At 45.8% G+C, this 72,089-nt stretch overlaps 3 protein-coding genes across 3 annotated transcripts; all 3 read left to right on the top strand.

Annotated features, from left to right (window-relative positions):
* Window positions 1-19,748: 19,748 nt before the first annotated feature.
* Window positions 19,749-23,479, top strand: LOC120648656 (sucrose transport protein SUT3-like). Its single transcript, XM_039925366.1, has 7 exons — window positions 19,749-19,886; window positions 21,230-21,295; window positions 21,597-21,695; window positions 21,854-21,918; window positions 22,021-22,873; window positions 22,965-23,028; window positions 23,130-23,479. Exons 1-7 carry the CDS (start codon window positions 19,749-19,751, stop codon window positions 23,345-23,347), a joined length of 1,503 nt encoding a protein of 500 aa, XP_039781300.1. The 3' UTR covers window positions 23,348-23,479.
* A 16,802-nt stretch (window positions 23,480-40,281) lies between these two features.
* Window positions 40,282-42,684, top strand: LOC120651113 (homeobox-leucine zipper protein HOX23-like). Its single transcript, XM_039928488.1, has 2 exons — window positions 40,282-41,055; window positions 41,728-42,684. The coding sequence occupies exons 1-2, from the start codon at window positions 40,390-40,392 to the stop codon at window positions 42,160-42,162; spliced, it is 1,101 nt and encodes a 366-aa protein (XP_039784422.1). The 5' UTR covers window positions 40,282-40,389; the 3' UTR covers window positions 42,163-42,684.
* A 12,672-nt stretch (window positions 42,685-55,356) lies between these two features.
* On the top strand, window positions 55,357-60,306 carry LOC120651112 (probable serine/threonine-protein kinase PBL3). Its single transcript, XM_039928487.1, has 6 exons — window positions 55,357-55,926; window positions 56,907-57,265; window positions 57,351-57,486; window positions 57,587-57,723; window positions 57,811-57,934; window positions 59,591-60,306. The coding sequence occupies exons 1-6, from the start codon at window positions 55,878-55,880 to the stop codon at window positions 60,070-60,072; spliced, it is 1,287 nt and encodes a 428-aa protein (XP_039784421.1). The 5' UTR covers window positions 55,357-55,877; the 3' UTR covers window positions 60,073-60,306.
* Window positions 60,307-72,089: the final 11,783 nt, after the last annotated feature.

The raw sequence follows: 72,089 nt of genomic DNA, 5'->3' as shown, positions 1-72,089 counted from the left end.
CTGGTTTTGGTGGGCTTTTCTGATGCCGATTTCGGTGGGTGTCGGTTGGATCGCAAGTCGACATCTGGCACTTGTCAATTTCTCGGTACATCTTTGGTGTCTTGGTCCTCTCGCAAGCAGGCTGGTGTAGCGCTTTCTTCTACAGAAGCTGGGTATGTTGCCGCTGCTAGCTGCTGCTCCCAGATACTTTGGATGAAACAAACCTTGCTGGATTATGGCTTGAGTTTCGGTAGGGTTCCCATCTTTGTAGACAACATGTCAGCCATTAGCATTGCAAAGAACCCTGTCCTACACTCCAGAACCAAGCACATAGATATACGATTCCATTTCCTGCGAGACAACCATGAGAGAGGACACATAGACCTGATTCATGTCCCTTCAGAGAGGCAAACCGCAGATATCCTCACCAAACCGCTAGAGCAGGACACCTTTGCTCGCTTGCGAGGGGAGCTTGGGGTTTGTTACCCCATTTGATCGCTGACTTTTGTTTGGTTAGCTTTGTAGATTTTATTTGCTTCTCTTTGTTTTCTAGGTTTGGTAGTTGCATTGTGCATATGCATTGTACATGTTTGCATTTTGCATTGTCCCACTTGCACTAGCATTCTTGTATACATTGCTATGATCTTCTAGTGCCTGCTAGTGTGAGTTGATAAACTTGATCATGTATAGCTTGCTCCACTGTGTATATGACATCATCTGAGTTAAGCTATTTTGATTTGAAAATCTGAAAACATGATCACCCTGTCTTGGCTACTAGCATGTTAGGGCGTGTTGATATGCTTTGCTATCTTATTCATGCTAGTGTGGCTTTTCGTTCAGCAATTCATACTTGAAATGATCTAAACCTGGTAAAATTGATTGAACTGTTCATGAAATGGATTGAAAAGATCTAGGTGGGATTGCTTGTCGCACTGATCGAGCTTTCGGGACGGCTCACTTTGCACTTGTGAGAACCCGGGCAAGGCTGTGCATGACTGAAATGAGTGCTTTAAGCTTCTGATTGTCTTTGACATAGGCTTGGTCTCGTTGCTAAGTAAAGCATGACAAGCTTTTAACCCCTGGCATTAAGAATTGATTGCCATAAATTTGATTGGAAAATGAATGTTTGCAACATGCTTTTGGCTGGTTTGGCTCACCTGTATGAGTTTGAGTAGCACTGCTTTCCATTCCCTATTTGTTAGTGCTAGATCATGGGTGATGCTTTTATTTCTCCTAAACTGAACTTGCCTAGCTCTAGACTGATATGATATACCCTATTGAGCTAGATGCAGGTATTGTTTATGGATGCACACGTGCTTGTGACTAGATGTTGCTCATATCCTTGTATCCCTGAATGCTTTCACTTACACCTCCTGCATTGCATTCATTGCATACCATCTGCTCAGGGGGAGTCTCTGCTTCAGGGGGAGCTTTAGGTCTTTTTAGACTTGATGTGTGCATGTGCCAACAAGGGGGAGAATTTTGAGAGAAGTGATCGAACAAGGGGGAGATTTGTTGGATTTTTGAAAACCTTGTTGTGCACAGGGCTTTGAGAGTGCATCATTTTAAGAGAGCTGCACTTGTGAGAGGGAAAAGATTTGCTTGGGGAGTTTCTGCTTTGTTCTTGGCTCCTGGTTTTCCTCGTTTTCCCTCTACTTCTTGCATGACTGCGTCGAGCGGTACCTCTGTCTTTGAGGAGTCATGTTTTGGCTTTTGATCGATTGCGTCGAGCCTTTTCCCTTGTCTTAGGGGATCGATTTTGCTTGAGTGAGTGACTGTTCTTGCCTCTCTGAGCCTTTTGTCACTTGCTTGCGCTTCTTTGTTCTTTTCTGGTTTCACTTCTCTTGGTTCGTTTGTGGTGTGTTGACAATGCACTCATCAAGGGGGAGATTGAGGAACGAGAGTACTCTATCCTGCTTGTGATGAGTGAATTGTCAACCGTGCGGTGTGATCGTGCGCTTGGTCTTTGGATTACAGGTACACAGGCGTCGAGTGTCGACGGGGAGCTGCCGTGGAGGTGCTGTGGCCGATGGACCGTGCGGTGGACGGCGGTGAAGGGCAGCTGGGACCGGAGCTCGGACCGGGCGGCAGCTGTGGCGTCCACTCCTGGATCGAGGGCGCAAGCGGTGACGGAAGGCGGGTTTCTTGGTTTGCGCCACAAAACCAAGGAGGCGGACGGCGGTTGAAGACGCCAAGTCGTGGAGGCACGGTCGTCGGTCTCGGGACTGACGGAGGCGACGGGCGTCGACGGCGTCTAGGGCCTTGCTGCGGGCGAGGAGGTGACGGGCGTCGGGCGGCGTCTAGGGCCGTCAGAAGGCCGAGGCGGGAACGGCGTCTAGGGCCACGGCGTGGAGGCGGGAATCTTCCCGCGCGTGAGGTTTTGGTGGTTTTCTCAAAACTGGCCACCTACCCGGGTTTTGCGGACCCTCCAAAACCGCGGACCGGATCTTCGTCGATGTGGCGGCATCGCAGCAAAGACTTCGAGTCGAAGAAAGAAGCTCCGCCGTCGATCGAGGCTGTATAGCGGGGTGCTGCTGCCCGACCGGTCTGACCGCAGCAGCCGGGTATAAATACCCGCCACCAGCCCGTGGCTGGTTGTGTCCATTGAGTCTTTTATTTTCTCTGGGTTTTTCCTTCTCCCAGCCTCTGCTCTAGGTTAGGGCCAAGGACTCCAACGCAAAGAGAGTTTAGATTATAGTTATTCTCTTCAATCTAGTGGGTGGATGATGGGCGGATGGCTCTAGCCTTTGTATAGGTGAATTCCTCGGTGATTAATAGATGAAATTTGTTTTAGATTCACTTGTGTGTGCTGAGCATCTCGTCCTCCCCTTCTCTCTTGCGTTTTGGGTTTAATTCTCCTCTTTTGGTGTGTTTCTTGTTTGGAGGAGATCAACCCTTGTATTCGTGGTTTGATGGACTCTTTGTGACGATTCTAATCCTTCTAGCCGTGTGCTAAACCTACTGGAATCTAGAGTTCTCATGAATTGGCGATTTTGTGTTCTTGAGAAAACCCCAGTCCTCTTTGATCTTTCCTCGATTTCTCTCGATTCGTGAATCTTTTGGGTGAGATCCTTTGGGGATATGTTCACGGGGTAGTTACGAAGCTTTCCTCCAAGTTTCGTTAGATTTGGACTTCGTTTGCTCGAGATTTGACATTTGGAGCTTTGTTGGCGGGCTGACTGGGAGAGACCGGTCTGACCGGTCTGACCGGTCTGTGCAACCGGTCTGACCGGTCTGCAGTTTGAAATTCCCAGCCCGACCGGTCAGACCGGTCCAGTACACCGGTCAGACCGGTCTGTGTGGGCTGTGCTGCAAGTTGTGAAGTTTCACTTGCTTTGCTTCCGCGCTGCAACCTGGGTCTTCTGCTTCGAGATAGCTGGTCCATAGCTATTCTCGCTGACCTGGGTTGGAGGGCTTGCGGTGATTTTGGGACATAGGCCGACGATTCGAATTTCGGAGAAATTTTGATCGGCTCCCATTCACCCCCCTCTGGTCGCCAGTTTCGGTCACTCAGCATATCACCAACAGGTTTATGTCCAGTCAAGGAAAAAGCATGCTCAGATGAATTCTGCTCAGAGAATCCGCAGACCACATGTCAAAAGAGTTCGTTTTGCTGAGAGGTTGGTGCAGAATTCCCCAGAATGCAAGCATCAATCGGAATCTCTGCCAATTCTTCTATGTTTTGGTGAGTTCAATACTTCAGTTCACCCTACTACTGCTGGTGTTCCAGCCAAGATCTTTTGGTGCGTCTTTCTCTAGTGATAAATGTCACCCAATTATCCCCAATTCATTTTCTTCGGAGGACACCATTTTGGTGCAGAATCATTCTCCTAGCATGTGTTTGGATTGGAGACGGGTTGAGTCCAACCCAGATTTTAGGGTTGGGTTGAACCTGATTGTTGTTTGGTTGGAGGGTTGGGTCGAACCCAGTTTTTTGTTTGGTTAGAGGGATTCGTAGAGATGGAATGGATGTACATTTAACTCCGTTAGCAACAGTAACATATGGACCCCACGTGTCATTCTCTATTATTTTTTCTTTTTTCCCTCTGCACCTTATCTTCTTCCTCCAACTCGCTGCTGCCGCTCCACGAGCTCCGCGAGAGGGGCCACCGCCACCGCGGGCTCCCGGCTCTGCCACCGCCCCGCCCCGCCCCGCCCTTGGTGGCGCCCGGAGGTCCGCACTGCCCTGCCGGCGCCCCGGGTCTGCCTTCGCCCCGCCCCTTCTTCCCCACGCACGCGTGCTGCCCGTGGCTCGCCGACCTCCACGCGGCCGGCCGCCACGCCCGCCTCTGCGCCGTGCTCGACGGCCGCCGCTTGCACCACACTCACCAGTTGGCTGCCCCTGCGCCTGCGCCACGCTCGCCGGTGCTCCTCCCGCTCTGCTCGCCGTCCCGCTGCTCGGCTCGGGCCGCCGCGGCCGCGCCGCTGCTCGGCTCGGCCGGCCGCGCCTCGGGCCGCCGCTCCTCCCTCCGCCCCGAGCTCGCCGGTGCCACCCGCTGCGGATGCTCGTCACCCAGCCTGGCCTCGCTTCTCGCCCCCTCGCCGACTCGGTGCTCGCCCCGGCCCCGCCCCTGCTCCTCGCCCCACGCGGCCTCGCCGGCTCGCCGCTCGCCCACTGCTCCTCGCCGTCTCGCCCCGCGCGGCCTCGCCCCCAGCCGTGCTGCAGCGGGCCGTGGTCGCCCCGCGCCGCGCCGCCCAGTGCTTCCGTGCCGCCGAGCGAGACGGACGCCCGACGCCGTCGAAGTGGGTCGGGGTGGTCCGCTCGATTTGGACGGACCACTCCGACCCGCATCTACGCGGCATATACCTCTTTGGGGTTGAACCCAACCCGCATGAACCTTAAACCAAACACGGGTCCAACTGGGTCGAACCCGTCCCAACCCAGTTGGACCCTCCAACCAAACACAGCCCTAGTTCTTCGGCTCGTTCTTGTCTGAAACCGAGTCTTTTACGGGGCCCTTTTCAATTTTCAAAAGTACCTCCGCATTGCTCGTGCTGCCTTGCAGTAGGCCATGGCACCTTCTCTTACTGATATCCTATTCGCTACCATGTTTGTTTCAAATTTGGCCACCGTGTTCGCTTGTGCCTTACGACAAGCCGACCCAGGATCTATTGGACTCCAAAGCCCATGCGTACATCTAAGGGGACTAGAAACGAAAATCCTATGTATTTTTCGGAAGATAAAAATTTATCCATCTTCCAATGTCCATGATTTGTGCATGCATTGTACGCCGTTTGATTGAAATGCGGCATCTCGGGTTGGCGCGAATGAACACGGGAACAGGATAGCTGGGCTTGAGGGTGGGCTACGTGTCCTTCTATCATTGGTTGCTGCGCATGATGTTGGCTTGGTGGATTGTAACATTAAAATGTGTTTTCCTTCCAAACCATGAACATATTTTTAAATCTGATTAAATTATGATGCTGTTGAGAATTAATCCAACACAATGAGATCCAACATGAATATATTTTATTATTTTTTAAAAGTGAACATTTTAAATGAACTAGTACAACATTTTAAATATGTTGCTTCAACATTTTCATACCAAATGTTAAACTAGTTTATCTGAAATGTTGAATTACTTTTCATAGATTATTGAATCAAGTTTTTATAATGTTGAAAGGTAGTAGTGTGCAAAATCTTGAACTAGTTTTTTTCTGAATGATATAGTGAAATCAGAATGTTGAGTTCATTAGCTAAATATCTTTTTGTGAAACGTTGAGTAAGATTGAAATTGTTGAACATTTTTAAAATATATGATTTGAAATATGTACTAGTGTTATAGTACACTCTATGGTCAGGAAAAAAAAAGAGAAACGTATCTAACCTGTGTAATATGATTTGAGCCTCCCGCAGCTTTGGGTGGGCTTCACTCTTGCATTGGGGGCTGGCGGTGCACTGTCGGCTGCTGAAAGGAAAAGTCTACGCAAATTTTGATAGCTGGAACTTGGCAAAGACTGAAACTAGTAGTGGTTCGTCATGGATTTACATTGGGCCACTAGTTGGGTTTAAAGGTATACCACTTATCCACCTTTCGCGAGATACAAAGGAGCACCCCAACTACCCCACAAGATAATCTCAACTCGATGCTGACACCCCTTGATTCTTGCGTAGGAGACACGGTCCCCTCAACTTCCTTTCCTGATTCTACTATGCCTGCAATTCCGCCGTGCTGCAACACAATCCTACCCTTGCCAACTGCGCCACCCCTATCGCCGCCCCCACCACCTCTACCGACATCACCATCGTCGATCATGATGGCAAATTTCCCTTGCAATTTGATGCTCTACATCCCGATGTGTTTGCGTGATGAGCAGGGATAGCTTCGCCCTGCTCGCTCTCGCGTGGCCCTTGGTAGAGAGACACCTCGCCTCCATGAGAAATTTGTGATCATTACATTGGAAGCGGCACCGATCCAGGAACAAGTACAAGACTTGCTACATGATGTCACAGAGGTGCTCGAACAATATTTCCTAGTGAGAGTTGTAACAGCTTTTCTATCACCTCTTCGTTTGGGGATTTCTCCGTTTGAAAGTGCAATCTAAAGACAGACCCTTCTAGATGCTTCTCAGATTCCGTTTGGTCATGGTAAGTTAGTGGTTTAGAAGCATGATGAAGTAAGAAATTTCTAGGCATATAACTATGCTAGACAATGCTGGATTATGTTCCTCGCTTTTCCTCTAGATTTCCAGACACTAGAGTTCATCAAAGCAGTTGTTGCTCCTTTTGATCATCTTTTGCACCGGTATGATGGCTCCAACAAATCTAGGATTCTCACACTGTTTAGTCCTAACCCCTACTTGAGTGCCACATAGTGTGATTGTATCTTAAGGATTAGTTCTGGGGGGTAATGGTCATTCGTGGCAGTACCAACCTACATATTAGAAGGTCACTTCCCTGATGCTTTTCCTGTTTATGAGGATCTTGTTCCAGCTAGTGGAAACCCTCACCCAATACTTGGACCAATCCCTCTTGCTGATAATAATATAGCCCAACACTGGCACCATGACTTTGTGGGGGCGGTACATGAAGTTCAGGCTGATGCTGGTATATATGAATGCAGAGCAAATTCAGATGGCAGTTGAGGATCTAGCGGAGCTAGACCATCATGTTAACTTGGATGCATGTGATAATGAACCGGTTGAGATGGCCGATGAAGTACAAGATGTTAATGGGCAAAACTTTGAGTTCCAGGTCCCTCACCATCCAAATCAACCACAAGACACTATTTCCTTTGACCAATCTGGCTCCACTGCTGAGTATCTCCGAGCCACTAGTCCTAACATTGTGCTAAATGTGGAATACATATTACAAGGCATGCAGAGATCAGAGTCTCCTACTCCTACAAATAGCTCCTCGTCTATAGATTCTGAAATACAGAGTTATCCTTGCATTACTTTCTAGCTTGTTGCAAGAGGTGCTTTCTCTCAACTCTTCCCTGATACAATTCCACCTGGGCTAGTGCTAGAAGGAGTGGCTGTAAATCTACGACATTACAGGCCAATAGAGAAATCAAAGTTGCATAGTGATCAAGAAAATCAGTCCTTGGCCATTCAACCTTATAGGCCTAGTCTGCATGTTGTCCTTATTTGGATATGGGCTGATTCACAAGATATTCAGAACTCTATATAAAGGCCCCAGCTGCATCCATGCATAATGATTATAGTCAAGAACAAGATGCCTCCCTCGACATGAATGAGCAGAACTGTTTTGATATGGAGGTCCCACACAAGATGAGACTGGTGCTAATAGGGTGCTCTCGTTGTCTCTTGCTATCTCCAATAGCAATCCCGATGCTATTTAGAAGATTCTTCAGTCAGGCGCAGCTCAAGGCTAAATCAAAACAATGATGGCTTCAAGCACATACAGCTAGAGGATCATCCCAGAAAGAAATGACGTGTCTGGACAGAGGTCCCAGTTAGGGGAACAAATGGTGGAAAACTATTGGAAAACCACCTCACCCAAATGATGTTGAAGTTCTAGGTCAGGTACCAAATGAGATCTTGAAATCTTAGGTATTGAATGCAAATGTAGCTCCTGAGGAGCTCACTGATGAAGCTCTTGTATAGGGCTCCAAACAACTAGTTCCCTATGACAACACATCCAACTGAAGATCAATGGTAGGATGACAGAAACAAGCTAGGTTGTGTGCTATTCAGTCTGCTCTGGCAAACTTGTTTCTGTGTTTTAATCTTTTCCTTTATGCTAAACTTTGTTGTTATTTTCTGGAACATATGTGCTGTTTTTACCTTCTCAGTGCTACAAGTGGTTAATCTCTGTGGAAGTCTTCTGGCTTCTCTATGCTTTTTCTACAAGTTTGATCCTTCCACGTTATTCATGTCTGCTGCGCGCACGATTGCTCTTTCTTTTAACCCCCACGTTAATCATGAATAGAAGCTGGAATATTCTATGTTGGATTGTTAGAGGTATCAACAGTAATGGGAAATGAGAGGCCCTAAGGAATAAAATAGAGGAAAGCGCCTGCTCTATTTTCTGCTTGCAAGAGACAAAACGTGATTACTTTGATGCAGAATACCGACACAACTTCGCACCAAGGAGATTTGCAATTTTGATTACATCCCTGCAATTCGTGCCTCGGGTGGGATTCTTGCGGGTTGGAAACAGCTCCTTTGCTGGCTCCACTTTTGAAATCACAGTGGCTTTCACCTTGAAACACAATGGAGAGACTTGGAAACTGTCAGTGGTTTATGGCCCATGCACTGAACTAGCTAGGACTAATTTTCTTGATTGGATGAAAAGTTTATCTATAGAGAATGATGGTAACTGGATCTTAATGAGAGAAGAGAGATTTTAACTTTTACCACTCACTAGAAGACAAAAGTCTGCCAGGAGAGAATTTGCAGGACACTTTTATGTTCAATGATGCCATTGGTCACCTGGCCCTGTTAGAGCTGTCGCTAAAGGAAAGAGCCTTTACCTGGAGCAAATGCAGCAAAATCCACTCTTAGAGCAGCTTGACTAGTTCTTTACTTATTAAGTTAATTGGACTACAGCTTATCCAAACGCTCAAGTGCTGCCTCTGTCAAAACCAATTTCTGATCATATACCATGCAAGATCATGATAGGCACTTCTATTCCCAAATCAAAATTTTCAGATTCAAGAACTACTGGGTTGAACACCTTGGATTCTGGAGACAATAAAAAATACATGGGATATTGTTCCAGCGAGCAGAAAGGGATCTTCTGCTTTAATTTCAGCAAAGTTTAAATGCATGAGAAAGGCTCTCAGGCAATGGAGTAAAAACATCTCCAATCTCAACAAACCGATAGCAAGGTGCAATAAAACCATTTTCTTTCTAGACTCACTTGAAGATTGTCGACCGCTTTATTTGCCTGAATGGAATCTTAGAACAATTATTAAGAACTAACTGCTCAGAATGCAACCAACAAAATTTATTGCAGGAAGAGACATACAACCAACAAAATTAAGCTGGGTGATGATGCACCAAATATTTCCATGCTATGGCTACTGTCACTTATAGGAGAAATCTAATTTTTCAACTCAAGGATGATGCTAATAATATTATTTCGAATCATGAGACTAAATCTGCTAAGAATAGAATGTTAAGAGATCTAGGATCACACAGTGCACGATCAAGAGGGACTTCCTTTACTTTTCTTGATCTGAGTCCAAGAAAAACCTAGAACTACAACAATAGCATAGAGAAAAGAGAGAGTGGAGCGGGGTAGAGGACCTTCAGAGCCTGCAGCGGAGTTAGATCCGGCCATCACGGGTTCGTTGATGCAGATCCGCTCAAAGGCGGCGACGATTGGAGCAGTGTAGTCGATGCCGGAGCGATGGCGTCGTGGACGATGGCGGCGACGACGTGACAGAGCTGGCGGCGGTGAAAGCGGCGGAGGTGGGGCTTCCCGCTGCTCCAGCACTCTCCCTAGATCGGCTAGGGTTTAGGATGTGGGAGAGGGTACTGGCGGCGCGACGAACTTCGTTGTGCGTGCCCCGGCCCCTTCACCCCTTTTATTCTAGCGCTGTGCAGCGGGGGCCCACCAACCATTAAGCGTTGGGCGCCCCCGATCAGGGCGCGGATTAGGGGCCTAATAGACCGTTGGGTCTATTAGGAAAGAGATCATTCCAACATTCTCCCCCTTGATCTCACTTTGTTCTTTTAACTTTATACTTTTACTTGAAACTTTTCTTTTAATTGTTCCATCACAGATTAATGAATAGAGCATGCTTTATCATCACGGTCCAAGGCCGATAGACTCAACAGCTACCACACACATCACTGTTTTTGAAACAAATTCTTTATCTTTTGGGCCCTTTTTATTCTCCAGAAATCACAGGCTTTCCCTTAAACCCATGCCGGCTATGTGTTCCATGAACACATTGGGTGGTAAGCCTTTAGTGAGCGGATCCGCAAGCATTTTCTTTGTACTTATATGCTCGAGTGTAATAGAGTGATTCTGGATTTTCTCCTTCACAACATAAAACTTTATGTCAATGTGTTTGGCAGCACCACTTGACTTATTGTTGTGAGCATAAAACACTGCTGGTTCATTGTCGCAGTACATTCTGAGTGGTCTTTGAATGCTGTCTACCACTCTTAAACCGGGTATAAATTTCTTTAACCATTCAACCTGCCCCGAGGCCTCATAACATGCCACAAATTCAGCGTACATCATCGATGACGCAGTGACGCTTTGTTTGGAGCTTTTCCACGATATAGCTCCCCCTGCAAGTGTGAACACATAACCGGACGTGGACTTTCGGTCATCGATGTCCCCCGCAAAATCCGCATCTGAGTACCCTTCTATCTCTAGGGAATCGGATTTTCTGTATGTTAGCATGAGGCCTTTCGTGCCTTGCACATATCGTAATGCTTTCTTTACCATGATCCAGTGTGCCTGTCCTGGATTACTTTGATATCTGCCAAGTATCCCGGTAACAAAAGCTAAATCAGGGCGTGTACAAACTTGAGCATACTGTAGGCTTCCGACAGCTGAAGCATATGGAACCGCTTTCATTTGATCGATCTCATACTAGTTCCTGGGACATTGAAATTTTCCAAATCTATCGCCCTTGACTATTGGAGCAGGTGAAGGCTTGCACATATGCATACTGTATTTCTTTAGAACTTTTTCTAAGTATGCCTTTTGTGACAGTCCTAATACCCCCTTCGTTCTATCTCGGTGAATTTCAATTCCCAAAACAAATGAAGCTTCACCAAGATCTTTCATATCAAAGTTTGAGGACAAGAATTTCTTTGTCTCCAGTAGCAGACTAACATCACTACTAGCAAGTAGAATGTCATCCACATATAGGATCAGGAAAATAAATTTTCCACTTCTGAACTTTGCATAAATGCAATTGTCCTCCTCATTTTCTTTAAACCCAAATTTTCTTATGGTTTCATCAAACTTTAAATACCACTGTCTAGAGGCTTGCTTTAATCCATAAATAGATTTCTTTAAGCGACACCCCATATGTTCTTTTCCTTTTATGACAAAACCTTTTGGTTGTGCCATATAAACATTTTCATACAAATCCCCGTTAAGGAATGCCGTCTTTACATCCATCTGATGTAACTCTAAATCATAATGTGCCACCAATGCCATTATAATTCTGAAGGAATCTTTACACGAAACCGGAGAAAAGGTTTCGTTATAGTCTATCCCTTCTCTTTGCGTGAAGCCTTTTGCCACGAGTCGTGCTTTGAACCTTTCTACATTCCCTTTGGAGTCATGTTTTATCTTGTAAACCCATTTACAGCCTACTGTTTTGGCTCCTTTAGGAATTTCCTCTAAGTCCCAAACACCATTGGAACTCATTGATTTCATCTCATCCTTCATAGCTTCCAGCCATTTAGATGAGTGAATACTTCTCATGGCTTCTTCATATGAAGTGGGATCACCCTCCATATGAACCTCTTCTGTATTATAAACTTCATAGTCGCTAGAAATAGCCGACCTTCTTTCTCTTTGTGACCTTCTAAGGGCCACTGTTTGTGGCACATTTTGTGCCTCAACTTCTGGCATATTTTCCATAGGGGGCTGTAGCACCTCCTCCTCATGTCCAATCGCGGGTTCAGGCGGTTCCTGGATGACAGGTTCCAAACCTTCGCTCACTGTTGGTATGGGTGGAGTTGCGACAGGTGTTGACACCGTAATAACTGGAATAGTTGGCGCAGCAACAACCGAAGAAGGTACTGACGTCACTATTTCAGGAACTTTTGGTGCAGCATCAACAGGTAGTGAGAAAAATGGCTCTTGAATCATAGGAGTAGGCACATACACCCGCTTCTCCTCAAGGTCAATTTCTCTAGGTACCATGCTCCCCCTGATCATTTCACTTTCTAGAAAGACAGCATGTCTCGTTTCTACAAACTTTGTATGTCTGTCTGGGCAGTAGAAACAAAAACCTTTCGACTTTTCAGGATAGCCTATAAAATGGCAGCTTACAGTTTTGGGATCCAGTTTTCCAATATTTGGATTAAACACTTTAGCCTCAGCTGGGCTCCCCCAGACCCGTAGGTGAGTCAGTGAGGGTTCTCTTCCTGTCCATAGCTCATACGGCGTTTTGGGCACCGATTTGCTTGGCACTCTGTTGAGAATATGGATGGCGGTTTTTAACACCTCCATCCACAGACTCAATGGCAATGTGGAATAACTCATCATACTGCGCACCATATCCATTAGTGTACGGTTGCGCCTTTCAGCTACTCCATTTTGGTGAGGCTCCCCCGGCGTAGAGTATTGGGCAACTATACCATTTTCCTGTAAAAACCTCGCAAAAGGTCCAGGAACTTGTCCATAAGGGGTATGTCGACCGTAGTACTCCCCTCCACGGTCTGATCTTACTATTTTAATTCTTTTGTCAAGCTGATTTTCAGCCTCAGCTTTGAATATTTTAAATTTATCCAATGCTTCAGATCTTTCTTTGATTGGATAAATGTAACCATAGCGGGAGTAATCGTCTGTGAATGTTATGAACGAATCATAGCCATCCACACTTTTCACAGGAAACAGTCCACATATATCAGTGTGAATTATTTCTAACGTTCCTGCACTTCGTTTGGCACCCTTTTTAATTTGCTTTACAAATTTTCCTTTAATGCATTCAACGCATTGTTCGAAATCAGAGAACTCTAGCTGTGGAAGAATTTCACTTTTCACTAATCTTTCAATTCTCCCCCTCGAAATATGGCCTAAACGACAGTGCCATAATTTCGATGAAGTATCTTGAGTTCTCTTTCTTTTCTTTGTTTCTTTCTCTGACAAGGATTCATTCACATTCACATTACATACAGAATGCACTTTATCACGCATAGATAATAAATAAAGATCATTGTAAAGGACAGCATCACCAATACAATTATTATCAAACCATAGTTCACATTTGCCATTGGCAAAATGACAACTAAAACCATCTGTGTCTAAGCGTGATACACTGATCAAGTTTCTTTGAAGCGAAGGAACAAATAAAACATCTTTTAATACAAGCATGAAACCATTAACTAGCTCGATGGAGACATCGCCAACAGCTTCAACATCTGCTTGTACTCCGTTCGCGACTTTAATGTGTCTTTCGCTTCTTTGCGTAGTCCTTGTCGAACGGAATCCCTGTAAAGAATTTGCAACATGCACAGTTGCACCAGAATCAATCCACCAAGTAGATTTAGAAAACTTTAAATACAGGGATTCATTAACAAATGAAATTACATTCTCACCATTCTTTGCCATTATCATCTTTAAATAAGCGGGACAATCTGCTTTGCGATGCCCCTTGTCAAAACAGTGGAAGCACTCATCTTGAGCTGGAGTGCGCTGTTGCTGACGCTGTTGCTGATACTTCTGTGGCATAGGGGCTTTGTCTTTAGCTTTAGAGGAAGAAGCAGCTTGGAAAGGCCTTTTCTTGTTATTATGCACAAAATTGACAGACCCACCATTCTGTTTCTTGAGTCTATCTTCCTCTTGTGCACACATTGCAATTGTCTTTTCCATGTTCCACTTCTCTGGCTGTGAGTTATAGTTTACAACGAACGTTGCAAACTCTTTTGGCAGAGAGGCGAACACCAGGTGCACCATAAACTCTTCTTTGAGATCCAAGTCCATTGGTTTGAGCTTGGAGTTCAAAGCACACATCCCCATGATATGATCTCTTATCATACCGGCATTGCCATAGTACCTTTTTGTGATCAACTGCTCTATGATCTGTGTAGCATAAGTCTTTGAAGAACCAGTAAACTGATTCTTTATCTTTGCAAGGTACTCAACAGCTGAATCACACTCTCCAATTGAACCCAAAATGTTAGGATCAATTGTGTTCTTTATAACTGCCACACATTTCTTGTTGGCGTTATTCCACTTTGTCTTTTCGAGATCATAAGCCATCTTTAAGGGAGCATAGTCCCTTTGCTTTTTCTGCCACTCAGCATCAGTGTCAGAATCTCCTCTCACTGGAGCCGGTGGCTCAGTGGGCTTTGGAGTGGTGATTATCTCATCCACTTCTCCACAGACGAAAGCAAGATCAACCTTCTTGATCCATTCGCCATAGTTGTCTCCTTTTAGAGTCGGGATGTGACTGATGAATCCCATCAAGTTCATCCCCACTGAAAATTTCAAAAAATAGTGAGAACATAATAACAATAATTGCATGTAAAATTCCAACGTTGGTCAAAATAGAACATACAACTGTTTATGCAATTAAATCTATATCACCGTTGGGCAGAAATAGAAGTAAATGCACAAAAACTATGAAATTATAGTATTGTAATTAACAACGTTGGTCAGAAAATTAACAATACCATAATGCTCAAAAATAATCTTTTAACCATACTCTTAAACTTTAATTGTCACGTTGGTTCAAATTAAAGTATAAAAGTAACTATATAAACTTAGCAGCGGAAACAAGTAGGAATTTCTATTTCCAGAAGCAAAACTATTAACTTTTATCTCTAAACAATAAACATGTTGGTGCAAAATTGAATAGAGATCAAACTATAATCAAAACTATACAAAACTGCTATTAAAATGCTTCTAGAAAATAGAAAAAAACAATTTGAGCTTTCACTGTTGAAGCAGCCCAGGCACGAAATCTGCCCAGCCCGCTCGGCGCGTGCGACGCCCGGGCCTTCGGCCCAACAGCCGATGGCCAGGCCGCCAAACCGGCCCGGCGCCGCGCCCCTCTTGGGCCATATTTGGCCCATTCGCCGGCCGCCGTTCCCAGCCGTCCGTCGCCGACGATCAGGATCGAGCGGCCGAGCGCTCTTTTCGCGGAACCAAAACCCGGCGACGATGCGTCGCCCGCAAACCCTAGGCTCATTTCCCCTCTCTGTCTTCTCTCTCCACAAAACGGCGGCAGCCATGGAGCCAGGGAAAGAAGCCACGGCGCCGCCGCCGGCCCCCTCGCCGGCGCGCGTGCTCCCCTGTGTGGGAGCACGCCGCCGTCGAGCGGCTTGGCGGTGGTGCCCTTTCGGAGCCCGCGCGTGGAGAAGCAACCCGAGTCCACGAGCGGCGCCTCCGATCTGTGCCGGCGAGCCGGTCTTCTGTTGAGCTCCCGCGCGGCCGGTGACCGGCGGTGGAGCCTGTGGTTAAACCCAGGTAAAGCCCCGCCCCCTTTTTCCTCTTAGGGTTAGGGTTAGGGTTAGGGTTTCGACTTTTCTTTTCTTTTTCGATTTGGATCGATTTGCTTTTTCTGTGTCTTGATTCTTTGATTCGTGACCGAATCTACACTTCCCATCTCGATCTACACTTAGTGTAGGCGTCTAATACCAATGTTAAGAGATCTAGGATCACACAGTGCACGATCAAGAGGGACTTCCTTTACTTTTCTTGATCTGAGTCCAAGAAAAACCTAGAACTACAACAATAGCATAGAGAAAAGAGAGAGTGGAGCGGGGTAGAGGACCTTCAGAGCCTGCAGCGGAGTTAGATCCGGCCATCACGGGTTCGTTGATGCAGATCCGCTCAAAGGCGGCGACGATTGGAGCAGTGTAGTCGATGCCGGAGCGATGGCGTCGTGGACGATGGCGGCGACGACGTGACAGAGCTGGCGGCGGTGAAAGCGGTGGAGGTGGGGCTTCCCGCTGCTCCAGCACTCTCCCTAGATCGGCTAGGGTTTAGGATGTGGGAGAGGGTACTGGCGGCGCGACGAACTTCGTTGTGCGTGCCCCGGCCCCTTCACCCCTTTTATTCTAGCGCTGTGCAGCGGGGGCCCACCAACCATTAAGCGTTGGGCGCCCCCGATCAGGGCGCGGATTAGGGGCCTAATAGACCGTTGGGTCTATTAGGAAAGAGATCATTCCAACATAGAATGGTAGTAATAGCCAATCCCACTGTGTTTTTTTATTTTAAGAACCTGATCACTCTGGATATAGACCTTTCATACAACCCATTAATTACAAAGGAAGAAATTGACAGAATTGTCAGAATCATGCTGACAGATAAAGCCCCTAGACTAGATGGCTTCAATGGTATGTTTATGAAAAAGTTATGGCCCATTCTCAAAGAGGATTTCTATCCGTTATGCCAAGATTTCTTTCAAGGCTATCTCAACCTTGAACCAATAAACAACTCCTCCATCACACTTGTGCCAAAGACAAACAATCCAGAAAGAGTTAATTATTTTAGGCTCATCTCTTTGTTGAATTCCAACATCAAGATCCTCACTAAGATTCTATCAGAACGTTTGCAGTTGGTAATTTTAAAGTTACTACATGCAAGCCAATATGGATTCATGAGATCAAGAACCATACATGATTGCTTGGCTTGGAGCTTTGAATATATTCATCAATGCCACCAATCTCGAGGAGAAATCATAATTCTCAAGTTAGATTTTGCCAAAGCCTTTGATACAGTAGAGCATTCAGTCATGCTTGCAGTCATGGAACATATGGGCTTCTCCCTCCGAAATGCTAAAATGGATCAGTCTCCTTCTCTTCTAAGCAACTCCTTTGTTCTACTTAATGGGATCCCAGTAAAGCAATTCAAATGCAAAAGAGGAATTCGACAAGGCGACCCCTTTCACCCTTGCTCTTTTTTCTAGCAGCTGAATTACTGCAAATAGTTATCAACAAAGCCTTCCAAGATGGTTTTATTGCAGCACCTTTGCCTCAAACCCATGAGGACTTTCCAATCATCCAATATGCTGACGACAGTCTCTTGATCATGAAAGCAAGTGCACCACAACTGGTAAGGATGGCAATGGTTCGGTTTCGGGTCAGATATCCGCGGGCTTTAGGTCGAGCGGGTTTGGGGATGATTTCTCACCCTTGATTTTTGGGTTTGGAGCCCCAAAACTTATCTGCATGTTCCTCTCTCCTATCCCCATCAGGCAGGCTGGAGATGGAAAATTTTGTAATCACTCTCACGACCACTTTTGCTATATGCACAATCAAGTTCCAAAAGGGTGTTATTGAAAATATTGATAGGGGAAGGAAACAATGCATATGGAGAGGTAACAACACAGAAAATAGTGGAAATTTATCAACTTGGCCATTAGTGAGGAAATTGAAATCAAAAGGTGGTCTTGGTATATTAAACCTGAGTTTACAAAATGATGCTCTTCTCATTAAGCACATGTATAAATTCTACTCCAGACAAGACATTCCTTGGGTAAACCTAATTTGGAGTTCCTACTATACAGACAAAGTCTCTCATGCCTCGAGGGACGTGGGATTGTTTTGGTGGAAAGATATTATGAGAACTTAATATCCTTTACAAAGGTGTTGCAAAATGTGAACTTGGGGATGGCTCTACTATCCTCTTTTGGGAAGATCTCTAGAGCACATAGGTGCTGGTTGACTCTTTTCCGAGATTATTCTCTATTGTGAGAAATACACAGACCTAAGTCAAGGATGTCATGGAATCTCTGGAACTAGACACCATTTTCTGCCAGCCCCTTTCAGCCCAAGCTCACCAGGAAATGTTTGCATTGCCAGTCTATCTACAGGAGATATCATATCAGACTCTCAGGAAAGACTCTTGGACTTTTAGCTAGGGAAACAATGCTATTCTTCAATAACATTATTCAAATTTGTTTTCTCAGGCAAGCTGCCCCAACGTTCACTTGGTTATTATGGAAATCGAAATGCATAGCTCGCATCAAATTCTTTGCTTGGCTCGTGTTTTTGGATAGATTGAACACAAGGGATATGCTGCAGCGCCATCACTACAATGTCCAATCTGGTACAAGCTGCACCCTCTGCAATGACAATGCAAGAGAGAGTAGAGATCACCTATTCTTTGAATATCAGTTCTGAAAATCATGCTAGGCCCTAGTAACATCTGTTGGGAGAAAGCTGTTGACATTCATGAAAAGATTGATATGGCAAGACATGCTTTCCACCATGTTTTTTTATGGAGATCTTCTTGATTGCAGCATGGGAAATTAAATCTGGAAGCTTTGAAATGCTATCATCTTTGAAGGGGAACGAGGCACTCTGCAGACTTGGCTCCGAAATTTCAAAAAACCAGCTCACTCTACAATTCTGGCGATTTAAAGAGATAGAAGAACTTTAATTTTTCAATGGCTACATACAGTGTTGTAACTTTGAACTGTACATCCTAACACCGCCCCCCCCCCCCTCCAGTTCTTCCCCTCTCTTCTTGTAAGTATCTTATGTCCTTTATCTCTTTTTTACATATATGAAATTTGAAGTGTTGTGGGGAACTCCCCCACAACCCGCCAAAAAATATAAGAATAAAGGACATAGATGCAAAAAAAAACGACATGACATGCATGCTCTCTAAAAGAATCCAGTGTGCATCTAGTATATATTTTTGAATACTACTCTGAGATAACTTGGAGAGCAAACCCCTCATTATGGATGGAAATGGGTCGGGTCGACCCATTGGGTAGTTGACCCGACCCACAAAAATAGGGCCAATGGGTTATAGGAGCCGACTCTAAATTCCAAAATGGGTCAATAGGGCCGGTACCTATTGACCCGATGTGTATTATGAGTCGACCCACTTGTCATATTAATAATTTTTTTATTTAATTTATTGGTTTTCTTCATTCTTTTGAATAAATACAATTGGTCATAAGTTGTTAGATTCTATATACTTCAAAATATATTGAAGAATATCATATGTTGGAAGTGAAAATGAATAAATTAAAATCATGGACCGCTATTAAATATGTTTAATTTGATGCATTGCTAACAATCTTAACATATTATTATGATATATGTTAATTTTGAATCTTATCTTTTCTAAAAGTGTTCATAGTATTCATGGTTTAGGATTATAGAAAAAATATTTGGGTCAGTCCATAATACCCAATGGACCATCAAGGCCATAACATCTAGGAGAAATGGGTCGACCCATGACCCCTCAAATTGGCCTCGAGGCCATGGGGCCGGGTCCAAGGCCAGGGCCGGGTCGGCCCATTCCCATCTTGACCCCTCATCCAAGTCATTCCATGCAGTAAAAATGAGGTGGCCATGCATCCACAATTTACTAATTAGTATTATCCAGAAATTTGGAAGTTGCCTAAGATAGAAACAGGCTAGGACAGCAAAATGCATGCTCAAAAGCCCCTCTTACGCTGTGGCCGCGTAGCAGAGCGCAACGCGGCCCCACGTGTCAGCCACCCCACCTTGCTTCTACCGCCGGTCTTTAAGCTCCTGGCGCCTCCAGCTCCTGGTTTCCCTCCGTTACATGCGTCCACAGACACATGTCTCCTCGTCTTCCTCCGTTCCATCCGTCTTCACAGGACTTCCTCGACCGATCTCCCTCTTGGGGTAGTCTAGAGCTAGGCTACAGTACTAGATCATCGATCGGGTCGATGGCCGACGACGAAGTCTCCGCCGGCGGCAGGCAGCCGCAGATCAGCCTGGTGGGGCTGTTCCTCGCGTGCATGGTCGCCGGCGGCGTGCAGTACGGTTGGGCGCTGCAGCTCTCCCTCCTCACACCCTACGTCCAGGTATATATGCGTATATATGTGTGTTGCATGTTTGTATGTTAATTTGTTATTTTCTCACATCATGTTTGTTTGTTCTTCCGTTACCTGAACCTTTTTTTGTTCTTCTTCTTGAATAGCTGAATTGCCTTGTGGCCTGGAAAGATTGTTCCTTTGTTTTATGACAAAACCAAAAAATGCATTTATATCAACTTTTTCAAAAGTGTTTCATAGACAACGCATTTATATGCCAGGCGTGGTTGGTGACCATTAGGTCCGTTAAAATTTGAAGAAATTGTGCAATGCTTGTCATCTTAATTTGTGCCAAATTTACATTTGTGTACTCAAATATTTCTTAAATCTTACCTCCAAAAATACAAATTTGCAAAAATGGGACTGCAAACAATGACCTTTACAGTTTTGCCATTGGACCCACATTTCATAAACACAGATGGTCCCACAGTGTCATTCACTGGGATGGTTTTCTTTATAACATCATTTGCTTGAGCATTTGCTTACAAAATGCACGGTTTTACATAACACATTTGTCAATAATTCCTAGATGGATATCCCCCATAAAAACAAACCTCGAAGATGACGTCATTACATGATATCAAACATTATTGCAACCGTTCATATTATCCTAAATTTAATTACACTTTGGGTAAGCGTCTCTCTTAAGCAATGCCATAGCCTTGCTACTGGTAAACTGAACATATGTTTTTATACCAAAATGTATATCTTAAGGTAGTGATGTCACCATTTATTTTTTTAAAAAAATATACAGTAATGATGGGTTCTACTTTTTGATGCCATATTAATGATTTATTCTATAAATTCCTGCTAGTAGTAATATACTGGATATAACCAATATGCACTGAGTTGAATATTATTTCACTCCTGCTGAGTGTTAACTGATGATGAGTGAAACAAGTTCCTTTTCTGCTGCTTGTTGTAGCATAGTCCATTCTGCTGGCTGGAGTAACGAAACCAGATAACCATGGAAGGTCAACTTGGACAGAAAGTACAAACATTTTCTGTCAAATCGAAATAGTAAATATCATCAGTGCTCGCAAGTAACTGATGATCGATTGTTCCTGAAAATAACTGTAGGCCCTGACAGACTTGCAGCGTGCCAACGTATAGTTTTACTTTTACACGCCTAAACTAGGGGCATCTTTTGCAAACTTTCAGATTTTCTTTTTTTTTAGGGCAAAAACTTTCAGATTTTCTTTTTTTTAAGGGCAAAAACTTTCAGATTTTCTAGGAAACAGAGAACTAATCGTTTTTTTAATTCTGAATCAGTACTTGCATATACCGCTGAATTTTGCTAACTCTATGAATGCTTTCTACCCTATTTGCAACAGACACTGGGAATTCCTCATGCTCTTACTTCAGTCATGTGGCTCTGTGGACCAATTGCCGGCTTACTTGTGAGTATCTGCATGCCACTGCATATATCTAGGGAAAATATAATTCAAAGTCAATTCGTGTTATCTAAAAAAGTGACCATTTTTTGTATTTCGAAATGAAATAAAAAACAAGATTATTAGAGAATTATATGGAAGGGATAGATGGTGCAATAATAGTTCTTTGTTGTGTTTAATTTTTTTTACAGAAATAATGTTGGTATATACTTAATTATATGCAAGAAATTAATTTCATCAATCTCCGGAGTTAGGAGCGACTCCTACTAGTAACTTTAAGTCATTGCCGATGATTGACATCACACAGGTGCAACCCTGCGTCGGGCTGTACAGTGACAAATGCACCTCCAAGCTTGGGAGGCGGAGGCCCTTCATCTTTACAGGATGCATCATCATCTGTATATCAGTGAGAGCTAGTTAATTAAAAGCACATGAATCATCTATCGATCTCTTGTTCTTTTACTAGTAATAATAAACCATCATACCGGTTGCCCCTGGTGCGGCATTGTTCTTGATCGATCAAGAACTGATAGATAGATTGATCTGATCTGATGTCATCCACAGGTGATCATCATCGGGTTCTCGTCCGATATCGGGTACGCTCTCGGTGACACCAAGGAGGACTGCGCGTAAGCTGCTCGGTGATCTAGAGGACATACACACATATATAGATGTGTTCTTGATGTATATTTATAATATGGATCGGAATAATACAATGGGCGCATATGCAGGGTTTACACGGGGAAGCGGCTGCACGCTGCGGCGTTCTTCGTCATGGGGTTCTGGCTGCTGGACTTCTCCAACAACACGGTGCAGGGCCCGGCGCGCGCGCTCATGGCGGACCTCGCGGGCAGCCACGGCCCCAGCGCGGCGAACGCCATCTTCGTGTCGTGGATGGCGATCGGGAACATCCTGGGCTACTCCTCCGGCTCCACCAACGACTGGCACAGGTGGTTCCCGTTCCTGCAGACCCGGGCGTGCTGCGAGGCCTGCGCCAACCTCAAGGCCGCCTTCCTGGTGTCCGTCGTGTTCCTGGGCCTCTCCACGGTGGTCACCATGATCTTCGCCACCGAGGTGCCGCTGGACCCGGCGGTGGCCAGGCAGCAGAGCGAGGGCCAGGCGTCGGGCCCGCTGGCCGTGTTCAAGGGCCTCAAGAACCTGCCCCCCGGGATGCCGCAGGTGCTCATCGTCACCGGCCTCACCTGGCTCTCGTGGTTCCCCTTCATCCTCTTCGACACCGACTGGATGGGCCGCGAGATGTACCACGGGAGGCCCGACGGGAACCCCACCGAGGTCGCCAACTTCCAGGAGGGCGTCCGCCAGGGCGCCTTCGGCCTGCTGCTCAACTCCGTCGTCCTCGGGTTCAGCTCCTTCCTCATCGAGCCCATGTGCCGGAAGCTCACCGCCAAGGTGGTCTGGGTCATGAGCAGCTTCATCGTCTGCGTCGCCATGGCCATGGTCACCATCCTCAGCTCCTGGTCGCTCGGCGACATCGGCGGCAACGTGCAGGACGCCGCCGCCGTCGACAAGGGCCTCAAGAGCGCCGCCCTCGCGCTCTTCGTCGCGCTCGGGTTCCCCTTCGCGGTAATTAATTAATCTGCTGCTTCGATCACGTTTCGATTCAGATGTTCACACACGCTCTGATCTCTGGTTGATGCTTCATCATGCGCTGCAGGTCCTGTGCAGCGTTCCGTTCGCCGTGACGGCGCAGCTGGCGGCGAGCAAGGGCGGCGGGCAGGGTGAGTCGCTTGCTTCCTGATGATCTTTACTTGTGTCCAAGGTTGATCAGGACGCTGCGCTAGCTGATCAAACTTGCATTGTGTCCGTGCATGATGTGCAGGGCTGTGCACTGGGGTCCTCAACATCTCCATCGTGGTGCCGCAGATGATCATCGCCGTCGGCTCCGGTCCATGGGACGAGCTCTTCGGGAAGGGCAACATCCCCGCGTTCGGGGTAGCCTCCGTGTTCGCCTTCACCTCCGCTGTCGCAGGCATCTTCATGCTGCCCAAGCTGTCCAAGACCAGTTTCCGGTCCGTCTCCATGGGAGGAGGTCACTGATCATAACTCTAGCTGGACATGGTAATAACTACTCTGCGGGAGGACATCTTTTGGGCATCATGCATAATCCCTTGATTAGTGGCTGAGTTCAGTTAACCGCAGTGATCAGTTAATAGGTATAGGTTCGCAGGTAGTACTTGTGTGGGAAGTAGTTCCTCTGTAGTAATGGTTTCAGTCTGACGAGAACCCTTGATACTAATTGGTACATTTGCCCCATGTACTTGTTTAGCATTTTCTTTAATTTGGCAACCCTAGCATAATAGCTCTAATAAGTATATTACTCTAATAAGTATATTACTCTAATTGTGTAGGTTGCGTGCATATGGCACACTCCTTGCTACCTATACCAGAAACTATACCACCTCTTTTTTTTTTGAAAGATCCTGAACCTTGCGGTTCGGCGTATATTAATAAGAAAAAGAGAATTGACCCTGTTTATAGGTAAACAGGGCCCAAAAACTGCACAAACGAAATACAAAACCTACAACTACAGCACCTACAACTAGCAACACCGGCCGGTTGGATTGGGACATCAACCGGGACACACTCGACTTTGGCTCGTCGGATTGGGACATCGACATGAGCCACAACGAGGTCGGATTGGGACATCGACCCGAGCTACCACAACCTACACTCCACCCGGTCGGATAGGGGCATCGACACGAGCTACCACAACCTACACTCCACCCGGTCGGATTGGGACATCGACACGAGCCACCACACCCTACACTCCGTCCGGTCGGATTGGGACATCGACACGAGCCACCACACCCTACACTCCGCCCGGTCGGATTGGGACATCGACACGAGCCACCACACACTACACTCCATCCAATCGGATTGGGACATCGACCCGAGCCACCACAACCCTAAAGAAAAGAGAAAGAAAGAAAAAAAAGAAAGCCCTTTTGGAAGCCGCCATCGCCGAGACACCTCCATGCCGGAAAAGCCTGACACCGCCTTCAAAAAGGTCAGGACGACGAAGACATCGTCGATGCCAGCCCAAGAAGGGTTGGGCTTTCACCCGCCACATCCGACATGGAAAACCGACGGCCATAACATTAGCCATAGATGAGAGCTAGGTCCGAGCCAGAGATGCTCGACGTCGCCTTCAGGAAGGAAATGACGCCAATGCCGCCATCAACGCTGTCCTAAGAAGGGATGGGTTTTCACCCGCATCGTCACCACGATGAAAAGACGGCCGGCGTCACCAACCCACCACCATGGTGTTGCTAGCGAGCCTCCACACAGCTGCAGCCAACGAAGCCACCACGGCAACAATAGCAAACAACCGAGCAAAACCATTGTCAACACACGCCACCACGGCACCTCCGACACATCGCAGTGCAGGTAGACCAGACACCGCCGAGAGCGGGGTGCCGAGCGCGGTCGTCGCTTGCCCCCCCCCCCCCCGGCCGCCAAGGCCGCGGACGTCGTCGTCCACGCCCTCGCCAGCACCGCACTCGCTGCAGCTCGCCGCAGCCGGCACCGCAACGCCGTGCCCCGTCGCGCCAGGCTGCGAGCGCCGCCGCAGCTGGCCCAGCAGCGCCGTGCCCTGTCGCGCCCGGCCGCGAGCGCCCTGCAGCGCCAGGCCGCGAGCGCCGCCGCCGCTGCTACCACGCCAGGCCACGACCCGCGCCCCGCCAAGCCAGGTCACGAGCGCCACCACCGTCGCGCCCAGCAGCGCTAGGCCACGCCTCGCGCCCCGCGCCCCGCCACCAACGCACCGCCGCACCAGGCCACAAGCCACGCCGCGCCCCGCCCCGCCAAGCCCCAGCGAGGGCAGATCCGGCGACCGGTAGTGCTGATCTGGCCGCGGGCCACAGGGAACGGCCGCCGCCGCCACGGACAGGCAGCCACCAAGAGAGGGCGAGGGGGAGGAAAAGAGAGGAGGAGGGAGGTTGGAGCCCCGCCACCGCCTTCCTCATGGCAGGCCAGACTTCCGGTGGCCACTCAGGCGGCGGCGAGACATGGGAGTCGGGGTTGGGGGGCGCCGGCGCCCGCGGTAGGGTTCCGCCGGAGCCGCCCCTGGAAGGACAGACGCGGACCAACTATACTGCCTCTTATCCCAGGACCTTAGAACATGGCATGAAAAATTGATGCTGCTGTCAAGACAAGCTACATCATGATATTTGCATCCAAATTGCACTGAGAGCTCTGAGTGGTAGTTCGTTCCAACGACCGAACTCGCGTTCACTTCAAATCCATCGCCTACCACATAAACTCCCAAATTCCCCACCACCCTCTCCTCCTCTGACCAACTCCTGCCTTGTACTAGTCACTAGCTAGTATGGTTTTATGGATAGATGCATCATTTCTGCCGCTCTATCCCAACATACACGTCCCCTTATGGCATTATATTCTACAATGTTGGTCCTAAATAGGTTTTCCACCTTCGCCCTGCCCATTCCAACAACATTGGATCCTCGGCAGAACTACCTGATGAGTTGTCTAGCTACCATCGATTTTTTTTATTTTTAACCTATTTTAAATAATATTTTAATATCAACCCGTTTGTTGACAGCCAAAATTGGCATCGACCAGTCTGACCGGTCTGTCCGAGTGGTCTGACCGTTAGGGCGTTGTAGCCTGCCCGGCAGGAGACCGACCGGTCCAAGCAGAGTCCGAGTACAATTAGAGATTTTCATAGATTTAGATCTTGTAATTGGATTTCTTGCGGGACAAGTCCACCCACCCTATAAATATAAAGGACAACGGCCGATTGAGAGATCCAATCGATCAAAACACATTAATACATTACTTTTCTTTATGTTTATCGTTTCTATTTTTATCTCCAAACCCTAGCTCCTTTCAACCTTTTTCTGTTGTTCTTTCTTCATCTCCGTGACGTCTGAAGGCGTTCTAGGTGGCATGCCGATCCTAGAACAACCCTACGCGCACTTGCCCTGACGGGGTCCCTCCCGGGCGAGCATTCGTCGGATTTCGCCGTTCTACATCGGCGAACCGGTCTGACCGGTTACCCCGACCGGTCGGACCGGTCCGAGCATCGGCGCTGCAATTGTTCCGTCGCTCACCGCTAGATTGGCGCCAACATATTTTTGGCGACTCCGCTGGGGAAGAAGATCTTGGTTATTTAAAACCGATATAATCTATTTCATCTACTACCATGGTGAAGCTGTCGAATTCTGGTGAGATCGATCCCGATAACATCAGCAGACCGTCTGTTGATGAATTGCCGCCCGAGGATCGTCAAGCTTATGAAGCCTTCATAAAGGAGTGTAAAGAGGAGAACAAGCGGCGCAAGGAAAAAGAACTTGAAGAAAAGCGTCGGTGATTCTTGTCTCACTTTTCCAAGAATTGGAAGGGTGATATCTCTAGGAACAAGGAGGTGGTCATTCTTTCGGATGAAGATGAGCAAGCCAAATCAAGTGCTACTGTTAGTGCTACGACACCGCCTACTTTAGAGCAAATTACTCAATTGGTGGTTAATGGTCAAGAAAAGATTCTTGCTACTGTTCAAAATATGATTGATAAATCATTAGGCAAGCAACCTTTGATTGATGATAGTGGTACTCCTATACCTAATATTGATGGCACTTTTTATCATAATATTATGCATCCCGAATCATCGGCGATACCTGCACCACAATACGGCATGCCGATGAATTTTTATGATGGTCAGAAACCTCCAGAGCAATACAATGCGAATGGAACGGTCGGACCGATTGCACAAACCGGTCAGACCGGTTTCCCGACCGGTCAGACCGGTCCTGGTGCTCTGGTGGTGTATCAGTCGTCTCCTGAACCTATTACTAGTATGCATCCTGTTCAGGCTGATTTTAGCCGAACAAATGGGTTTACTGGTTATGGTGTTCATCCATACGCCACTATGACTTATAATACATATACTATGCCTCCCCAAAGTTTGGGCTATTCATATGGTGCAATGCCAAACCATAGTTATTTGCAGCAAACACCATATACACAGCCGAATCATGCACCACAAATACCGAATAGTTCTAGCGCCAATGTTCAGAGGCCAAATGATTTTAATCAAATACTTTAGAAACATAAGAAAGATTTGGCTGTTATGTTTAAAGAGTCTTTCGGCATAGAACTTAGTCTTTCGGCATAGAACTTAAGGATAAAACTCTTGTTTGTCAAAAACCATATCCTGAGAGTTTTGATTCCATACCATATCCTCAGTATTTCAAGGTGCCTGAATTTATTAAATTCACTGGGGAGGATAGTAGGACTACATTTGAGAGATCCAATCGATCAAAACACATCAATACATTACTTTTCTTTATGTTTATCGTTTCTATTTTTATCTCCAAACCCTAGCTCCTTCCAACCCTTTTCTGTTGTTCTTCCTTCGTCTCCGCGATGTCTGAAGGCATTCTAGGTGGCCTGCCGATCCTAGAACAACTCTACGCGCGCTTGCCCTGACGGGGCCCCTCCCGGGCGAGCATTCGTCGGATTTCGCCGTTCTACACCGGCGAACCGGTCTGACCGGTTACCCCGACCGGTCTGACCGGTCCGAGCATCGGCGCTGCAATTGTGCCGTCGCTCACCGCATGATCAAGCGCATTCTTGTGTTGGCCCTAGATTGGCGCCAACACCGTTCAAATTTCTATTTGCACTAGATATATAGCCCATTTGGCCGCACTAGTGGCGCAACAGTGGCTTTATGCAGGGATGGCGCACCGTGTGCAAAAAAGCTTTTGACACATTAATTTTAAAATATTATTTAAAAAAGGTTTGAAATAAAAATATTCTCAACCATCCTCCACCATACCCCATTGACTGCAATCCTATTCACTTGCACTCAATAGTTTTGGTCTCCACCAGGGTGCAGTGCTTCATGCCTGTTAATTACATACACTGAAGTAATTACCTACAGTGGCCATTCACTGCTAGAGATGGCAAGCAAATTAATAGAAGATGCTTAAGGCAAAAGGGGTCGGAAAAAACTGTAAGATTATAAAAAGAAAGAAATGAAGGGTATTTGATAAAGTGGATGAGGTTGACAATGCAAAAAGGCAGAAACAAATATTTCAGATATGAATGAATGAAATATGAAACAAATGTTGGATGAAATGTTTGCTTAGCTATTAGGAGAAGAATATAATACCAATGCGTGAAACTGAAAGATCTGTTGGAAGGATGACACCAGTTTGTGGCGAATGGAAAATATAGAGAAAAAATGGGCTTTTCAAATAGAACAAGAGGAGGCCACTATCAACGGAGATACAAAACTTTAAATATATAAGAAAATACTACTGAACATTGTGACTTTCTATGATGAATACCTTGTGGCGATGGATCTATTCCACATTATGGTATTATGATTTATGATGTTGTATACAAACCACTACGACTTAATGAAGATAATAAGTTGTGCGTTGCTGAGACGAAATAAAAATCATCATAAACTGCTCTAATACCATATTATGACGAATATTATTTATCATAAAACAGTAATGTCATAAGTTTATGGTGATATTGACTTGTGTTTTTTCCAAAAAAAGATAGTGGTCCCACCACCACCTAGACAAGTGCATCCCACTGCCACGTGGGTTGCTTCCACGTCATTCATAATTTTTCTCTTTTTGACTTTTATTATTCTTTCTAGTTCACATATTCCTTTTATTCATGGGCTTGGACTGTTTTTCAATTCAGCCCACCCATCTTTCGATATGGACCACAGGTCCAACTAAAAGCCCAGCTTGTATCTTCCATCCAAAGTGGACAATGGTCCATTAGTCAGCCCAGCAGTGAGTCGCAAAAATCGAGTTTTTTTATTTTTATATTATTTTTTCGATCTATCAAAAATAAATGTCGTTATATTTTTTTTCAAATATGTCACCCTGCTGCCGGTTCTGGCGATAATGAGATACCGCCGGATGAACCGGCGGTAGGTCGCGTTTGACAGCATCTCGCCGGATCAACCGGCGGTAGAAGGCCGGCCGGTGGGCCTTGGTGGGCCGGGCACTTACCGCCGGATGAGCCGGCGGTAAGCACCTTCCGCTGGTTGGTCCGGCGGTAAGACCACCCCCCCTTAAATCCCCCCGCGCCGCCGCCCGACCGACTACGCCGCCGCCCGACCGCCCGCTCCCCCGTGCCGCCACCGCCCGCTCGCTGTCCCGCGCCGCCGCCCGCGCCGCTCGCTGTCCCGCACTGCCGCCCGCCCGCCGCGGCCCGTCCGCGCCGCCGCCCCCCGCAGCGCGGCGCCTGCGCCTGGCCCACGCGCGCCGGGCTTTGGCCGGCGGCGCTGCCCCGGCCGCGCGCTCGCCACCTTGCCTCGCGCGACTACTCGTGTCAGGTATATTTTAAAATTTAGTTTTATTAATAATAATTGGTAGTTTAGTATTAGAAATATTAGTGATTTAGATATAGTTTTAGGTGTAGAAATAGTTTTAATAAATATTAGTGATTTACATATAATTGTTTTTAATATAAAATCGTAGAACATGAAATTGAAAATATTAATTTACATACGAATATAATTGAAAATATTAATGATTTCAAACAGACATATTAGTCTCATAAAAATATTATTAATTAATATTATATTACATAGAAAACGTACGAATATATGTCAGTAATAGAAATTGCAGAGAAACAATTAAGATAGATGTAAAAATAGCAGAAATATTTTTTAGCGTTGATTAAATTCTAAGGACGAGTAATTATTGTCGTAAATATTGGCAGGCATGTCAGATGATTTGTATTTTCAAGTGTTTTATGGGTCAGGAGAAGTTAGATATGGTCCTGAAGGAGTAGATTTGTCAGAGTTTAGCTCTATCACAAAAAAAATACCCCGAGCTAGAGAGAACTTGGATTTCAATATCCAATTGGCTATTTAAAGCTTTCAGCCTTAGCCGAGGTGAACATGAGATCTCTGTCATGGCAGTGGTCAATCGAAGGGAACCAATATTTTGGGAGTTATTGCCGCTTGAAGGGACGCAAAACTGGAGGAACTATGTCAATATAAGTAGTAGCCGTGGCTTACCGCTTGTGTTGTTTGTTCAAGCATTCGAGAAGATTAGTTTTAGAACTGAAGCGGGTGGAGATCATGAAGGGCAGGGAGATATAGTATCGGAAGAAACCGAAACGATGCATGAACCTCATGAAGAAGGTGGTGAACTCGAGATTTTAGAAAATGATAGACATGCTGCACACGAACCTCGTCAAGCAACTGGTCAGGCTGATGAAGGGGAAAACATTCCTGAGATAGTTGAAGAGTTTCAGAGGGAGGGTGAACAACAGCACAATGTAATGAATGATGACTTCTCGGATGATGATGATGACGATGATTATCATGTCCCACACAACTGGTCCGGGTATGATTTTTCAAAATTAAGTGTAAATGAAGGTGAAGCGGTCCCTTGGGAGTACAGGCAAAATGAGGTATGCATCAGTTCGGTGTATGCCAACAGTGACAATATGAAGGAAGCTATAAAACATTGGTCGACTCTCTCTTTGCAAAGACAGTTCAAAGTTGTCAAGAGCAGTCCGAGAACATATGACGTGCGTTGTGTGAGAAGAGAATGTCCTTTCAGGGTGTATGCTTCTATGGGCAAGTGGCAGGATTTCTGGGAGGTCAAAAAATTATGGAGCATACATGCCTGCTTGAGCAATTAGAACCACAGCACCGCAATCTCAGTGCAGGTTTCATAGCTAACTACATGTACCCTTTGATCGTGGTCAATCCTAGTTATGAATCTAAGTCAATCATTTGTGCTGTTGAGGAAGAGTTTAAATATAAAATTAGATACAACAAAGCTTACAGAGCGAAACAGAAAGCTTCGGTCGATTGCTCCGTGTCCAGCCACTGTATGAAATCACAAAGAGGTGGTTGACTCTATTTCCAAACCGAGTTAGAATTAACTTACTGAACTCCGAACGCGCAAACTAGATAGTGCGAGGTGATACCTTCGCTTTGTCCTTGCCGTAGCGCTTTGGCGGATCGTACTCGTAGTTCTCGCACATGAAGAACCTCCTGCCGAAGTCATCGCCCAAAACTTTGGACTCCATCAGCTTGCACAACAAACCACAGAAGCACATTAGAACCTGCACTCCTTGAGGCACAAATTCTCTAATCTTGTTCAACGGAATGTAGGTAGAACCAGAGAAAGACATGGTGGTAGTGCGGGGATGGCTAGTGACTTCGTATGAGATGGCTAGTGACTTCATATGAGATGAGGCGATGTTCTATTTATAGATGAAGCTATTTGGTCTATAGGCATGGTTCACGCATGTCTATCGCCATTTCAAACGGCGGTAGGTCCTCCCACATTTTTAATTATAGTGGGGGTACAGAAGAATCTAATGCAAGGTGACAGGACATCGAAATCGTAATTGAAACTCATGAATATCTCATAAAAATATATTTTTCACATTCTATTAGAGTTAAATCTAATTTTTATTAATTTTTTAAAAAATATTTCCCTAACCTCCGCTATCTCTGTTATTTTCTGAAATATCTCTAAACGTAAAGAAAATAATGACAGATCAGACAGCCTATAAAATAATTAAACAATTAATTACAGTAGTGAGAATATATAAAATAATTAAAAAAATTGTGGGAATATCTACCGCCGTTTCAAACGGCGGTAGGACACTAGGCGTCTACAGTCCGGCTACAGCCGGCTATAGCCGCGCTGTAGCCCGGCGGTAGCACTTACCGCCGGTTCGTTCGGCGGTAAGGAGCTACCGCCGTTTTATCCGGCGGTAAGTTTCATGGGCCGTGGGCCAAGGATTTTACCGCCGGATGAACCGGCGGTAGCTCCTTACCGCCAAACGAACCGGCGGCAGGGTGACATATTTGCAAAAAAAAAATTATAACGACATATATTTTTGATAAATCGAAAAAAAAATAAAAAAAATCCGCAAAAATCAGCTTGAATAACGGATGTCACTACTTCCACCGGACTAGTAATGGACTTGTGGAATGCAATTTTTTTTACACTACCGCATAAAACATTTGAAGGGGCGGGTGAAACAGAATTTTTAAGGGAGGACGCCGCACCCACCCCTTCTTTCCGCAGCTAATAATAGATGTTTGCGGGAGCAGGTACGTTGTCCGTCTCTAAAAATGTATTTTTAGGGCCAGGTCACCCCTTGCTCTCCCCTAGAAACCCATTTACAGGGGCGGTTCACCCCCAACCTGCCCCTAGAAATGGCTATAGGGGCGGGTTGGACGGTGAATCGCCCATGCAAATGCATTTCTAGGGGCGAGTGAGGGGTGACCCGCCCTTAAAAATATTTTTCCAGTACACCAAAAAGTTCAGCTATTTGAATTTTAATTATTCGAATTTGTTTTCTGGTATTTTTGAAATTTGGATTCCCGCAATTTTATTCTATCAAACTAGTTCACGATCAAATGCCATAATGATCGACATGGAACACATTTCATAAATATAAATAATTACGCGTGTAAAATTAAATTATGTAGAAATAAAACACACACATATATCATTACAAAGCATAATTAATATTGTACATCATTAAAATTGAAGTTCGAATGCATGTTTTTCTCCTATTTACCAACGCTACTAGAGGAGACACGGTGCTTCTTGTTTTCCCACTCATGAAGACCAAGATATTTAGGCTCTGTTGCTAATTCATGGTCTTTATTAAAAAATATTCCCCTTGGCTTGATCACTTCATGCATAATAAAAACGGCATAAATCGGTCACTACTTCTAGATGTTGTCTCTCATGGAGTTGCCCTTTGTTGCTTGGGGGATTATCCTGCAATTAATGAGAATTCATGGAGAAAGTAAGTTAGATATACACAAAAATAATGTAACACATATACATCTATTTCTAATAAAGAGTAGTCACTTACATGTTCAGGATAAGTTATTATGTATCTCCCTTGCACCCTGAGATGCTCGCACAAGTAATACCCGCAGTACACGAAAAATGAAGGTTTCTTGTGGCATGAGTAGTTTGTGCGTAGAATCATTTCTTCTTTGTTCTTGGTGGGATAAGCACCTCCTAATTTAATAATGTAGTGCTGGTAAGTCCTGTTTGAAAAAAATGATAAGTTAATTTATAAATGCATAACTTTTATGGAAAAATTTGCATAATGTACGTATGGAGGATAAGAAGTTCACTAACATTCTGAGGATGAATAAGAAATTTGATGGGGATAAGGATATTACATACCCCTAAGCGCAAGGTAAAGCTGAGCTCACGAGTTGTCAGACCCGGGGCCATGGGATACCTGACATGCCACGGCTCAGTACCAGATATAGGATGGGGGCATGTCTCATACCCATTCGTTATGTAACTAGTCGGATAGATCTAGAGCTAGTCTAGAAAGAAACCACCCGAGTAGTACTCGGTGGAGACTCTTAGACTCATACCGATCTAGGATTTCCTTGTAACCTTACTCCCCCAGCCTATATAAGGGCGGGCAAGGACCCCTCCAGGGGCAGAACGCTCCATACCCTAGCGCATACGCACCCATCTACATTCAAGGGAATACAAAGCACCCAACAGAACGTAGGGTATTACGCATCCGTGTGGCCCGAACCTGTCTAAACCACTGTGTTGCTTGCACCATCGTGTTCTTGATCCCGGCGTCTTCCCACGATCATTCATCTACCTAAGGGTATCCCTAGGTAGATGTGACGGTAAAACATCGACAGCTTGCGTCCACCATGGGGCGCGTCTCCGACGATCTCTCGACGAACTCAATGGCTTCTTCCAATTTCAACAACATCCTAGAGAACGACACCATCCTTTCCTTCGAAATTTGGATCTGCATCGCAGATGGATCTGGTGGCTTTACTAGCCATATCGCTGACCCGAAAGATGCAGGATCGCACCACGCCGATGAGGACCTTGCCCAAATCCAGCAGCACAAGCTGCCACTATGCAAAACCCTCTTAAAAATATCTAGGAGGAAGAAAATTTTGATCTAATCAAAAGATACTAGACCGATCCAGAATCAACGGCTCAAACCCAAGTAGACAACTCCGATCTACTCGATGGAATCGATCGCGTGACCAATAAGCTTGACGAGTGTGTCAACCTCACACAAAGTACTCTAGATGAATTTGGCATACCACGCGTCAAAAGTCCCACAACACAAAATCATGTGGTCATCTTTCGGATGATATTTTTACTCATCTAGATCGAATCGATAATACATTGCTAGCTTGCATCAAGTTATCTGAGGACACCCTCAATGCCAAGGAGTATGATTCTCCTGAGGTAAAATTTAACCATGATTTCAACGAGTTCATGAGTAGGCTCGAACACCTGCCTAGAAAACTACTCGACCTCGTTGTAGTAGGACTCTACTAGTACTCGGTTAGGACTTTCCTTGTAATCCTGTCCCCTCGGAATATATTAGGGCGGGCAGGGACCCCTTCAAAACACATCAATCCTCTGAGGGAATACAAACCAACACACAAGATGTAGGGTATTACGCTCCGGCAGCCTGAACCTGTCTAATTTTTTGTGTTCCTTGCATCATCGTGTTCTGATTTCGGCGTGTCTCTGCCTACAATCAATCTCCTCGAGATTTCCCTCGGAGAGCTTAGCGGTTAAACACTGACAAGCTCATTTTTCTAGTAGTGACGTGTCGGTAAAAGTGAAGTAATGTATTGCAAGCAAGGTTACACACTCTATAAAGTTCCATCTATGTTTGGCTAGAAATGAAACATAAAGTGTACTCCCTTCATATTGTAAAGAAAGTCGTTTTGAGTTTGCCTTAAGTCAAATATTTTAAACTTTGACTATAAATAAATTCTTTTGGGTTGAGTTTGAAAATATAAAAGTGTAGTTTTGCAAAGTATATGTGACTATATTTTATAATTTTTTGTAGTAAAAATTTAGTGGTCAAAGTTGTTTTTGAAAACCGTGTCGATGTCCGAAACGACTTCCATTTACAATACGGAAGGAGTATGATGTAAGGAAAAACTCTATCTAATATGGTTTATTACTTGTGGGACATGGATGGGATTTGTTCTTGAGGCGGGCTTCAACATGTGATTTCTAATGGAGCAACGTTTGGACGATCTTGGCCGTTGGTTTATCATGTGGTCCCTGATGGATCCAACGAAAGGCAGCAACATATATGCATGTGTGTACGTCGATACATGGTTGACAGCTTGACGCAGGCAGCAGATCTTTCGCCCCTGCTACATTACTATGCACACATTAATTTTTTCCTCTCTCAGGGCCGAGAAATTGAAACTTTGAAAGGCATCGATGCAAGTTGCTGTCGCTCGTTTCGATCAGTCTGTCACTGTCTTTGGTCATGTAGCATGAGAGCCCACATGAGCCTCCCATACAGCTGCATCGAGTGGATTCATTTGCCTTGGAAACGTGCAAAACTGGGCCTATAGCCTGCATGCAGCGCACATGATGTGCACAGAGAGATTCTGGTGCGAGAGGAATGGGTAACGATGATGGCTCGTCAGATTTGGAGGCATCTCTCTCTCTCTCTCTCTCTCTCTCTCTCTCTCTCTCTCTCTCTCTCTCTCTCTCTCTCCAAATATTTTGTAGTCAAGGCCAGAATATGCCAAACTATGTACTACAACTGTTTGAGTGCAAGGAGCTAAAGGAATATCCCAAATTAATGGAATGGCTTACTTACGAGGGTCATGCAATTATGTGCATAGATTCATGTACTTGTTGTCGTTTCACCATTGCATCATGGAGGCAGCTTGTGTATTATATAGGATCTATATCAAAACCATCTCTTTCATGTTCAAACATGTTTGCACATCCTGCATGCATATATGGTGAACCCACATCGGAATTGATGGTGGGTTAATTAATATATATTGGAAGTGATACGAGAATTATTGTTTCCATATGTAGCGCCGTTCTTGTATATTTATCCTTGCAATTTTGACACTCATCCTTTTTACGGACTAATTGCAAATATCTAGGAATTAAAATGGAAGTCAACCAATAAATTTACAAAATTTACCTCTCAATTCCCATTGTTAAGTGTTAAAAATTGCTCTTCCTTCCACATACAAAATAGATGCGCAAGTTCCAAACAATATATGATTGAATTATACTACCTCTATAAACACACAAATACTAGGCTTCATGGAGTCACAATCACCTCCAAAATATACAAATGCCACTATGATTTAGCTCGTCATTCTTCTATATAATAAGAAAGAAAAAGAGTGCATGAAAAGGTTCAGCACAGGTGCGCAATAGGACGTTGTAGAGTCCTCAAGGAGGGAAAAATAAAAAAAAAGGTGGCATATTCATGGTCCCAGTTATCTTGGCAGTTAGGTTTGTGCTGTCCACATATATGGTCCTCGGTTTTGCAGTACTCCATGCCCTTGTGCCTCCATTGGTTGCAAGTTTGAAATTAAAGGAAAGGGGCGAGTAGTAGGTGGTCGGTTTGGGACCAATATGGGGGCCTGCTTCCGATGGCGTCTGAATTCCACACATATATGTTCTTTCTTATTTATCGTTTAGGATGGCAGTATCATATAAATATCATTCACTCATGGAATATCTTCTCACAAGTTGTTATATTCTCAAGGCAAATCAAGTAGACTATTTTGAATGGGAAATTCAGAATTTTCATATTTGTAGCCAAAAGAAAATAAAAGGTCGCTAAACCACATTTTAAGACAATAAAAGGTCTAATTCTGTAAATTAGACCAGTAGTGCGGACGCTCTCTCAATGGATGTGTGTATGCATGGGAGGGGCAAGGAGAGAAGAAAAAAGTGCATGCATATAATTTTGAAGATAAAAAGATTATAGTTTCGAAATCGAGCATCAAAATCAAAATCCGATTGCACAGTTATGTTTATTTCAGTAAAAGCATCAAATTCTAATTTGCTTGTGATTTTTACGAAAATATCTTATGGATTTACATAATGTTTCTTCGCATGCCTGAGTTCAGGTAAGTGGATATTGGTGTTCATATTGTGAATATTGATTGTTTGGTGTCATAAGTGAATAAGGATAAACAACTTAGGTAGGTGAATATTTATTGCATAATCAATAGTAGGCAACTTTAGCAGATCAGTTGAGCATTTTAACTAATTTATTTTGGTATTTTTCCATTGTACGTAAAGCAATTTATGTGTCTTCGAAAAATATTGACAAAACATATGGTCTTGTTTTGAAGGTCTCATCGAAAGAGATATAATATTGTGCAATCGAAATTTGAATTTGATGGATAGTTTATGAACTATAATATTTTAAGTTTCAAAATCATTTGCATGTGCCACCGCCGGCGGGGTCGATTGTTAATTTAACCTGCTGTGCCGTAGTGCTAAGTGCTAACTCAGGGCTGGCCGTAAAAAAGACATTACCTTTAACAAAAATGAAAGGTACCGATGTACATAAAAAAATAAACCTGTGATTCCCTTGTATGTTCGAAGGTAATATACAAATGTAGAGCTCGATCGCAGTAGTTCTAGCAGAATTTTATCCTCTAAGGTTAGATTTCAGGAGAACATGGGATCAGCATCCGGAAAGAACGAACCATGCATGGCTTCCTCCAGCAACACGAATCTCCAGCGAGCCAGGCGCGCGGCAGTAGAGCTGTGCACGCGTTAGGTAGTAACCATCTCCCTGCTGCCTGCATGCCCTCCTCCATGGGATGAGGGGCCCCACCCCCATCCTGCCCTAGATTCCTGCAGCTTTCCCCTCCTCTTAAAAAAACCATCCATGGCCAGCAGCCCTCGCTCTAAAAGTCTATACCCTGTTTTTTTAATGGTATTTTCTTGTGATTCTCTCTCTGTCCAGCTCATTCCTCCAATTCCTTCCGTGTACTTTCCTATCCCACCCCACTCCACTCCACTACTTGAACATCCGCTGCCATGTTCCGAAATCCTGAGGGAAAATAAAAGTATGAGTATCTACACAAGTATGTTCCCACAACGCCCCTCCACGGGCCAAAAGAAATGGCTCGCGCCAACTAAAGAATCGTAATAATCGCAATAAACAATAAAAGAGCGCTGAAATTAAAGAACTTTGTTATGTACTACATGTATGTCAAACATCAAGAAAGTGTATGCATTTATCGCTCGACGCCTAGCCTAGATGATGAACAACGTTAGATTTGTTTTCATGTGAATTTCTTGTGTTCTAAGCAAATCCGTTGGATTATATTGATGAACCAATGCACTGTATTCCTATATACAACATGTCAACATGCCTATGCCTATGCCTATGTACATATCAAAATGAGTTTTTTATGTTTCCTCAGAAGACAAAATGCACTTAAACTAAGTGAGGAGATGGGTGTGAAGCAAGTGGTCAGCTAGCTGCAGGAGAATAAACTAGATGGAAGGTTCTCCAAAGCGATCTTGCCTCCTCCCCTCCCTCACATGGCCGCCAGCAACTCCCGGGCGCTCACCCGCATGGCGCATACGCAAGAATATTGCAAGTGCAGGGCGGCAGCGGCCGCAACCACGCCAACTCAACACATGCAAGAATCTCCGGCCTCGCCTATTTTATTAATTACTACTACTACTACTAATCGCCCCTTTTCGATCCAGGATTAAGCTGCCAAAAGCTTGCCCAGGCCTGCATGATTGCAACATCATCGCCGCCGCCGTGGTCAATGCGGTAAAATAATGGTCTGACTTTGGAAGAAGATACATCCCCATCCCCCAGCGCACTGGACTGGATGGGATTTACTCTGTCAGAGAATAATGACCACGCACCACCTGGACCAGTAGTATTTATTTTTTATGTATGTGCACGCGGCGCCTAGCTACATATATACGAGTGAATACAACAGCAGCGTACCAGCAGCATGTAACACATGCCCCTGCAGTGTCACCCTCTGCCATGTGGGGCCCCTTGTGAGTACATCCACAAGGATTATTGTTATTACCTTAGCTTGATGTAAAAAAAGAAGAAGAAGGAAATCCCGGAAGTAGTTTTACTGTAGCAATTTAGTGTCTAATTAGGTTCATTAGATCTGTCTCGCAATTTACAAGCAAATTGTATAATTAGTTTTGGAATTTTGAATTTTGGATCTAAACAAGGCCTAGGTGTTCAGATCTTTAATTTGTTCTATACCATGAACGAGTTTAATGTAACAATTAACAAAGTCTGAGATAACAGACAATTAATTAATTATCCAACTAGGGCACTGTTGGAACTTTCAGTTTTGTTCTCTGCACGTACGTACGCAGGGCGGTGGGTGCTTGACATGGTCGTGGTACAGCACACGCACAGTCGGCGGTGTGTGGTTGGTTGGTAGTTTGGTACAGCATGGGAGGAGGAGAAGGAAACCGTGCGTACGTTCGCAGGCGGAGCAAGCGCTAGCTGCACTGGTACTGGACCTACTGGTACGACTGCTCTGCTCCTTTGGGGCCCGCAGGAGGAGCTGGATGCCATGGCGTACGTGATGACGTGTCAGATCGATGGAGCCAGGAGGGGCGCGGTGGGTGTCTGATTGCCGATGGCGGTAGTAGCTAGTGGCCTTGCTTCACTTGTAATTTTTATGGGCCATCTCTTGCCCCACCGTTTGCTCTTGACAAATTGAAGAAAATTTCACCGTGCATGCGTGTATGATCTATCACAGCTTCAAAGATTTTATTTAATTTGTCAGTTAGGGTATGGTGATGGGTGATACAGATCTAATTATATAGCTTCACAAATTCAATGCTTAGTAGCTAGGAGTCATTTTACAAAGAGCTTGGTAGGAGACATGCATGCTTAATCGCCTCCTCTCCTCAGCACTATTCTTTTCCAAAGGTGGAGATGCATGTGAAAGGTCGAAACCTGAATGTATAATACGTACAATCTACTAATGTATTGTAATAATCGTCGACAAATTAGAACTCCAACACATTTTAGCTAAGTGTTGCCTCTCGTTTCCTTTTCTTTTTAATAACTAGTTTTATAGATTTAGTGATAGGTTTTGTTTACAATAAATTATAGGCTCACAAAATATCTCTTTTTAATAAAAATAATGTGAGGGGAAAAAATATCCATCTTATATTTCCATTTGCTCCCCTCTTCCTCCTCTGCCTCTCTGTCACACACTCTCAACCAACCTCCCTCTCTCTTTCTCTCTGCGATTGATATACTCCCCCCATGCTCCTCCCGCTCCTGTGATGAAGCCGATGGCCACCAATGGCATGGCCCCCTCCTTCTTCCCCGCAAACTTCCTGCTCCAAATGCAGCAGCCCCTCCCTCACCATCCCCAGCAGCAGGAACACCACCACCACCACCATGACGCCGGCCACCACGAGCACGAGGTGGCGCACCATCTCCTCGCTCCCCCTCCCCCCGCCCTCGTCAGCCCCTTCCTCCACGACTTCGGCGGCGCCATGGCCGCGCCGCCAATGCTGGGCGGCGGCCTCGGCAAGCTCATGTACCCCGACGGCGCGGGCGACGACGGTAACAGCCTGCAGCAGCACGCGGCGGCGGCGGATCCGCAGCAGCAGGACGGCGGCGCGGGGTCGGACGACGAGGAAGGCTCCGCCGCGGCGGGCGGCGGGTGCGGCGGGGAGCGGAAGCGGCGGCTGAGCGTGGAGCAGGTGCGCACGCTGGAGCGGAGCTTCGAGGTGGCCAACAAGCTGGAGCCGGAGCGGAAGGCGCAGCTGGCCCGCGCGCTGGGGCTGCAGCCCCGGCAGGTGGCCATCTGGTTCCAGAACCGGCGCGCGAGGTGGAAGACGAAGCAGCTGGAGAAGGACTACGACGCGCTCCGCCGCCAGCTCGACGCCGCCCGCGCCGAGAACGACGCCCTCCTCGCCCACAACAAGAAGCTCCACGCCGAGGTACGCCTGCCTGCCGCGGGAACCATTGCCAATTTGCCATGCCCATGCCCATGCCCATGCCCACGCGGCACAAGATCTAAGAAATCATCGATCTAACACACGCAAGCACCGGGAGGGAATATGGGATCTACTAGTAGGCTAGTAGCCATTGTTGATTGTTCTCCATCATATATCTTCTTGTCGCTAGCTAGCTCTTGGATCTTGATCAGCAGCTAGCTAGCAGTCACTCCAAGATCACCATGCACGGTTCTTGGATCGATCTTGGTTGTTCTTGGGTGTCAGAATGCGTGATTGATTGGGCATGGTGGATGCAGATATAGAGTACAGATCCATGGCATAGGGAGCTAGCTAGCAGTAGCTGATAGATAGGATCCATGTGGGTTTCAGCGTCGTCTGCAGAAAGTGCGCGTGTCGGGATCGGTGCCGGCCATATGAACGCTGCGCCTGCTGTCGGCCACCCATGCATCCCTCTCTCTCTCTCTCTCTCTCTCTCTCTCTCTCTCTCTCTCTCTCTCTCTCTCTCTCTCTCTCTCTCTCTCTCTCTCTCTCTCCTGCGGTGCATGCAGCATGATTAGCCACTCGATCTACCAATCACCGTCTTCCCTTCCCGAGCCCACCGGGCCGTTCCCATTCTGTCCATGTCCTCATGCGTCTGAGCTGGTCCGCGTGCAGGTCATGGCGCTCAAGGGAGGCGGAGGCGGCGGCGGAGGAGAGAGGCAGGAGGCGGCGTCGGAGCTCATCAACCTCAACGTCAAGGAGACGGAGGCGTCCTGCAGCAACCGCAGCGAGAACAGCTCCGAGATCAACCTCGACATCTCCAGGCCGCCGGCGCCGGCGCCCGGCGCCGACGAGAGCCCCGCCGCCATGAACAGCCACCGGGGCCTCCCGTTCTACGCCTCCGCCGCCGTCGACCAGCTCCTTCATAGCGGCCACCCGTCCCCGGCCGCCGCCGCGGCGCCCAAGATGGAGCTCGGCCACGGCGCCGCCGCCGACACGCCCTCCGCCGCGGGGGCGGCCGGCAGCTTCGGCAGCCTCCTCTGCGGCGCCGTCGTCGACGAGCAGCCGCCGTTCTGGCCCTGGGCCGACGGCCACCACAACTTCCAGTGATCGCTCGCACATCCTCCGATCCGCGCGAGGATGATTGATCGAGACAATGCATGCGTGTCACGAATGAATCTGATCACCGGATACATTCAACTAAGAGTAATCGATCGGTGTGGCTGCTCTCCATTTTGTTGGCATCGATCGAGGCCAGCAGGAGGAGAGATCGCCGATATCAGAATGAGTTAGTTGTTGAACAAATTGATGTGATGAAGCAAGTGATGGGATGATCCGCTTTGAGTTAAGATGAGGAGGAATGAGCCATGAATGATTGGAGTACGTTGGATGGGTCATGTGTCAGTCTAGGTAGATTTTGGATTCAAGTAGTAAGCTTTTTTTTCCTCTTTTTTTCCCATTTCACTTTTTATTTAATTTTTCCTTGATCACTATTTTTCTGTTTAATATTTATATATAGGTGATTACATTTGTGAGGCAGTGGTGATATTATTGTGTATAGGATTGGTGTGGTACCTTGTGAGTACCAACAAGTTTCGCACTTTGAAACCTTGCAATTCTCTCCTTTCTCTCTCTCTCTCTCTCTCTCTCTCTCTCTCTCATGGCACTTGTGTGGATGATCTACTATGAAATGGACATTAATAGATACATGTTTAATTGATTCCTATTTTCTGTGCCGGTGATGAGGATAACTGGAATATCTTTTTTCTTTTTTATTTCAATGGATGAACGCTGATGTGGATGGGAGCTTGACGTATGGGGTAGTAGCAGTTCTGTGGTGTGCGGTTGGTGTTTGGCATGTGGGCCTCATCTTCGAGCCTACGAAACAGACAGCTTGTACAGACACACTGTACGGTGTGCAAGCTGTGCAGTACGCCCATTTGATTTAATCAATTCGCAATAATAACGTATTATCAAGAAATGAATTAATTGAAAAGTTGACTTATATATTGGCTATTATTAGTTACCTTTGATGCGTGGTATTCGAGTAAATTAGTCGATCGATCACCAAACGTGAACAAGTTTCACAAAGTTACTCCGTTTAATGATTGTGATAAGAAGAGAGCATCTCTTGTGCTCCCGCCGTGTCGTGCCTAGGGGTGGTAATGGGTTATGACCCTAGTGACTTCTTCACAGCCCAACAAGGTTCTTAAATTTTTTAGTTCAAAATTGTATAAGATTAGATCCCAGTCATTTTAGGACACAACCCTTAAATTTTTTAGTTCAAAATGTTGGCCCTTTACCATCCCTAGTCGTGCCTAAATAGAAGTTTGAAAATTTTCACCTGCAATTTACATTGTTGCCACCATGTGTATATATTTCTGCATAAAGTTTCAAAGCTAAACTCAAATTGTACATTGAGTAACAAAAAAAATTAAATCTACACGGAAACTTAATAACTAGCTGTGGACCAAAAGATATTCCATATTTCTTTATCTTTTTTGTTCATTTGCATTTTAGGGTTTAGAGTTCATGGAATCTAACGCAAGAATAAATAGAACATAAAAGTCCCACAACCTTTTATTATCCTCCCTCCATTCGTTTTTAGGTGTTGTATAAGATTTTGGCAAAAAATCGAAAAAGGATGTCGCCTAAGTAAAGAGGCCCAGCAAAGCAAGTCCAATCAGCTGAGGCGCTGAGGCGGCCCAGCTCCGCTCCTGGCACAGTATTGTATGGCGTAGAGAAAATAAACCACGTCTAGGGCCATGGCCCTAGTGGCCCATTTCCCGACCACCAATTTGCACTTTGGCAGCAAGTAGTACCGCGGCGTATTCTTTCTCTCTGAATTTTCCAACCCACCTTTCAGCATTTTTGTAAAAAAAAGGAATAAACTATTTTCCGTACTAAGGTGCATGCACATGCACATGTCATGATGTAGGCAGGGAAGGGCAAGGCAGCTGGGGCAGAGGATCCTTCCTTTCTTCGCCTCTGCTTGCCGCTGCAGGCTTAGAGATGAAGGGCGAAATGAGCTATCCTTGTATTACTCACAGTAGAAAGAAGAGAGGGGGGGAAAGGATGAGAAAACGTTGTCCTGCTAGGACTGATAACCACAAAGAAATCGGTAAACTGTCTTGCGTTGCAACATTTTGGGTTGGGCCATGAAGCCACTGTTGTGCCTTAGCTTTCTTGTTTTTTTTGCGGGTAATTGCTGTGCCTTACCTTGATCGAGTAACGAGTATGTGTAGTCACGTGGGCATTTCCTGCTCGAGTAATTCTGTTGCCCTGAGACATGGAGAAATCCTTGTTTGTAGTGTTCAGTTAACCGGTGTTCTCCATGTCTCGGGGACTATGGAGGTGAGAAGAACTGACCAAATTCAAGTCACCAACTAAATCATGGTGAAATGACGGAGCTATGTCGGCGTAGCTCGATTTTGGATGACACTCCTATATAGGAGTATATTCATACATAAAGTAAATTTGGCAAAACCGAATTAACTTTTTTTCAGGCGAAGATCTTCGACTCCTCGTTTCCTACAGCAGACCACTCAACTCATTTCATCGGCAGTGCTGTGCTGGGCCCAAGAGGATTCCGCAGGCCCAAAGAAGGTTCATCGAGGGCGCCGTACCGGGTCGTGGTCTTTTTCTTTGCCATCCCCAGCCAGAGTAGTGCTGTGCTACACGATATAAGAATTTTTTTGGACCCCGTTGGAAAAAAAACTGGACCAACCCTCGTCATACGGAGTTTCCAGCTGCTTTGACATTGGAGCTCTGGGAGCTCCGAGCTCAGCCGCGGGCCTCCCTCCACGGCCATGGCGACGGCGAGCTCCCTCCGCGGCCATGGCGGGTCCACGTCATGGCCGCGGAGCTAGAAATTACGGCCACCGGAGGCATCATCAATTTTTGACGAGGTCATTAACACTAAAAACAATAATGAACAGTAATTTTATATAGGATTATCAAAATTTCGTCGGGGTCGGCGGACCCCAACAACTAGCCTTAGCTCCGCCACTGGTCCACGCCGGTGCCCCCCTCCCTCCTCTCCCTCGCGGCCATGGCGGGCCGCCGGATCCGCCCGGGGCCATGTTGGCGACGGTCGAGGCCCGCGCGGGGCCACGGAGGCAGACGACCGTCCTCCCCGGTGGCGAGACAGAGGCAACGAGCAGCGGCTCCCGGCGGCGAGACAGAGACGGCGCAGAGCGATGGCTAGCGGTGGCGGGGAGGTTTTGCAGCAGACCCCTCACCACGGTGGCAAATTGCGGATGAAAAGCCTTGCGGTAGCGCAGCGCATCGGTTAGAGTACCCCGCTGCGGGGTTTTTTGCGCTAAACTCATACTGGACAAGCCTGACAAGAGTGAGTGCAGTAGAGCAGTGCTGACAGTGGCCCGGTTATACAGTGCTATCGATTGCCTAGCACCTAAACCAGCTCTGCTATTTCTTTAATTCAGGGCAAACAAATGATGATGCTGTAGTTGATTGCTGCGAGGTAGGTAGCTAATCCCTGAACAAATGATAACACTGTAGTTGTGTGCTTTTTTTTTTAAGAAAAAGTAGTTGTGTGCTTTCAGGAGCCTGTAAAGCGCACACAAGTGTGCAAAAAACTTGCTCGTTCCTGGGAGTCCCTTTCATGCATGTCATGTGCGATCTTTGCAAGATCGCTGGCTTTTCTGCGAGATCACTGGCTCCGTGACGTGACGAACCAGAGGCCGCCCGCAGCGTAGACAAAAGGCAAACAAATACAAAGGGCAGGGTGGCAAAAGGAGCCGAGGCCGCGAGGCCACAGCCAAGCGTATCCACATGACCCAATGCTTTGGAAAAGGACGGAGGGCGATGTTCGCCGCTTCACCAGGTTTGGAGTGCCGTCAGACATGAACGCCCTGGCTGGCTCATGTCTCTCTATCAGATCAGATGCTGGACAAGGCAGAGGACACTGTGCCTACAGCGAAAAAAGGCCGTGTCTTCTTACGCGTAATGGGAGATGAAACCTATTTGCAAAATTTTTTATAGATGGGTGTAACTTTTCTCGACGAATCTAATAATGGTAATTAATTGATAATTAGCTACGGTGATACTATAGTAACTATTCTCTAATCATGCGGTCAAAGACCGTCAGGGTTCCTAACGCAGAGTTCTAGAGTTAGTTTTATAAATTGCATTTGTTTGACACCCTAATTAGTAGTCAAAATCCTTTCTAGGACTTCTAGAACGGTAACCAAAAGGGCCCATTGCGCCTACTGCCTGCATAAAAAAGTCAATCCCATGCATGTACTGACAGATATTGCAACAACTTTTATGCCCTTCTTAGTTCCCACTCATAAACCCCGCAAATGTAAAAAAACGTAATATCGAATGTTACGACACATGTATGGAGTACTAAATGAAGTCTATTTATAAATTTTTTTGCATAGATAGGCTGTAAATCGCGAGACGAATCTAATGAGCATACTTAATCCATGATTTGCAACAGTGATGCTACAGTAACCATCCGCTAATTACTGATTAATCATGGATTAATTAGCATCATTAGATTCGTCTCGCGATTTACAACCCATCTGTGCAAAAAGTTTTGTAAATAGACTTCATTTAGTATTTCAAATTAGCAAGATTCTATCGCAAAATTTTTTTGCAAAACATCTAAACACGGCCTTACTCCCAACCTTTTCTGTTCCTCTTTATTAGTACTGCTGCTACGTAACTCAGTAACTGTCCCTCACTCGAGCTTGCATCTCAAGCTTGACCTTTTCTTCTCTTTTCCCCTTTCCCAACTTCTAATTTCAGATAGTAGTACTACACATTAGCTCATGGACAGGTGGATGCTGTCTGCATCTTTTACGTGGGGAAATTTCAACTTCTCGAAGCTTGCAGATACAAGTTTCAGGGTCCCCTTCCCTGATGTTCTTCCGGCCAGTCTCAAGTCGCACAAGTCAAGGAAAGAACACGCCAGGAAGCTAACATGTCCAGCTCGACTCTGTAGTAAAGGTCGTGCACGCCAGCATCTCTCAAGGTCAATGTTTTGTCAGTACGATTCTGCTGAGGAATGATCTTTTCCGTTGTTTGATACTCGTTGACTTTGTCATCATGGATAGGATTTCTCAACTAGTAATACATTGCTTGACAATGAAATTGAGATCTGCGCAGAAGCCTCCCAGACCAATAGTTGATCACAACAGCAATAGAATCAGTTTACGTAATGCTCCAGCTTGTAGTATATACTACACATGTTTATACTACACATGTTCCTTCAACTGACTCCTCCACTATTGGACAACAATTGGTTAACAAAATTCAAGGTAAAAATTGACCACAGTATGAAATTGATACCACGACATATAAAAATTGTTATAAATTCATAGAGGTCTTTTGCGATGCACAATATCACCACCTAGTGGTATATAGTATAAAGGAGGTCCAACCCTTCATTAGTGAGAGCGGCGTGTGGAGCAGGGCTGCGTGGGGTGCGAGCGGCGGGGCTTGCGACACGACTGCCGCGCAGGGCTCGGGGTGGCGACCTGTGAGAGCGGGTGATGTGGTGGCACAGGCACCTCTCGGTGGCCTGACTGACGGCAGATGACGGGATCTCGAGGAGTCGGGGTTCAGGAGATGGGATCGGAGAGTCGAGCGGATGAGGATGACTCAGGGAGTTAGGGTTAGAAAACATGTGGAGCAGTTGGGATGGATCTAGCTATTTTTATCCATAATTTGCACGGAGAGGTTGGTTTACATCTGATATGTTCTCTTTCGGAATAGCTTCATCAACTTTCCCAATCTAAGTTCAAGTTTCACAATGTCCTACCCGAGACGGTGATGGGGTAATATGGGTTTAGATATTTCGGGTTCAGATATAATGTTGAGAAATTGTGAGGAAGGCCAGGCCATCTTTAGCTGACAGCCTAGCAACTTGACTTCCGGAGTTAGCAAGGTGATAGCCAATGGTGAAAATAAAGCAATCTTGAAGACAGCCGAGTGGAGGGCGGGATGCAGAAGGCTCTGTCAATGTGAACAGAAATAGGTTAGGTAAGTAAGGGGGATGTAACATCCCAAAATGCACCAAATTAAAATACGCGCTAATTTTCGAAATCTTTCATCGTTGAGCTCGGTTCACTCCAGACTTTTCCGCCCGATCTCCCGATCCTCGAATGACCCGACCCCGACATCCGTATCCACCCCCTGTTCACCCCTGACCCGCGCGTCGCGCCCAACCGCGCATGCGTGCCCGGCGCCGCGCGTGGCCGACCGAGCGCCGTGTTTTCGGCGCGAATCTCTCTCCCCTTCTTTTCTTTTTCTTTTCTCATTTTTCTTCTTTTCTTCTTTTCCTTCTTTTTCCTCTCCTCTCTCTTTCCCCGCGCACGCTCGGCCCTCCCCTCCTCTCTCTCTGCTCCCGAGCGCCGCCTGACCCGGCTCCTCCCCCTGCTCTGCTCGCGACCGCCGGCCCCGAGCGCTGCTCGACCACCTCCTGCCCGCGCGCCTCTCCTGGCCATGCACCCCGACCCGCCTCGCACGCCCACGCGTGCGCACACGCCGCGCCGCGACGCCCCGAGCCGTGCGCGCGCCCACGCCACGCCACGGCCGCCTGGCCGCGCTCGCGCGCGCCCGTGCCGGCCGCACCACGCCGCCGGTCCCGCTCAACCTGCACCCCCGTGCCCCGCCTGCACGCCCGCGCAGCCGTGCCACGCCGTTCGCCCGCGTACACGCACGCCGCCCCGGCCTGCCAGTGCGCCCACACGCACGCGGCCTCGTCACGCCGAGCCGCGAACCGCGCACACACGCCGTCGCCCTGGGCGCACAGCGCCGGCGACCTCGGCACAGCGCCGCCTGCGACGGTCGCCGCCTGCCCGAGGCGTCGCGTCACCTCGTCGTTCGCACCCCCGCCCCGTTGACGCCCGCACAGCACCGCCGGTCGCCGCCTGCCCGAGGCGTTGCATCACTGTCCGCGCCACTGCCCAGCTGCCGCCGTCCCTGCTTCACGCCACCACAGCCCACTGCTCGCCTTGACGCTCGAGCGGCACGGCGCCGAGCCGGCCCCCACTGCCATTAAAGCCGGCCGCGGAGTCCATCAGGCCGCCACCGCCGCACCCTCACCTCCACCGCCTCTCGCGCCTATAAAAGGCCCCCCGGCGCCGCTCCTCCGCACCACATCTAGGGCTGGAAAAAAAGCTCGTTAAGCTGGCTCGGTGGCTCGTTTCAAAATTGCTCCGATTACGTTCGTTCTTTTTTTAAAATAAAAATTAGTTGATTTGGAACAAAAGTCAATTTTGGCAGGCTCGGCTCGGCTCAGCTCGTTATGCTCGATTTGAAGTTGCATATCAAACAACGCGGGAGACTATAATAAATACGAATATATTGATTTTGAAGAAAGCTCGAAAAAAGTCGAGGCTCGGCTCGATTCCACCCCTCCACATCCCAAGCCCCCACCACCCTAGCCTCCTCCCTAGCGCTAGCACCGCCGCCACACGCCACCAGTGCCGCCGCCGGCCGCTCCCGTCGCCCCGCAACCTCGCCGCATCCCGATCCAAGGTGAGGCCGGGGATCGACCCATCTTCTTCCCCTCTCTCGTTTCCCTCACCCCGGAGCCACCCCGAGCCCCCCGAGCTGCCGGATTTGGCGCCGCCGCCGAACGCCGGCCCCCTCCCCTGTTTCCCAGCGCGGGGGAGGAAGAGGACAGGGCATTATGCCCAAAACCCCCTAGCCTTCCCTGTTTTTGTAAAAGAAACCCCCACCCTTTTAACCTTTTCCCCAAAAAGCCCTTCCTGTTTCCTTATTTTGCAAACAAGCCCTCCAACTTATAAACCCAATAATAAATAAACCCCTACACTTTTTCTAATAGGCCCAAGTATTTTTAGAATTCATAACCAAGCACTTGCCCCCCAAGAATATTTCCAAAGAAGCCCGTGGACCCCGGTTTATCCCTAATCACTCCTTTAACCTATCATTTTATGCACCAAACGAACTCTGATCGGCCCGAAACTCTACCACGCCTTTCTTAACCTAGTTTCGGCCATGCCGTTAAGAAACCACCCAAAAATATTGCTCCAAACTCCATATCTTAATTACTTCTGATTCGAGCTCAACGATAAAACTTTTATTTCTTTGTCCTGATTGTGTGTTTGTTTGTTCGTATCGTAGACCACGGTGTGAACGAAGGAGAGCCCGTTGACGAGCAGTACTGTGAGCCCGTGAACGAAGACCAGATCCGCGACCCCGAGCCCGAAGGACATGACCTCCCCGAAGGCTACGAAGACGGCACGTTCAATCCCATCCTTTGATGCATATTTCAGTCCTAGTTTTTATAAACATAACCTATTGGCCTGTTTTATAAAATTGCACATGTTTTGCCTGCATAAAAACACAGTTGGATAGCCACCCCTTGATTTGTTGTAACCATTCCTTGACCACCTAGATTAATGTCTGATTTTGCTTGGACGTTAATCGCTATTAGAACGCTTAGGACTATACACATAAAAGCTATTCGTTTTATAAAAGAAAATGTGTGAGTATGTGGGAAGGGATAAAACGGTGTTTTGAAAAGTGAGTTTTAGACGGGATGGATGGCATTTCTGCGGGATTTGCCATTTGGTGTGCTCGTGCCGGTGTGGCAGGGCAAGGAAGGGAGATATCCATCTTGTCACAACTAAGGACCGAGTTAGTGTGTCATCTCACCTAACTCCACCATCGTGCAAACCACTCAACTGTTGAATGGGCAACGGCTTAGCATAAACCCCACTAGTTGATGTGATAGCCATCAGGAGGGCTGAGAGCAACGGGTGACCAAGGAGAAGGGATAGGCTCAGTGTGACTTATACCCCGGTTATACCTCAGAGTTAGGTCGATGACCCCTTGGTAAAACCCGTGATGGCGAATCAGGTCTAGCTAAGGTGGGTAATGGCTATGTCAGGATCTACACCGACACTACGGTGCTCGTGTTGTAGTACCCGCTTGTGGGTAAAGTTGCACACCTCTGCAGAGTCAAAAGCTATTCGAATAGCCGTGCCCACGGTATTGGGCGAGTTACGGTGTGGTCACATAACTAGTGTTTCTTCGGGTTTGGCTAGCGTGAGTTGTTTTGGATTTGTGTCCGGCAGTTGTGCCGTGTGCTACGACAGACAGGGAGTCCGGTAGCAGTTTAAAACCTAAGCTCCGTGATTTTCAATACAAAAACTGGTTTCAGAAATGTTTTTCTGCTAAATGAACCCCTGCATAAAATTAAGCTTTCTGCAAATTAAACCGTAACCTAATCCTTGTTTTACCCGTGCATGTTATTCTGATATAACCCCCCTCCGTGGGTGTGGTTGGACTTGCTGAGTACGTTTGTACTCACTCATTCTTACTTTTTACAGAAGAAGACCCAGACTTCGTACCAGACGACGCCGAGTAGGGTTATCATCCTGCACCCAACCTTGCCTGTGGAACCGGCCCTGTTCGAGATGATTTCGCTGACGCAGTACTCTGAGCCCGAGCTAGATCCCATGTGGGTCGCGCTCTGGTGTTATGTCGTAGCTTGGTTACTTATTATTATTATCTGTATCGAGTGTCCTCCTCGGAGGTTTGTACGGTAATGAACCATCTGATGTAATAAATGTGGCATCAGCCTCCTGGGACTGATGTTTGTATCACATTTAAGTTCTCTCTTATGAGGGGACGCTTCAGGGGAGTACAATACAAGGAAGAAATGATAGGCCTGGCAGCCCTAAGGCTCCAATGATTTTGTTTATTTTAAGCTTTACTGTCGTGTTTAGATCATGAAATTTTTTGAATGAAATTCACTGTAGCAATTTTCAATCGAAGATTAGAAAGACTAAACATAATCTAATTATAAAACTAATTACATGGTGGATGGAAAATCATGAGATGAATCTATTAAGCCTAATTAATCCATCATTAGAGGCTGTTTACTGTAGCACTACATTGTCTAATTATGGTCCAGTTATGCTTAAAAGATTCATCTCGCAATTCAGCCCGGGGTTGTAAAATGGGTTTTTATTAATTATCCATATTTAATACTCCTAGTTAATGGTCAAACATTTGAAGTTACTGTAGTGCTGGAAAAATTTTGGGATTTAAACAAGACTGTCAACCGAATAGGACCCTTTCATTCCTTGTTAATTCCAACACAAACAGCTGTAGTTTCAGAAATAGTTCAGGGGGAGCTGAAGGTGACATGTACCATTGATCAGTGCAGTACAGACGGGACAAAAGGGACCTTTGCAAAAAAAAAGGTTCCTTTTTATTGCTGTGATTTTATTTACCTTAAAACTTAGAAGTAAATAAACGCGACGAAAAATTCCAGGCACGACGAGGACAGGCCTGAAAGAAAACTGCTAATTGCACCGGCCGGTCAAGGGCAGCAGCAGCGATATAACTATAGGGAACTAGAGACTCCAGTCAAGTACGTAAGTTAGTTTGTAATTGCAGTTTTCGCACCTCATTAGGCCGGCAGAAGATCATGACTTTGGCAACTTCAAATCTTGGGTCTTTGGGTCCTTGTGAAGCATGCTTCGTCGCTTCCGATCTATCAAAAACAGAAGCTAGAAGAAGTCAGCACAAAAAACTATTCTTCAAATGTGTAGACTTGTTCTCAATTTATAACGAACCGACACCAAATTATTAGGTAAAAGAAATGAAAGAGAGCCCATTTGAAACTACGCGTGCTCTAGATAAACCCGTTGCTCCTTTCTTTCTTAAAATAGAGATGGGGTACAAAGAAAAAAAAGATTCCCGTCGTAATCATGTGGAAAGAGGGGTGGAATTTGCAGCTAATTCGTTGCTTTGGTTATTTGGCGTCATATTTCGTGGAAGATGTATTCACAAGGCAACAAAAACATGCTCCGGGCGCATTCATGATTGTGGCTCCCACGCACGTTGACCACGTTGCAGGCCAAAGACGCGGCTGGATTTTCCATGCTTATTGTAGTTCTCCCAGCGGACACGCGTGGAGAATTTATTTCGTATTTTTCAGGTCCAGAAATCTTATTATAGGGTCCGTTTTGGATCCAGATGCTAATGAGTAAAAATGTTAAAATTTAACACTACTTCATCCACTACTAGAAAAGAGCTCATCGATCCACCTCAAAAGTACGGCTAGTAAGATGACTCGGTACAAATTCCAGCATCAATACTAGGTCATCTTCCTTCCGGTACTTGTGGATGGAAAGATCCACGGACTTATTTGTACTAGGTGGAAACACACCACCCAGTACCAATGTCTAGACTTTGGTACCAGCGGGTCTTCCATGAGTTACTTCAAAAGAAAGATATCTCTCTTACCATCACAAGTGATGTATAAGTGAGATAGTAATGAAGGTACACACGATGCAAGAAGTCATGGGTTCGAATTGCTTGAAAAATTGAGTGATTTGTGGCTTGTGACATGTGCGTGTGTGTAACCCTCTTTCCAAATTTAATATATTTTTTTGACCGAAAACACCCGGTACTAAGAGGGATTTGGTACTGGGTGTTTAAGCTGATGCCGAAGATCGAGACTTTTAATCTCGATTTCAAGGTACCGGTGACCTTACCAACTGGTGCTTATTTTTTCTAGTAGTGATCCAAACGGAAGTGTTAATTGATGGGCTAAAGTATAATCAAAATTTAAATACTTTAGTATATGTGTGAATGCTAATATGTGCTAAAATTTAGCGCACTCAATTTTAACTCCTCTAAAGGAACTCTTAAATACAAATCACATCGTTAATTAACCCATCCAACGTCATCGATATAACACGTTCGAGTTCTATGAAGGAGCTCCAACTTCACGCCTAGTCTTGGACTCAATCTTTTTAATTTAGGATATTTTGATATCTTAAAATGTATTATATTATACTGTATTCTATATATAGCTACGTGCTAAATTGAATATTGGATTATACCATATTGTACGGTGTAGTATTGGCATGACATACTCGGTGGACTCTGCCACCGCACACTTCTCACCCTACACAAAAAGTTTAGATTCATAAGCTGATTATTATTGTACGCTCAAGGTCATATTTGATAGACAAGATCTAAGTTTACCGCGTCCAAAGACCCTAATGTGTAGCGAGAGATATTACGGAACATGAGGCTAAGTCCTGTTAAACTTTGACTTGGTTCTTGGCTTGTTGCTTCTTCACATTCGTAACTTCTTCTCGAAGTATGAACTAGTCCTTCCCAATGAAAAAACAAGATAATATATGCTTTACAACTATTACACAAAGAAAATTTGTTGAATAAGCACAGACACACGACAAAGGGTGGATCCGGTGTGGAGGTGGAAGGAGAGCTTAGGCCCTCTGCCACATGAAACCCATAGAGCTCCCCACCTCGGAAGTCCCCTGCATTTTCTAACATGGATGGAGGGTTGGAAGAAGAAAAATGAGGAGAAATGAGAGAAAGAGTAAGGGAAGAGGATATTTAAAATTCTCTTGTTCTGTCGTGCCGGTCCAGGAACTCTCAAATTGTACCACTACGGTACCTAATCACTGTTTGGATCTCAAAACCATTAGATTGGGTCTAAACAAGTGATTAGAGCTCATGTAATGTGCTAGCGAGAATTGGTTTACGTGGATCTAGACAAACGAGTCAGCAAACAAAATTGCAAGAAAACCGTCACCCCCTTGTATTCCTATCATTCACGGCCATCCCTGTCCATCTCTCCATCCCCTCTAGTTGCAGCGAGCTCGGAGGAATCGCCGCAAGCAGAGAATTGGTGCTAGAAGAAGGGGAGAGTACCAAACGGTGGCGGTAGGCACTAGAGAAGCCTGTCGAAAATTATGCGACCTCCTCAGTTCGAGCAAAGTATGAGCGGGTTCATGTTTAGATCCGATTGGACTGTTTTGAGATCTAAACAGTGATTAGGTATAATGGTATAATTGGAGAGTTCGTGGACCGGTATGACATAATAAGACAAGTTTGAGAACCGCTCGCGCACTTTACTTTTGTTTAAACTTTTAAAGTTTTCATGATATTTTTTCTTTTTAATTTAAATCATAACATAAGCATATATAAAGGATAGGTATTTCATTAGCTTATTTGTTGATGTGTGATTAGAGTCATCCTAAGACTAGACGCGTGTGACTTCTATGACTAAATTGGTCTCCTAAATAAAGTAAATCTTATGCAACTACTAATATATATGTATATATACATTAAAAAGCAAAAGCATCCTTGCTCCCATCATCATGCATAATGCATTACCTCACGCAACGAACAGAATTATTGAGTCACCAGAAAAACCTCATCATTTCCTCTGTTCAACAAAGACCAGATCACACCCGCCATTAAAAAAAACCTCTAAGTCCGCAAGCCTTCGCTCTCTCCCTCATTACCGCGGTAGCAGCAGCCCCACCAGACAGAGACACCGACGGTCTCGCGGAGGCGGCCAACACCCACCTTTCGCTCTCTCCCTCCTTGCCGCTTCCGCTCCTCCGCCCCCGCCTCCACGCGAACTGCACGGCCGCGGCATCCCCACGCGCGCCTACTCCCGAGCCCCGTCCACACGGCAACTCCTCGGGCGCGCACGGCATCCGCCGGCCCGGCCCGGTTGACTTGACTCCGGCGGGAGGGTTCAGGACGCGTTCTTGCGTGCTTCTGACGGCACTCCGGTTGGCGAGGCGGCCGGGCTCGGCTCAGATCCTCCGAAGGTTGGATTTTGGGGGGCAGTGCCCAATTGGTGGCCGCGAGCGCCTCCTGGCGTTGACTGCGGCCGAGTTCTCCGCAGGCGCGTGCGAGGAGACTTCGCTCCGCTGCTATTCTTGGCCAGGCAGCTCCCCCGCACCAGGGAAGGCACCGGGGCGGCTGGGCTCGGTCGATGCGTCGCCGGTAGATTGGCTGGCCGGCGGTAGCGTTGGAAGGAGATGGGGAACTGCATGGACAAAGCGGCGACGGTGGACAACAACACCGCATGTGAGTGCGCCGTCACGGCCCTCTTCTTGCCCGGTTTCTTGGCAACTGCTCCTGGCTTGATTGCTGGCTGCTCGACTTGTCTGCTGCTCCATACGGCGGATCTGATCCGGCGGTAATGGTGGGCTGCTCGGGGATGGCCGAGCAGGGCGCTCCGGCGGCCTTGCGAGTTCTGCTGGGTTCTGAGTGGTGGATGAATTTGCGAGGCGAGCTCCTTCCAGATGCTCGCCTTTTCCGTTTCTGATGATTGGGTGTTAGGTTGCTTCTGCTGCTAGCCTTTGCTGTTTCTTTGCTTGCTGCTCTGTAAGTGTTATAGCTATTGATTCTCAGAAGTCAGAATTGGGTAGGCATTTATCTCATAGAAGAGGAAATAAGGAACTTTATTTCTCTAGATTGGATAAGATCATAAGAAGGAATTTTATCATTCTCCAAATTCTAGTTAGGGAACCCGTTAGTCTGCTGCTGGCTTTTCAAATGGTATGCCCAACCGCAATTATGTTAATCCAATGATAGAATTTGGGAGAAGGAATTAACATTCTCCATATTCTAGTTAGGAAACCCGCTAGTCTGCCGTTGGGTTTTCACATGGTATGCCCAGCCGTAATTATGTTCTTCCAATGATAGAATTTCTGCAAAACTCATGGAGTGGCCTTGGCCACAAGCGCCTGACTAGATTAGCTAAAAAGAGCAGCATATTGCTTCATCTTCTTGAAAATTGGAATTTGCACGATTATCTGACAGAAATGGAAACATGTTTCCTGAGAACTTTGCATTAACGTGGCTTGTGGCTCCTGCATCTTGCTGCTTAGCTGATTTTGTAGTTCATAATTCTGTACCATGACTACACTTTGTCTTCAATTGTGTTATCTGCGAAAGTGAAGGAACTCAAGTCACTAATTAGCATATGCATATGCAACTGTATGTATGTATATTTTGCCCATTGTGCTTACACACATGTATTGTGTTCATTCATGAAATGTCAGATCAATCAAAAGTAGGGAGCAAATCAAGTTCATCATCCAATCCCTCTACAGCCAAAACTGGCTCGACTCGGTCGTCTTGGACTGTACCCTCATACAAAGAAAGTAGAGAGCTTCCTACTCCTAGGACCGAAGGAGAAATCTTGTCATCATCAAATTTGAAGGCATTCTCATTTGGTGATCTCAAAGCTGCATCTAAGAACTTCCGGTCAGACAGTCTTCTTGGGGAAGGAGGATTTGGTTATGTCTTCAAAGGCTGGATTGACGAACAAACTCTTGCCCCTTCAAAGCCGGGAAGTGGTATGGTTGTAGCCATCAAGAAGCTAAAACCAGAAGGTTTTCAGGGCCACAAGGAATGGCTGGTACGTTCACTAGTGCTCTAGCCCATATTCTCATGTTTGTCAGAATACTGTACTGTTTTTATTGACTGCAATTGCCCTCCTGCAGACAGAGGTCGACTACCTTGGCCAACTGCACCACCAAAATCTTGTCAAGCTCATTGGTTATTGCTCCGATGGTGACAACCGACTCTTGGTGTACGAGTTCATGCCTAAAGGAAGTTTGGAAAATCATCTATTCAGACGTATGTTTTTTATTCCAATGCAACCTTTTTCTTTTGAAATTCTATCATTTCAATATATTAAATTTTCGACAAGTTCAACAGAAACTTTCCATTCCTTTAGGAGGTGCGGATCCTTTACCCTGGGGAATAAGACTCAAAGTTGCAATTGGGGCTGCTAGAGGTTTATCATTTCTGCATGATGCTGAGAACCAAGTCATATATCGTGATTTCAAGGCGTCCAACATTTTGCTTGACTCGGTATACGTGAAATGGCTACTCACCCTTGTTCTGAGCAAACTTTTATTCCCCCCTTTTTTTACTTAACTTCTTTTCCCATCAATGCAGGAGTTCAATGCTAAGCTTTCAGACTTTGGATTGGCAAAAGCAGGTCCAACTGGGGATAGAACCCATGTTTCTACCCAAGTCATGGGCACACGAGGTTATGCAGCTCCTGAATATGTTGCAACAGGTTTGAAAATAATATCTATTTTGAGTGTTTGCAATTCATGATTCTGAATTGATGGAAACGTACCATACAGCAGGGCATCTTTACTCCCTTGATATTTTCCATTGCTCTAACATTGTATATTTGTATACCAGAACTCCGAATTAGAGTTCCTTAATATTGCCTCAAGTTCAATACAAGCTCCTAATTTCTATGAGCTAAGGTGGTATTTACTTTGAGTTAGCATATCATATTTTGCCTACTATGGATACTTGTTTAGTTATAGCCCAGGATTACATGCTCACTATGATCTCTTACTTCATATAGAACCTGATAATGAAATCCAAATATTCTGAGTGTTACCTTTGAATTTCCCTCTCTGCTTGTAGAATTGTCAAAATTGCTGTAATACCATTACTTTGAACTAGTTTGCAAACATTCCACTCCAACCCACTGGATTTCTATTTTTTGTCATCGTGGTGTGTACTCTGTATAACACAACTTCTGGTTTCCAACCAAGAAGATGTTTGACTTGTTAAAATATGTCTTGTTTTCTGTATTTTTTTCTCTTCTAGTTTCAATAAAAAAATCCTTCTCACAAAAGAAAGATGTCCAACTCCATTTCATAGAAAACTGTGAGAAGAGGTCTTATGTGCGTTCATGATCTTTGCTCCAAGAAAAATGGTATGTGCATTGTCTACTGCATATGTCTGCAACTTGCATATCAATAGGGAATGCTGGGCTATAAAATATGTTTGTATATGATTTTTTGTATAGTGCATCAGCTTGTGTATGGATCATCCAATCACCTAAATCTAGTGGCTAAACCTTAAAATTGTTATCTGTTTCCATTTGTACATAGAAGAGGTACTTGTAGGATTTGGATTAGTGCCTTAGTTCAAACTTGTTAGAATAAAGCAACTGTCATTATGGAAACAAGCTCCGCTGACAAATTTTTTCTCTTCCACTGGTGATTCTTGGTACATCTGAATTTATACCATATCTTTAGACAAACAAATATTAAGAGGCACCATTAAGAGTGTTTGTAATTTTGTTTCTAGATAATAGACTTCCTTACATAAGTACATTTATTAGGAAAGAAATCAGCCTATGTGCATAATTTTCTTGACCAGTCATTTGACCCATATGAAAAAATATATATTCTCCTTATGGTAACATAACTTCTCCTGTTGACAAAAGAATATTACAGGGTAATTTTCCCCCATATGAGATATCTTTATGTGTTCTCCATGTTTTTCCTCTCTTTTGTTATGCTTGATTTTCTTGAACACTCAACAATTCAAAAGGCTAACTTAGTAAATTCAACATTTTTGGTAATCTAATTCAACAGCTGTGAAACCTAATTCAACTTTTTTAAAGGTTATGTTCAACAATTATCTTAAAAATGTTAATATGCAAACAAATTGTCAATTCATTTCAATCTAGCCTTTGATGGGAGCTCAGAGGTCCATTCTTCTTTCTTTTGGATGGAAAGCAGCAGGGTAATCCGACGTTCTACTTTGTCTTGTTACATATTTAACGGAGACGTGTATGCATATAGAGGATCCATTCTGGATTAGTGGGCAAAAAACCAATGAAGTGATAAAACAATTTATCAAATCCAATGGTGAATTGCTGAACTATAATATATTCTGATACAATCTTTCTCTCGATGTACAGGTCGCCTCTCAGTAAAAGCAGATGTCTACAGCTATGGCGTGGTGCTGCTGGAGTTACTGACAGGACGGCGAGCGCTAGATAAATCGAAACCGGCATCCGAGCAGAACCTCGTCGACTGGGCAAGACCCTACCTGCGAGACAAGCGCCGTCTGTACCGCGTCATGGACTCTAAGCTGGGCGGACAATACCCGAAGAAAGGCGCACACGCAGTCGCAGGCATCGCCCTGCAGTGCATTGGCAATGATGCCAAGGCACGGCCCGCAATGTCCGAGGTCCTTGAGAAACTAGAGCAGCTGCAGGACCCCAAGTACAACGTCACAGCACTACAGATGGACCCAAAGCGGACATCTTTGTCAGGCTCTGTCCCCAGGTCGCCCATGAAGGCGCAGCCCTCGCCACGACGCCTGTCGGGTTCGGGTTCCCCTTTGCCGGCAGTGGCAGGCTCCCCGCTGCCAGCATATAGGATTGCTCAGGTGCATTAGATGCGCGACTGAAGGATGAGGTGCAGAGTTTGTGTTGTAGTAGGCTTGTAGCTATTGGTTCCCTGTAGGTGCATATTTCGATGTGTTGTTCCCGAGCAGCGTAGTTCTTTGTTTGTGAGGTGTAGTTTTGTTTGAGGTGTTGTGGAACCAGATTGTGGTGAGATGCTGAATAGTGAGAATCAACATTCTGTGATTCGATTGATCTTTAAATGGTTTCTCAGTTTTGACTGAAAATGGTATTCTTCTCACCTGTTATTAATTCCTTGTAGCTGGTATTTGTTTGCGCGTGATTTTCCTTGCCGAATATGAACTGCAGTTCCATATGATCATAGCATGATCATACCAGCTAAGGTGTCATAGGCTTACAAGATTGTCTAATTGGATTTTAGGATAATGCTATCAGGTCTAAGGACAATCTGGCCTGAATTTATTTCAATTATGACATGGCATGCTATATTCTTTGACTCATTAGCTACACGCTCAAATAGGGTCATGATGTATGCCTTTGTGCATTTGCATAGCGGGTTCTTCAAACTGGAAAGCCAGTAGAAGGCATCCAAAGCCTTTTTCTGCCCAATAAATAATAAGGAACAGCAGGAATCAAAGCAGAAGAAAGAAACTCCGAATGCTTTCTGTTCTTTGGATCCAAGAAACCCGAAACAACAGTTGGAAGAATAAAAGTAGGTATTCCAGGTGATACATATGTATTCAAGTATTTTCTTTTTATTTCGTGCATCTCGCTTTGCCTTGTCTTTCAAAAAAAAAATCTTACTTTGCCTCGTAATCAAACGTTCTGGATTGGAGTTTATCTAAAGACTCGATACATATATTATCAGTAAAAGCAGAGTACATGGATTTGGGAATACATTCCCAAGGAGCAACACCCTACCTACAAAACGAGAGTCAAAACTCTGACTCCTAATTGAAGATCCAATCAGAAACACCTTGGTGCTTAGGACGTAGCAGGTAGCACAATGCAACCACATTTCCATAGAAGTAAACATTGAGAGAGGTAGGCACCGGAGATATTTCCATCAAGAACACCGGATATGGCGATAATTAAATGCTGAGCATTCCGACAACTGGCTGACCACACTAGGCACTCGAGGATTAAATGAATCGAACTGTAGATTTGCTATGAGCTTCACCTTGCATGATATGTTAACCACGTGTGCTGGGCAATAGGTATCATGCTCAGTGATCATCGTGAGTTCAAAACCCGCCATGGATCAACCTAGACGTATGCAACAACAGTGCTACAATTACACATCCTTTTTTATTATATGGGGAATTGGTGTTTTTACCCTAACTCTAAAAGCTAATTGTGATGTTACCTTTATTTTCCGTAATTTTATGATTTTACTCATTTGGAGTCTAACACAATTATATGTTCGTTATATAGATCTACTCATTTGGAGTCTGAACAATTGGATTTTTTATTTTATGATTTTTTTCTGTGATTTACTATGATTTTTCAAAACTGCTTTAGGGGGCAATTTGACCAGTTTTGAAAAGTTCAAGGGCCGATATAGAATGTTTTATAGTTTGGGGGGTTATGTAGTCCATCCCCAATAGGTGAGGGGTGATGTAGACTTTTTCTAAAATAATTTGAAAAAAACACGGGTATAGTATAGATAAATTGACTGGTTGATATCCAAACGCTTGCATGATAAAAACTCTTGATCGGATGGGAGCAGGCGAGAAGTCTGGGCGTTTTTGACCCAATTCGAAAGCTTAAACTTCGGTTAAAACATGTGATGAAGCACCTAATTAACATCTGAGGTGTTACATACACCCTAACAAATATTGCAAATACACCACAAGGGATATTGCAAATATACCACTAATACTGCTAAGTCTGTATTGTCTTTATTTTTATCTCCAAACCTATGTTGGCGCAAAATTAGGGCCAACACACACGAATGCGCACGATCGCGCAGCGAGCGACGGCACAGATGCGGCGCCGATGCTCAGGGCGGTCAGACCGGTCAAGGTAACCGGTCAGACCGGTTCGCCGGCGAAGAACGACGAAGTCCGACGAACGCTCGCCCGGGAGGGACCCCGTCAGGGCAGGCACACGTAGGGTTGTTCTAGGATCGGCAGGCCACCTAGAACACTTTCAGACGTCACGGAGACGAAGGAAGAACAACAGATAGGAGATTGGAAAAGATAGGGTTTGGAGATAAAAAAAAGGCAATAGACATAAAGAAAAAGTAATGTATTGATGTAATTTTTATCGATTGGATCTCTCAATCGGCCGTAACCCTTTATATTTATAGGGTGGGGTGGACTTATCCCGCAAGAAATCCTGTTTACAGATCTAAATCTATAGAAAACTCTAATTGTACTCGGACTCCGACCGGTCAGACCCACCGGTCAGACCGGCCGGTCGTGCCAGATTGGTTACAATAACCTCGACCGGTCAGACCGCTGAGAGATATAGGTCAGACCGGTCCCTGCCAAATTCAATCGTCAACATATGTCCCCCTGTTCTTTGGCAAAGCTTGCGTGTCAAAGAACATTCATCTGGACTAAATTTGTCTAAGGACGATGATTAATAATACATCGGCCATTTTTATGCTAAGGGCGACAAAAATTATCAGCCATGACTTGTTTTCCCTTCAAATTGATGATGAACCAATTTGTTTCGGTTTCCAAACTTTTTTCATGACTATTGGCTTTGTTGGCTTGACCTCCACTTCTTGTCCCATCGTTTCTTATTTGCGTAAACATTGCAGTCTTCGTTTCTGGGTATGAGATAAGCCTGAGGGACACCACCTCGACTGTAAGTATTTTGAGTCTTGCTTCATGTCTTCTTTGCTGCAACCAATATCTCTTTTGACCAGATCATTGCTAGCAACAATCGGTCTTTATGGTGAAGTATAATTTGGATATATAGGAGGATACTGAATATAATATGATTGCATATGCATCCTACTATAATCCATAGGCGTATAAAAATAAGGGTGAAACCAGGGAGTAAACGGCCCATAATAATTACTTTGATGTGAACAACAAACCGATTTCTCTTGAAATTTTGATGATAAACTCACATCCTTGGCTTCGCCTGATTGCTTCTCCTTCTTCTGAGCAGTTCCTTGCCTCTCATATTTGGCCAAGAGTTCTTTAAAATTCGGCATTATCTTGCTTTTTGAGGAACCCCAAAACTCACTGGACACACCGGTTCGACCGGTCAGACCGGTCCGACCGGTCAGACCGCTTCTGGATCCGGTCAGACCGGTCGACTCATTGTCGGCTTTCTTCTTGTCTTGCCCCCCGAGCGTTGAAGTAGCTCGAGAAGTTTTGTGTTGCATCTTCTTTTTCTCATGCCTCTCTTCTCCAATGATCACATTTTTTTCCTTTTGTTGATTCGGCCGAATTAAAACCTTGGGATTTTGCAATTCAAGCACATGTGCATGCATTGGAAAATGATTTTGATCAACTTGCATTCTAGAAATAACCAATCGTCCATCATTTATGGCCGATTGTATTTGTTTACGAAGAACATTGCAATCATTTGTAGCATGAGAAAAAGGTATTATGCAATTTACAATAAGCACGTCTCTTCAACTCATCTACCGATGGAATAGTGTGAGAGAACTTAATCTTTCCAAGTTTTGCTAACTCATCGAAAATTCTATCACACTTAGACACATCGAAAGTATATTTAATTTCATCATGCCGATTTTTGGGAATCGGCTTTAAAGAGGCACAAGTGCTAGGTTTATCGCTAGATGACCATACAAATTCAGCAACATAAACCTCACTATTCTCATCGTCTGAAGAATCACCATGTAGTATATGCATACCAAGACGATCAGATTTAAACTTGGACTCTTTACTTCGGCTTTCTTGAGCCAAAGTCCTTTGCAAAACTTGATTAATGGTTAAGAATTCATATCCTTCCAATTTTTCTTTAATATGAGACCTGAAACCATTAAGAGCTAATTCGGCAAGATCCTTTTTAGAAATAACCAAGCTATAACATCGGTTTTTTGTATCTCTAAATCTTCTAATAAATTCAGCAACGGATTCATCATGCTTTTGCTTAACCGATGTTAAAAGACATAGCCTCAACTCATTTTCACCATTATAAAAATGATCATGAAATTTATGCTCTAATTGAGACCATGTTTGCACAGAATTAGGAGCTAATGTCGAAAACCATGAAAAAGCAGTGCCAGATAAAGACAAAGGGAACATTCTAATTTTCAAATGATCAAGACTCTCATAAATTCTCATTTGTGCGTTAAACTGACTAACATGCTCCCATGTAGTTCTACTATCCCCTCCAGTGAATTTAATAAATTCTGGCACTCTAAAATTCTGAGGATATGGGATAGAATCAAAACTCTCGGGATAAGGCTTTTGACAAACTAGAGTTTTGTCCTTCAATTCTACGCCGAAAGTTTCTTTAAACATAATAGCCAAATCTTGCTTATATTTATCAAGTATTTGATTAAAATAAGAGTCATTTGACTTTTGCATATTGGCATTAGAATTATTTGGCGCATGCGGTGCATGGTTCGGATATGTATGTGGTACTCGCTGCATATAACCACTATTTGGCACTATACCGTATGAATTATTCATTCGGCTAAAATCAGCCGAAAAAGAAGGTACACTAGTAATTGGTTCGGGAGAAGATGGATATGCAACTACAGCTCCAGAACAGGTTGGAACCGGTCCTCCATGACCGGTCTGACCGGTCGGTGTGACCGGTCCGATCGCCCCATGTGCTCGGTAGTATTCTGGGCCTTTCCGACCATTATAAAAATTCATCGGCATGCCATAATAATGCGCATATGCTGCCGATGATTTAAGATGCATTGTATTATACTGAAAAGTATTATCAATATTAAAACCAGGAGCACTACCATCATCAGTCAAAGGCTGTTTTCCTAATGATTTATCAATCATGCCTTGAATAGTAGCAAGTATTTTTTCTTGACCATTAACCACCAATTGAGTAATTTACTCTAAAGTAGACAGTGTTGTAGCACTTACAGTTGCACTTGATTTGACTTGCTCATCTTCATCTGAAACAATGACCACCTCCTTGTCCTTGGAGATATCACCCTTCCGATTCTTTTCCGATTCTTGGAAAAGTGAGACAAGAACCACCGATGTTTTTCTTCGAGTTCTTTTTCCTTGCGCCGTTTGCTCTCTTCTTCGCACTCCTTTATGAAGGCCTCATAAGCTTGACGATCTTCAGGCGGCAACTCATCAACAGATGGTCTGCTGATGTTATCGTGATCAATCTCATCAGGATTCGACAGCTTCACCATGGTAGTAAATGGAGTAGATTAGATCGATTTTACAACCAAGATCTTTCTTCCCCAGCGGAGTCGCCAAAATATGTTTGCGCAAAATTAGAGCCAACACACACGAATGCGCACGATCGCGCAGCGAGCGACGACACAGATGCGGCGCCGATGCTCAGGGCGGTCAGATCGGTCAAAGGTAACCGGTCAGACCGGTTCGCCGGCGAAGAACGGCGAAGTCCGACGAACGCTCGCCTGGGAGGGACCTGGTCAGGGCAGGCGCACGTAGGGTTGTTCTAGAATCGGCAGGCCACCTAGAACGCCTTCAGACGTCGCGGAGACGAAGGAAGAACAGCAGATAGGAGATTGGAAAAGCTAGGGTTTGGAGATAAAAATAAAGGCAATAGACATAATCACATAAAGAAAAAGTAATGTATTGATGTATTTTTTTATCGATTGGATCTCTCAATCGGCCGTGACCCTTTATATTTATAGGGTAGGGTGGACTTATCCCGCGAGAAATTCTGTTTACAGATCTAAATCTATAGAAAACTCTAATTGTACTCGTACTCCACTTGAACCGGTCAGACCGTTCAGACCCACCGGTCAGACCGGCCGGTCGTGCCAGATTGGTTACAATAACCTCGACCGGTCAGACCGCTGAGAGATACCGGTCAGACCGATCATTGCCAAATTCAGTCGTCAACACTCTGAGATACCGGTCAGACCGGTCATTGCCAAATTCAGTCGTCACACTCTGCAATATATTTTAAAATAGCACCACTAAATTAAATAGTAGTGCTACTAACTTTACTATAGGTTATGAATCACATGTGCACGTACATGTGCAGATGGGCCAAGAGTGTTGTCCATATACACTCCGTTCGGCAGGCTGGAGCTGGAGCTGGTGGCTGGAGTGGTGTGAGAGGAAAATACTGTTGGTCTGGCTGGAGCTGGAGCTGGTGGCTGGAGTGGTGTGAGAGGAAAATATTGTTGGGCTGGAGCTGGAGCTGGCTGCCGAACAGAGTGATAGTCTCAGGACTACTCTAATTTTAATAAAAAAAATTTTACTTACAAATTTTGGCCCAACGAACGAATCAACGAAGTCCCAATCCTCTGACTCGAAGAAGCGAGGCACGCGCGTGCCCAGTTCCACCCAGGCCCCCAATCGCCTGTTCCTACCTCCACCCGTGCGCCTCTGCGTGGGTCTGCGCCGGGACAGGCCGCTCGCACCGACGGCTCGCCGGCGACCCTGCCCCACGCCACGCCGTCGCCTGCCCGTCGACTCCGGCGGAGCGGCGGACTGAAAGGACCGTGACCAGTATATCCGAAAAATTATTCATCTCTCTTCTTAATACTAAAAAAATAATGTTTTAATAGTGAAGATGCTCCGTCAGATTACCAATCTAATTTCCGTTACATATACTTTTTCCATAATCACCAAAAACACACATTCTCCTCACGTTACATATACTTTATCGATAATCATCAAAACACACCTCCTCTTCACCTAACTGGAGCGTCTTTGCTGACGCTCACTAACGATCATTTCTAAGCGTCAACTTAATCAAAAAATTATGAGAGTTTGTATTTTTTACACGCATCTTTATCCAAATAAATTCCTAATCACACTTTACTTTTAGAATATGCAAGATGTATTTTTGAGCTAATATGCAGGTTACAAGCACACTTTGGCATGACAGAAAATCACAGAAAATATCATAGCGCTGATTCAGACTCAATTTGACCAAGTGTAGTCCAAGATAAAATATATCAGTTTTAATATTGTCCAGGTGTTTAATGCCAAAATCGGGCAAAATTACAAAATATTTACGGCCATATATTTAATGTTAAAATGGTGTAACATCACAAAGTGTTTAAAAAATAGGGGTAAAAACACAAGGGTACACTCATCTTTTACAGTCTATTTCATACCGTTAACTCCTGTTAACGGAGCAAGGGTAAACTCTCTTTGCATTTTCATAAAACAGGGATAAAATCATGAAAGTTGGAGAAATTAGGGCAAAATCACAATTTGTGATCAAAATAGAGGCAAGAACGCAATAGCCCCTAATTGAACTACAACATTCTATAAGTACATATACCTCTCTTTCCTTATATATATAAATCTATGATACCATATTGTTCTTTTACTAGTGGGGATAGACATGTCAGAAGCACGTGTAATAAAAAACATAATGAACAAAAAGTTTATATTTACAGTAAACTAACAAATATAAAACATCTCCTCACGCCCCCGCATATCAGTCCTCCTTCATTCCTCTCCTCTCTCCTGCTCTAGTTAGCCGCCGCCGCCTCCTTCCCTCCGCCTCTCACGCCGAGCTTGGCCGCCGAGTGGAGCACCGCCCCTTGTGCTGAGCTCCGCCACCACTGGCGCTGCGCCCTCACGCTGAGCTCCGTCACCGCTGCCAGTGCTCCGCCCGCTGCACCCTCCTACCGAGTTAGGCTGCCATTGGCGCTCCGCCCAAGCATATCCTCCATGCCGAGCGTCGTCCATGCCCCGACCTCAACCACCACCTCCATTTTGAGCTCCGCCCGCTCCGGCTCCGCCCAAGCCTTGATTTGTGGCGGCGGTCGTGCCTCGTTCCTACACTGCCACACCGCCCAATCTCGGTCCGTGGCGGAGGGAGGCGCGACGATGGGAGGGAGACGCCAGTGGAGGGAGGGGCAGTGGCAGAGGGAGGCACGACAGCAACGAAGGGAGGCGTCATGGCTGCAGAGGGAGGTGCGGTGGCGGCGAAAAGGCGGTGGTGGAGGAATGGAGGCGGCAGCGGCTGTCAGACCCGGGGCAGCAGGACTGCTCACGGGCGTGAAATATTCTAGAGTAGGGAGTACTGCATGGGTACGCCCTACCTCTACTGTAACTACTCATACAGCAGTAGAACTAGTCTATGTACAAGGAAACTACCCGACCCACTCGGACGTACTCGGCTAGGACTTTTCATGTAACCCTGTTCTCCCAGACTATTTAAGGGCGAACAGGGACCCCTCCAAAACATCGAACAATACCAGAGGGAATACAAACCACCACACAGGACATAGGGTATTACGCTCCGGCGGCCTGAACCTGTCTAAATCTTTGTGTTCCTTGCACCATCGCATTCTGATCTCGGCGAATCCCTACTCATAACTACTCTCCTCGGGATACCCCTCAGAAAACCCGACGGTAAAACACCGACAGCTGGCGCCAACCGTGGGGCACGTCGCCAACGATCATCGGAAGGGCTCGACGGCATGTTCAACTTCACCATTGTCATGCTCAACAAGGGCACGAATTTCGTCTTCGCTTCTTGGATCTGCATTGCCAACAGTGGACAGCTTCAATGACCACCTTGCAAATCCTAGGAAGTCGGAGGCATCGACACCAAATTCCAGCTGCGACATCAACGAACTCGTCGATAATCTCGGCGAAATCAAAATTTTCGATCTAACCAGAGATCATGGAGCGAGTCCGAGTAGGCAGCTACGCGGAACAAAGCAGGACTCCCACTTTCTTCGGCCTCCACCTTCCGTATCGAGGTTGCTGCCCAGCTCCTGGGCTTATTCGCGTACGGATCAAGCTGCGGCCCGAGACAAGATGGAACTCTACACCCAATCACAATAGGAGTTGAATACTATTGTATGGGTACGGCAGCCAGTTCAAGTCAATCCAGGACGTGTTGTATCATCAAAATCCGTGCTGGGCTGCCTATTCTCATCGAACCAGGAGATTGGAGTATAAGGCCGCATAATCCCCAACGGATGTGACACAAGTCTGTCCATCACTGACGACTTCCTCGATATCGCGGCCACGGCTCTAGCACTACGACTTTGGCGATCCGCCGGCGCCTACTTCAACTTCGCCACCGCCGACCTCGACTACTTGGCTCAAAATATTCGAGCATGCATACAACAGGGTTCACCTTACCGACGGTAAAGCGATTTTCGCCAACTAGCGGTATCGGTAAACCGGCGGTAAATCGCCGAAAACTGCTAGAAACCGCTCAAAATGACAATTTAAATTCAAAAAACCGGTAACCGTTGTTTACCGACCGGTAATCGATGTTTACCGACCGGTAACCGTCGTTTTTAACCGGTAAACACCGTATGACTTTGGAAAATTAAAAATTTTGGCAGCATTTCACCGTAATTTTGTAAATATCATTACTGATGGTATATATCAAACAATTATATAACATTTACACATACATAGAATAGAAGTTCATATCCATAAAAATAGAAATTCACATCCATAGTCCATATAGATCATCACAACAATAGTCCATGCAAATCATCACAACCATAGTCCTCACAAACCATCATCGTCAATATATATAATACATAGTAGTGGTTTCCGGTCCAAATGAACAAATGAAAATATATGTACATATTTGAAATATGAACACACATATATACATATAGCTAAAATGAACAAATTAACATCCAACTACCATGAACAAATGGATCCATATAGTTAATATGAACACATGTTTTTGAATATAGCTACACAACAAACATCTAAAAATCAATGTAAAATCAAGAAATACTCACAATGCAGTGGTTTCCGGTCCAAACGCGCCGATTTCCGCTCGGAAAACGCCGAATACCGCTCGGGATTAGAGGATACCGCTCGGGATTACCGGTCCGAAAGTTTTTTTATTTTTTTGAGTGCCCAAACAGTCAAATATTTGAACATGTTCTATATTAGAATGATGTATGTCATCTCTACTTTCTTACCATATTTTTCCTTTTTTATTTCAAATATTTTTGAAAATTTTAAATTCGGGCGAAATTTTTCAAAATTTACCGCCGGTATGGGTTGCCGCCTAGTAGCGGTATCGGTAAAAATCGGCGGTAACCGGCGGTTACCGATCGGTAAGGAAAACACTGGCATACAACCACTCAGAACCATGCAAGCTAACTACTGAAGATGGCGCAGCCAAAATTCTCAAGTCTGCGCCGCCACGTCGACTACTTTGACCACGCATGGCGACCTGGCACGACTACGGCTCGCGTCCTCGACGACCTCGGCAGCCCGGCGCCCGGCACTACTACAGTTCGCGTCCTCAACGACCTCGGCAGCCCAGCGCAGCCCGACGCCCGGCACGACTACGGCTCGCGTCCTCGACAACCACGGCAGCCCGGCGCCCGGCACGACTACGACTCGCGTCTCCGACGACCTCGGCAGCCTGGCGCCTGGCACGACTACAGCTCATGTCCTCGACGAACCCGGCAGCTACGTGCCCCGCACGGCCACAACACCCGGCCGCGCCGACTTACCTGTCGGCCTGCACGGCCACGGCGACGCACCTTGGCTACACTGGCTACCCGTTAGCCGACCGGCCACGACAATCCGCAACCAGCAGAGTACCCAAGACGGAACCTGTCCCATCAGCACCATCCTCATCACGTTTCCAACCGACTGCCCACTGCAAGTCATGACGCAAGACACAAGTCAAAGCCAAGAAACAGCACACGTTTCAAGATGGGACAGAGGACACAACGGCTGCTTTGATGGTTGGAAAGCAAAAGTGGCTAGTCGCACACACAGAAGCCACTAGCAACAACAAACTACAGCCACCTCAACCCCGCGAGGATGCTCCCCCGCCACGAGGATCAGCTTTTAACTCGCTGGACTCAACAACTGAATTGATCAAGCAATCTGATTCAGTTCTGTTCTGCACGGAGTCCAAGGCGAAGATCCAAGACAGAACTAGCTCTGTATTCTACTCAAGGGAACATGGTGGAGTCCGAACTTGATGCTATCTACGGCGGATCAGACTTCGGCAACTTGCATCTCATGGCACCTCAAACATCTAGCAACAGCTAATTTTGATTACCAAGTCCGAAGCACTGAGTCTTGTCAAGTTGGAGTCCAAAGCGGAGATTGACCAGCAATTCGCCCAAGTCCAATATGGAAGCCGCCAACTGGAACTGGACTCACTCGATGAGATGAGATGCAATGCATTGCTTCGATCAACCCGATATCTCCAACACATGTGAAGATATCATGATCGTAACATCCAGACAAGATCTTTCAACATTGGAGACATGGTCCTCTGCAGAATTCAAGATGAAACAGATCTGCATAAACTCAACTCAAGATGGAAAGGACCTTTCATCATCACTAAAGTCACAAGACCAGGATCCTACCGGCTGATCTACGTGGACGGACTAGAAGTCCCCAACTCATGAAACATCGAGCATCTTCGGAAGTTCTACCCATAAGATGTCAGAGGCCACCTCCCGGATTTCAAATTTCAATAAAGAAACATGGTCCTTCAGAGTTCAATTCAAGCACCCAAGACAACTTCAGGAGTCGTAACTCCATCGGCTACCTCGAATACCAACCTTTTTTTGTTCACTCAAAGTCAAAGGCATGGCGAATCGAGTAGTCGGGGCTAAGGGCCATGAGCCTTGTGGCCCTAGAGACCAGTTCTCTACCCTCTTCAGGAGTCGAAAACTCCATCGGCTACCTCGAATACCAACCTTTCTTTGTTCATTCAAAGTTAAAGACACGGTGAATCGAGTAGTCGGGGCTAAGGGCCATGAGCCTTGCGGCCCTAGAGACAAGTTCTCTACCCTATTTAGGAGTCGAAACTCCATCGGCTACCTCGAATACCAACCTTTCTTTGTTCACTCAAAGTCAAAGGCACGGCGAATCGAGTAGTCGGGGCTAAGGGCCATGAGTCTTGCGGCCCTAGAGACAAGTTCTCTACCCTCTTTAGGAGTCGAAACTCCATCAGCTACCTC

Source organism: Panicum virgatum, chromosome 9K, assembly GCF_016808335.1.
Source record: "Panicum virgatum strain AP13 chromosome 9K, P.virgatum_v5, whole genome shotgun sequence".
Taxonomy (NCBI): Eukaryota; Viridiplantae; Streptophyta; class Magnoliopsida; order Poales; family Poaceae; genus Panicum; species Panicum virgatum.
This window is presented reverse-complemented; position numbering and strand designations above follow the sequence as displayed.

Bases quoted from the DNA above. Each gene is read 5' to 3' on its own strand.
- LOC120648656 (XM_039925366.1), top strand. From the start codon at position 19,749: ATGGCCGACGACGAAGTCTCCGCCGGCGGCAGGCAGCCGCAGATCAGC. The intron at 21,919-22,020 runs GTAAGCTGCTCG...GCGCATATGCAG, and splicing joins GACACCAAGGAGGACTGCGC to GGTTTACACGGGGAAGCGGC. The intron at 23,029-23,129 runs GTGAGTCGCTTG...CATGATGTGCAG, and splicing joins GAGCAAGGGCGGCGGGCAGG to GGCTGTGCACTGGGGTCCTC.
- LOC120651113 (XM_039928488.1), top strand. From the start codon at position 40,390: ATGAAGCCGATGGCCACCAATGGCATGGCCCCCTCCTTCTTCCCCGCA. The intron at 41,056-41,727 runs GTACGCCTGCCT...GTCCGCGTGCAG, and splicing joins ACAAGAAGCTCCACGCCGAG to GTCATGGCGCTCAAGGGAGG.
- LOC120651112 (XM_039928487.1), top strand. From the start codon at position 55,878: ATGGGGAACTGCATGGACAAAGCGGCGACGGTGGACAACAACACCGCA. The intron at 55,927-56,906 runs GTGAGTGCGCCG...ATGAAATGTCAG, and splicing joins GGTGGACAACAACACCGCAT to ATCAATCAAAAGTAGGGAGC. The intron at 57,724-57,810 runs GTATACGTGAAA...CCATCAATGCAG, and splicing joins CCAACATTTTGCTTGACTCG to GAGTTCAATGCTAAGCTTTC.